We start from the raw sequence: 72,089 nt of genomic DNA on the forward strand, positions 1-72,089 counted from the left end.
CTAAAAACAAACAAGTTTGGTTGTCCAACTGGCTGGATCTCCTCTCTTCCAGGAATGGGCAACTGTTGAAGAACCATGTTTTATGAATCTTTGCTTTCATCTATCAATGTTTCAGGCATGTTGATGTGTTTGATGGTCTACTAAACAGGTTGGCAAAGTCGGATTGGCTGTCCTTCACTTGCAAGAGTGAAACTACCCAATTTTGGATACAAGAGTGTTGAGTTACTCAAAGCATTACTAGGTTCTAAAAGTCAATTTTGATCAAATGTTGAAATGTATTGCTGATGAACTCATAGAAGGTTGTCTTTGGTCATCACTTGTCAACTTTGATGGGTTGAAACAAACTACAACTCTTCCCTCCTTACCGATCTCACCAATTTGCCAAATCAACCTTAAAAAGGCTACTAGAATTAGCCCTAGTTGCAAGTGAAATTTGCTCACCCTGTTAAATCTGCTCAATTTCATGACAAACCCTTTTAGAAATGGTCTAATTATGATGCAAACTCAAAGATTTTTGCTAATCCAAGTGTTGTACGGCTTGTTTGAAGATTTTCCACCATTTAAGCCACTTTTCAAGGGTTTTGAATGGTTTTAGTGAGGGTTTACAATACAAAGGTCTTCTTCAGGTTACTAGTCCCAACCAAATGTTTCAAACTATGCTTTGACATACCACAAATGCTATCAAAGTCCCAAATTTGCCTTATTACAACTTTCTTTTGGTCAAACACTTGTCATACTGCTGCCCTCACACTGAAATAACAGTCCAAATGACTGTAACAGCAGCATTTCCTAGTTTGCATTTATTTGTTTCAACAATATGAAGTCCAAATATGCATGGAGAACATCAAATGAAGAAGAATTATTGGTTATACATGAGTTAGAACCATTTTCAAAGCAAATAAGAACTCTGTTTCTTTTTATGACTGTCACCAATGAACCCGCCTTCACTGTTTTGGACAGTCTTTTGACTGTTTGCATATATTTTGCCTTTAGACCTGCAATGAATATGTATTTGGCCTGCACATGGATGTCAATGACAAACTGATACAAATTATTCAACCTTCTTGAAAGGTCTTACAAGCTTGATCATACAAGATCTTCATAAAATTATGACTCCATTACAAGTTGAAATATTGTGAGTTTCTCCTTGTGGATCCTTATTTAGGTCCATTACAACAATAACCATAGAACATTAATTACTTGAGAATCAAATACTTTCAAAACACTTCTCCAGATTACAAAATAAATTTCCAATCATTCCATTTGTTCCAAATGAGTGTTGGCAATGGAATTTCTACAAACAGTTAGCAGGAAAACAGTGACTCACTGTTTTGAATCAGATTTTCATAGGGAACTTCACATCCACCCAGGTCATGAAAGGACAAGAATGGTAAGTTCACTTTGTCATTTTCAACTTAAACACTTTTCAATATATCAATGTACAATGCTATGAGAGCAAGGTACAATACAAAACTTTTAAAGAGAACCCAAGCCAAGTTGTTGCCTTCACACACTTGCCATGGGCTTACCAACTCTTATGCATTGCTAGAAAAAGAAAATAGAAGTATGGTACAGTATGTACAGGTGATCCAACAAGTTCCCTCGAAGCCATGGATGAATAAACTTCAAGGAAACTGATTGGACCATAGAGGAACCTCCATTGAGAACTCAAACCAATGCCTTAACACAACCACTCCAAGCAAAAAGTATTCAAATACCAATGAAACTCAAATACAACTACTTAAGTCATTAAATGATGTTCATACACAAAGAGAAACAGTACCAGTACAGCCTATTTATGGCATGGTACGGACTGTACTTCACAAAGTGCAGAAAACTAATTGAAACTTCACAAAAACAAGAGCAAAAGAGTGTTTTTTTTCACCTTTTCCAATAAGACCAACCCATACAATGATGGGAACATGGTTTTTATACATGTGCCATCTCATTAAAACCCTTGTATGGACAGGTACAGGCTGGAACTACCAAAACCACCAAAAACCCCTTTTTTTACAACTTTTGACAACTTTTTGGACAACTTTTGTTGCTCAAAAATTGCATGTTGACTTCCGGTGGCTTGGCACTCAATATAATGACTTAAAATCATTTGGAAACACTAAATAAACATGCTCCAATGCCTTTCAAGGCTTTAAAACAACAAAAATGCAAAAATGCTCATTTTGACCCAAATTTGACAATTTTTGGCCTAGTGAGCAAAAATAAAAAATCTTGGAAACTCTTCAAAAAAATGAGTTCCAAACCTTATTAAACCACTACAAAAACCTATTAAACCTACTATAAGCATAAAATAAACACACATGCTTAATATGCAACAAAATTTTATACCTGATGGGTTTTGAGCACTCAGGTGCTCAGGTGCTCCTGCACCATACTCCCCTAAGGACAAAGAAGTCATGTGACTCCTTTGGGCAGTAAAGAAAGAGGAATTCCTGCTTTGAGAAAGTCACTTTCAGGTATCCATGTGGCTTCAGAAACTGGTTTATCCTTCCACTTGATGAGATGCTCCATGTAGGTGTGGTTTCTTGTCTTTTTGAAGATTCTTGAATCAAGTACTTGCTGAGGAATGGGAGTAGAAGAAGAGGGGAGAGAAAGATCAGAAAGGGAATGAGAAAGATTTGAAACTCTTTGAGATTCTGATGGTAGCTCCCCTTTGAATGACACCAAATCTGCAACATTGAAAATTGGAGACATAGAAACTTCATTAAGCAAATCAACTTTGTAAGCATTATGGCCATACTTAGCCAAGATTTTGCATGGTCCGACTCTTCTCATTTGCAACTTGGTAGGCACGCCTTTCTATAACCTTGACTTATTGAGATGGACCATCACATAATCACCCACTGGAAATTGAACATCTCTTTTTGAAGCATCAACTCTCTCCTTCACCTTTTGAGTAGTCTCCTGTAAAGTCTTCTGTACCTGTTCATGAATTTCTTTCATAGACTGTGCCATATCTTCTGCTGTAACACTCACATGCTGCAAATTAGTCACATCATTTAACTCAAAATCACCTCTAGGATGCATTCCATAAACAATCTGAAATGGGCTCTTACCAGTGGATCTATTTACACTGTCATTGTATGCAAACTCTGCCTGATGGATGAGTTGATCCCAACTTTGCCCATATTCTTTAGTAAGACATCTGAGTAGATTACCCAATGTTCTGTTCACCACTTCTGTTTGGCCATCTGTCTGGGGATGATAAGCTGAGCCAAAAGACAAGTTAGTACCCAATTTCTTCCACAAAGTTTTCCAAAAATGACCCAAAAACTTAGCATCTCTATCTGATACAATACTGGATGGCAAGCCATGAATTCTTACAATTTCTTTAAAGAAAAGAAAAGCAATATGACTAGCATCATTAGTAGTTTTGCAAGGTATGAAATATGCCATTTTACTGAATCTGTCAACAACCACAAAAATACTATCACACCCTGCTTTAGTTCTGGGCAATCCTACCACAAAATCCATACTGATGCAATCCCAAGGCCTCGAAGGTATGGGAAGAGGCTGATACAAACCAGCATTAGTGCTAGTTCCCTTGGCTTTCTAACATACTATGCATTGCTCAACATATTTCCTGACATCTGCCTGCATCTTAGGCCAAAAATAGTGCCTCTGAACCAATTCCAAAGTCCTATTAAGACCAAAGTGTCCACTCAAGCAACCATTGTGCTTTTCCTATATCAGGTTCTCCCTCATTGAACCTTTTGGCACACACAGCTGTCCACCCCTGAATAACAATCCATTCTGCAAAGTATAGTCAGCATATTCACTATGAAAAGTATTCTGAAAATCTTGACAAACTTTGTAAATTTCAGCAAAATCAGAATCATGGGGATATAAATCCTTAAAACATTCTATACCAATACTCTTAATCTGAATTTCCTGAACAGTAAGCACCCTCCTACTCAATGCATCAGCTACTTTGTTACACTGTCCTTTCTTATGCTTCAAAATAAAGGTATATGCTTGGAAAGACTCTACCCATTTAACATGTCTGTGACTAAGGTTATCCTGTGAATTGAGAAAACTAAGTGCCTGGTTGTCAGTGTAAACCACAAATTCCTTAGGAAGAAGGTAATGCCTCCATTTCCTAAGTGCCTGAACCAAAGCATACATTTCAAGATCATATGAAGAATATTTCTTCTTAGCATCATTAAGCTTTTCACTGAAAAATGCAACAGGTCTATTATCCTGACTCAAAACAGCACCAATAGCAATATTACTTGCATCACACTCTAAGGTAAACAATTTATCAAAGCTAGGTAGAATCAACACTGGTTGAGTAGCAACTCTAACTTTCAGTAACTCAAATCCCCTGTTGGCTGCTTCTGTCCATTGAAATTTCACTTGCACACCACCCTTAATGGTTTCCAACATAGGTGCACATATTTCACTGAAACCTCTAATAAATTTCCTATAAAATTGAGCAAGTCCATGAAAACTCCTGACATCAATAGCATTCTTAGGGGTTGGCCAATTAACTATGGCTTCTACCTTATCTGGATCCATCTTCAAATCACCCCTTGACACAACAAAACCCAAATAGACCAGCTCTTGCTTGAGGAAATCACATTTTTCTAGGTTGATAGTAAGTTGTTCATCATTCAATCTTTGTAAGACAATCTGCAAATGTTGGAGGTGTTCTTCCTTGGTTTGACTGAAAATTAAGATGTCATCAAGGTACACAACTACAAATCTGCCTATAAAGTCATGTAACACCTCATTCATCAATCTCATAAATGTACTGGGTGCATTTGTTAACCCAAATGGCATGACTAGCCATTCATATAACCCCTCATTTGTCTTGAAAGCTGTTTTCCACTCATCCCCCTCTTTGATGCGGATTTGATGATATCCACTTTTTAGATCTATCTTGCTGAAGTATTTTGCTCCCCCTAAACAATCCATAAGATCTTCTATTCTAGGAATGGGGAATCTATACCTGATTGTGATCTTGTTTATTGCTCTTGAATCTGTACAAAGTCTCCAAGCCCCACCTTTCTTAGGTGCTAACACTGTGGGTACTGCACAAGGACTAATACTTTTTCTAATCAATCCTTGGTCTAAGAGCTCTTGAATTTGTCTTGCCACTTCCTGATTTTGTTCAGGTGTCATTTTGTAAGCAGCTTTGTTTGGCAAGGATGCACCTGGGATGAAATCTATCTGGTGGCTAACGGCTCTCTGAGGAGGTAGAGAGGTTGGTTGACCATCATTAACAATTTACTTAAACTGATCTAGAAGTTGCTGCACCTCATATGGGATTTCTACCTTCTTTTCTTTGTTTTCATCAACTGGTTTAGTTACTAATGCAAAACCTATGCCATCACCTTCTTCTAAGGTATGAATGAACTCCTTTTCACCAACTAACAAGGTTTTGGGAACTTGTGGTTTGCTGCCCTCACTGTCTTCATTAAGGGACTGAATTTTATAGTTGATACCATTCTTGAAAAATGAGTATGAGTTCTTTTCTCCATCATATTGTGCTTTCCTGTCAAATTGCCAAGGTCTTCCTAAAAGCAAATGACAAGCATCCATAGGTAGTATATCACACAAAATCTTATCTTGGTACTCACCTATGTTAAACTCTACCCATGTTTGTTCACTCACTAATACATGCTGCCCTTTTTCCAACCATGTGACCTTGTAGGGCTCATTGTGCTATATTATAGGTAGTTTGAGTTTTGTAGCAGCTTCTTCTAATATAATGTTATCAGTTGATCCTGAGTCAATGATAACTTTACACACCTTTCCTTGGATCTTACATTTGATCCTAAAAAGAGCTTTCCTTTGAGACATATCTTTCTGAGGTGGTTCTTTCATGAGGATCCTCCTGATCATGAGGTTTTCCCCTTCTTCTCATGGTAGACACCTTTGATTTGGTGTGGTTTCCTCTTGCACAAAATGGACTCTCTTATCACCTCCTTGAGATGAGCTTGGCTTTTCTGGGCATCTATATGCTGGATGGCCTAGTTTCTGACAGTTGTAACACTTCATTGTGGAGAAGTATGAACCTCTTCCAAGTCCATTAGATCTACCCCTTCCTGGGTTGCCTGATCCCCTACCCCTATAGTTGGGTCTGCTTTGAGAATCCCCGCTTTGCTCAATAAGCTTAGACTCTCCCTGGGACCTATGATCTGTGTATCTTCCCCCAAAACTGCCTCTATGACTGCCTCTGTTTCCTCTGCCTCTGCCTCTACCATTATGTTCTTGTTTCTTCTTGTTTCTCTCTTCTACCTTCAATGCTAATTGATAACACTTTTGTAATGTGTTGGGACACCATAGGCTTAACTCTTCCTGAATATTCCATCTTAACCTATTGAGATACCTAGCTACTCTGACATTTTCATCTTCTTGTACGTTAGATCTAAGGCTTAGTTTTTGGAATTCTTCAGTGTAACTACTGACATCTAGGTCTTTCTGTCTCAAGTTCTGTCTCTTCCTATGCAACTGGATTTCATAATCTTCAGGCATGTAGGTGTCTTTGATCTTAGTCACCATTGTCTTCCAGGTGGTTATGGGTTTCTTTCCCTCTTTCACCCTTTCCTCTTGGATGAATTTCCACCAGGTCAAGGCTGCCCCTCTCATTCTGGATTTGGCTACCTTCACTTTCTGTGCTTCAGTAATGCCATCACATTCAAAGTGATTCTCTAGACCCTCTATCCACTCCATTAGTGCTTCTGGTTCCATCTTACCACTAAAAAGGGACACTCCATCTAGGGCCTTCCCAATCAAAGCTTTCAAAGCTTGTAAAAAGGTTTCTTGTTCTTTATCCAAGATTGGATCTGGTTCTGGGACTTCTTCCTCTAAGGTTTCCTTCTTATCTTCAGCACTTTCTACTCTCTCACTGACTTCTTTGGTCTTGACTTCTACTTGGTTCAACTTTCTTTCAAGTTGTTGTAATCTTTCCCTAAGGAGTCTATTTTCTTCACCCTGATCCTCCATCCTCTTTGCTAACTCTGCATTGGTCACCATGTTGTCGATGTTGTCTCCCACTGACTCACTACAAGACATATGCTAATCTCTCAACCCAAATCTGAATTGGCTCTGATACCACTATGATGAGGAGGTAGATAGGACTTAGTCTTTTCAAGTTTTAGTGGGCTTTGTTTCAATTATCTTTCCATTCAATCTCTAGGAGCAAATGGCATTCTCCTAAACCTTTCTCCTGTCTCCTCCTCTTTGCTCAACACAGCTTGCACCCTATTATACTGCACATCACTCCTCCTTACCTTCCAAGCTAGAGCATTCAAGTCTGAAATGAGGTCCTCTTGTGTGTCACTAAAAGCAAACAAGTTTGGTTGTCCAACTGGCTGGATCTCCTCTCTTCAAGGAATGGGCAACTGTTGAAGAACCATGTTTTATGAATCTTTGCTTGCATCTATCAATGTTTCAGGCATGTTGATGTGTTTGATGGTCTACTAAACAGGTTGGCAAAGTCGGATTGGCTGTCCTTCACTTGCAAGAGTGAAACTACCCAATTTTGGATACAAGAGTGTTGAGTTACTCAAAGCATTACTAGGTTCTAAAAGTCAATTTTGATCAAATGTTGAAATGTATTGCTGATGAACTCATAGAAGGTTGTCTTTGGTCATCACTTGTCAACTTTGATGGGTTGAAACAAACTACAACTCTTCCCTCCTTACCGATCTCACCAATTTGCCAAATCAACCTTAAAAAGGCTACTAGAATTAGCCCTAGTTGCTAGTGAAATTTGCTCACCCTGTTAAATCTCCTCAATTTCATGACAAAACCTTTTAGGAATGGTCTAATTATGATGCAACCTCAAATATTTTTGCTAATCCAAGTGTTGTACGGCCTGTTTGAAGATTTTCCACTATTCAAGCCACTTTTCAAGGGTTTTGAATGGTTTTAGTGAGGGTTTACAATACAAAGGTCTTCTTCAGGTTACTAGTCCCAACCAAATATTTCAAACTATGCTTTGACATACCACAAATGCTATCAAAGTCCCAAATTTGCCTTATTACAACTTTCTTTTGGTCAAACACTTGTCATACTGCTGCCCTCACACTAAAATAACAGTCCAAATGACTGTAACAGCAGCATTTCCTAGTTTGCATTTATTTGTTTCAACAATATGAAGTCTAAATATGCATGGAGAACATCAAATGGAGAAGCATTATTGGTTATACATGAGTTAGAAATATTTTCAATGCAAATAAGAACTCTGTTTCTTTTTATGACTGTCACCAATGAACCCGCCTTCACTGTTTTTGACAGTCTTTTGACTGTTTGCATATATTTTGCCTTTAGACCTGCAATGAATATGTATTTGGCCTGCACATGGATGTCAATGACAAACTGATACAAAGTATTCAACCTTCTTGAAAGGTCTTACAAGCTTGATCATACAAGATCTTCATAAAATTATGACTGCATTACAAGTTGAAATATTGTGAGTTTCTCCTTGTGGATCCTTATTTAGGTCCATTACAACAATAACCATAGAACATTAATTACTTGAGAATCAAATAATTTCAAAACACTTCTCCAGATTACAAAATAAATTTCCAATCATTCCATTTGTTCCAAATGAGTGTTGGCAATGGAATTTCTACAAACAGTTAGCAGGAAAACAGTGACTCACTGTTTTGAATCAGATTTTCATAGGGAACTTCACATCCACCCAGGTCATGAAAGGACAAGAATGGTAAGTTCACTTTGTCATTTTCAACTTAAACACTTTTCAATATATCAATGTACAATGCTATGAGAGCAAGGTACAATACAAAACTTTTAAAGAGAACCCAAGCCAAGTTGTTGCCTTCACACACTTGCCATGGGCTTACCAACTCTTATGCATTGCTAGAAAAAGAAAATAGAAGTATGGTACAGTATGTACAGGTGATCCAACAAGTTCCCTCAAAGCCATGGATGAATAAACTTCAAGGAAACTGATTGGACCATAGAGGAACCTCCATTGAGAACTCAAACCAATGCCTTAACACAACCACTCCAAGCAAAAAGTATTCAAATACCAATGAAACTCAAATACAACTACTTAAGTCATTAAATGATGTTCATACACAAAGAGAAACAGTACCAGTACAGCCTATTTATGGCATGGTACGGACTGTACTTCACAAAGTGCAGAAAACTAATTGAAACTTCACAAAAACAAGAGCAAAAGAGTGTTTTTTTTCACTTTTTCCAATAAGACCAACCCAGACAATGATGGGAACATGGTTTTTATACATGTGCTATCTCATTAAAGCCCTTGTATAGATAGGTACAGGCTGGAACTACCAAAACCACCAAAAACCCCTTTTTTTACAACTTTTGACAACTTTTTTGACAACTTTTGTTGCTCAAAAATTGCATTTTGACTTCCGGTGGCTTGGCACTCAATATAATGACTCAAAATAATTTGGAAACACTAAATAAACATGCTCCAATGCCTTTCAAGGCTTTAAAACAACAAAAATGCAAAAATGCTCATTTTGACCCAAATTTGACAATTTTTGGCCTAGTGAGCAAAAATCAAAAATCTTGGAAACTCTTCAAAAAAATGAGTTCCAAACCTTATTAAACCACTAGAAAAACCTATTAAACCTACTAGAAGCATAAAATAAACACACATGCTTAATATGCAACAAAATTTTATACCTGATGGGTTTTGAGCACTCAGGTGCTCAGGTGCTCCTGCACCATACTCCCCTAAGGACAAAGAAGTCATGTGACTCCTTTGGGCAGTAAAGAAAGAGGAATTCCTGCTTTGAGAAAGTCACTTTTAGGTATCCATGTGGCTTCAGAAACTGGTTTATCCTTCCACTTGATGAGATGCTCCATGTAGGTGTGGTTTCTTGTCTTTTTGAAGATTCTTGAATCAAGTACCTGCTGAGGAATGGGAGTAGAAGAAGAGGGGAGAGAAAGATCAGAAAGGGAATGAGAAAGATCTGAAACTCTTTGTGATTCTGATGGTAGCTCCCCTTTGAATGGCACCAAATCTGCAACATTGAAAATAGGAGACATAGAAACTTCATTAAGCAAATCAACTTTGTAAGCATTATGGCCATACTTAGCCAAGATTTTGCATGGTCCGACTCTTCTCATTTGCAACTTGGTAGGCACGCCTTTCTGTAACCTTGACTTATTGAGATGGACCATCACATAATCACCCACTGGAAATTGAACATCTCTTTTTGAAGCATCAACTCTCTCCTTCACCTTTTGAGTAGTCTCCTGTAAAGTCTTCTGTACCTGTTCATGAATTTATTTCATAGACTGTGCCATATCTTCTGCTATACCACTCACATGCTACAAATTAGTCACATCATTTAACTCAAAAACACCTCTAGGATGCATTCCATAAACAATCTGAAATGGGCTCTTACCAGTGGATCTATTTACACTGTCATTGTATGCAAACTCTGCCTGATGGATAAGTTGATCCCAACTTTGCCCATATTCTTTGGTAAGACATCTGAGTAGATTACCCAATGTTCTGTTCACCACTTCTATTTGGCCATCTGTCCTAGGATGATAAGCTAAGCCAAAAGACAAGTTAGTACCCAATTTCTTCCACAGAGTTTTCCAAAAATGACCCAAAAACTTAGCATCTCTATCTGATACAATACTGGATGGCAAGCCATGAATTCTTACAATTTCTTTAAAGAAAAGAAAAGCAATATGACTAGCATCATTAGTAGTTTTGCAAGGTATGAAATGTGCCATTTTACTGAATCTGTCAACAACCACAAAAATACTATCACACCCTGCTTTAGTTCTGGGCAATCCTACCACAAAATCCATACTGATGCAATCCCAAGGCCTAGAAGGTATGGGAAGAGGCTGATACAAACCAGCATTAGTGCTAGTTCCCTTGGCTTTCTGACATACTATGCATTGCTCAACATATTTCCTGACATCTGCCTGCATCTTAGGCCAAAAATAGTGCCTCTGAACCAATTCCAAAGTCTTATTAAGACCAAAGTGTCCACTCAAGCAACCATTGTGCTTTTCCTGTATCAGGTTCTCCCTCATTGAACCTTTTGGCACACTTAGCTGTCCACCCCTGAATAACAATCCATTCTGCAAAGTATAGTCAGCATATTCACTATGAAAAGTATTCTGAAAATCTTGACAAACTTTGTAAATATCAGCAAAATTAGAATCATGGGGATATAAATCCTTAAAACATTCTATACCAATACTCTTAATCTAAATTTCCTGAACAGTAAGCAACCTCCTACTCAATGCATCAGCTACTTTGTTACATTGTCCTTTCTTATGCTTCAAAGTAAAGGTATATGCTTGCAAAGACTCTACCCATTTAACATGTCTGTGACTAAGCTTATCCTGTGAATTGAGAAAACTAAGTGCCTGGTTGTCAGTGTAAACCACAAATTCTTTAGGAAGAAGGTAATGCCTCCATTTCCTAAGTGCCTGAACCAAAGCATACATTTCAAGATCATATGAAGAATATTTCTTCTTAGCATCATTAAGCTTTTCACTGAAAAATGCAACAGGTCTATTATCCTGACTCAAAACAGCACCAATAGCAATATTACTTGCATCACACTCTAAGGTAAACAATTTATCAAAGCTAGGTAGAATCAACACTGGTTGAGTAGCAACTCTGACTTTCAGTAACTCAAATCCCCTGTTGGCTGCTTCTGTCCACTGAAATTTCACTTGCACACCACCCTTAATGGTTTCCAACATAGGTGCACATATTTCACTGAAACCTCTAATAAATTTCCTATAAAATTGAGCAAGTCCATGAAAACTCCTGACATCAATAGCATTCTTAGGGGTTGGCCAATTAACTATGGCTTCTACCTTATCTGGATCCATCTTCAAATCACCCCTTGACACAACAAAACCCAAATAGACCAGCTCTTGCTTGAGGAAATCACATTTTTCTAGGTTGATAGTAAGTTGTTCATCATTCAATCTTTGTAAGACAATCTGCAAATGTTGGAGGTGTTCTTCCTTGGTTTGACTGAAAATTAAAATGTCATCAAGGTACACAACTACAAATCTGCCTATAAAGTCATGTAACACCTCATTCATCAATCTCATAAATGTACTGGGTGCATTTGTTAACCCAAATGGCATGACTAGCCATTCATATAACCCCTCATTTGTCTTGAAAGCTGTTTTCCACTCATCCCCCTCTTTGATGCGGATTTGATGATATCCACTTTTTAGATCTATCTTGCTGAAGTATTTTGCTCCCCCTAAACAATCCATAAGATCTTTTATTCTAGGAATGGGGAATCTATACCTGATTGTGATCTTGTTTATTGCTCTTGAATCTGTACAAAGTCTCCAAGCCCCACCTTTCTTAGGTGCTAACACTGTGGGTACTGCACAAGGACTAATACTTTTTCTAATCAATCCTTGGTCTAAGAGCTCTTGAATTTGTCTTGCCACTTCCTGATTTTGTTCAGGTGTCATTTTGTAAGCAGCTTTGTTTGGCAAGGATGCACCTGGGATGAAATCTATCTGGTGGCTAACGGCTCTCTGAGGAGGTAGAGAGGTTGGTTGACCATCATTAACAATTGACTTAAACTGATCAAGAAGTTGCTGCACCTCATATGGGATTTCTACCTTCTTTTCTTTCTTTTCATCAACTGGTTTAGTTACTAATGCAAAACCTATGCCATCACCTTCTTCTAAGGTATGAATGAACTCCTCTTCACCAACTAACAAGGTTTTGGGAACTTGTGGTTTGCTGCCCTCACTATCTTCATTAAGGGACTGAATTTTATAGTTGATACCATTCTTGAAAAATGAGTATGAGTTCTTTTCTCCATCATATTGTGCTTTCCTGTCAAATTGCCAAGGTCTTCCTAAAAGCAAATGACAAGCATCCATAGGTAGTATATCACACAAAATCTTATCTTGGTACTCACCTATGTTAAACTCTACCCATGTTTGTTCACTCACTAATACATGCTGCCCTTTTTCCAACCATGTGACCTTGTAGGGCTCATTGTGCTGTAATCTAGGTAGTTTGAGTTTTGTAGCAGCTTCTTCTGATATAATGTTATCAGTTGATCCTGAGTCAATGATAACTTTACACACCTTTCCTTGGATCTTACATTTGATCCTAAAAAGAGCTTTCCTTTGAGACATATCTTTCTGAGGTGGTTCTTTCATGAGGATCCTCCTGATCATGAGGTTTTCCCCTTCTTCTGATGGTAGACACCTTTGATTTGTTGTGGTTTCCTCTTGCACAAAATGGACTCTCTTATCACCTCCTTGAGATGAGCTTGGCTTTTCTGGGCATCTATATGCTGGATGGCCTAGTTTCTGACAGTTGTAACACTTCATTGTGGAGAAGTATGAACCTCTTCCAGGTCCATTAGATCTACCCCTTCCTGGGTTGCCTGATCCCCTACCCCTATAGTTGGGTCTGCTCTGAGAATCCCCGCTTTGCTCAATAAGCTTAGACTCTCCCTGGGACCTATGATCTATGTATCTTCCCCCAAAACTGCCTCTATGACTGCCTCTGTTTCCTCTGCCTCTGCCTCTACCATTATGTTCTTGTTTCTTCTTGTTTCTCTCTTCTACCTTCAATGCTAATTGATAACACTTTTGTAATGTGTTGGGACACCATAGGCTTAACTCTTCCTGAATATTCCATCTTAACCCATTGAGATACCTAGCTACTCTGACATTTTCATCTTCTTGTACCTTAGATCTAAGGCTTAGTTTTTGGAATTCTTCAGTGTAACTACTGACATCTAGGTCTTTCTGTCTCAAGTTCTGTCTCTTCCTATGCAACTGGATTTCATAATCTTCAGGCATGTAGGTGTCTTTGATCTTAGTCACCATTGTCTTCCAGGTGGTTATGGGTTTCTTTCCCTCTTTCACCCTTTCCTCTTGGATGAATTTCCACCAGGTCAAGGCTGCCCCTCTCATTCTGGATTTGGCTACCTTCACTTTCTGTGCTTCAGTAATGCCATCACATTCAAAGTGATTCTCTAGACCCTCTATCCACTCCATTAGTGCTTCTGGTTCCATCTTACCACTAAAAAGGGACACTCCATCTAGGGCCTTTCCAGTCAAAGCTTTCAAAGCTTGTAAAAAGGTTTCTTGTTCTTTATCCAAGATTGGATCTGGTTCTGGGACTTCTTCCTCTAAGGTTTCCTTCTTATCTTCAGCACTTTCTACTCTCTCACTAACTTCTTCGGTCTTGACTTCTACTTGGTTCAACTTTCTTTCAAGTTGTTGTAATCTTTCCCTAAGGAGTCTATTTTCTTCACCCTGATCCTCCATCCTCTTTGCTAACTCTGCATTGGTCACCATGTTGTCGGTGTTGTCTCCCACTGACTCACTACCAGACATATGCTAATCTCTCAACCCAAATCTGAATTGGCTCTGATACCACTATGATGAGGAGGTAGATAGGACTTAGTCTTTTCAAGTTTTAGTGGGCTTTGTTTCAATTATCTTTCCATTCAATCTCTAGGAGCAAATGGCATTCTCCTAAACCTTTCTCCTGTCTCCTCCTCTTTGCTCAACACAGCTTGCACCCTATTATACTGCACATCACTCCTCCTTACCTTCCAAGCTAGAGCATTCAAGTCTGAAATGAGGTCCTCTTGTGTGTCACTAAAAACAAACAAGTTTGGTTGTCCAACTGGCTGGATCTCCTCTCTTCCAGGAATGGGCAACTGTTGAAGAACCATGTTTTATGAATGTTTGCTTGCATCTATCAATGTTTCAGGCATGTTGATGTGTTTGATGGTCTACTAAACAGGTTGGCAAAGTCGGATTGGCTGTCCTTCACTTGCAAGAGTGAAACTACCCAATTTTGGATACAAGAGTGTTGAGTTACTCAAAGCATTACTAGGTTCTAAAAGTCAATTTTGATCAAATGTTGAAATGTATTGCTGATGAACTCATAGAAGGTTGTCTTTGGTCATCACTTGTCAACTTTGATGGGTTGAAACAAACTACAACTCTTCCCTCGTTACCGATCTCACCAATTTGCCAAATCAACCTTAAAAAGGCTACTAGAATTAGCCCTAGTTGCTAGTGAAATTTGCTCACCCTGTTAAATCTGCTCAATTTCATGACAAACCCTTTTAGGAATGGTCTAATTATGATGCAACCTCAAAGATTTTTGCTAATCCAAGTGTTGTACGGCCTGTTTGAAGATTTTCCACCATTTAAGCCACTTTTCAAGGGTTTTGAATGGTTTTAGTGAGGGTTTACAATACAAAGGTCTTCTTCAGGTTACTAGTCCCAACCAAATGTTTCAAACTATGCTTTGACATACCAAAAATGCTATCAAAGTCCCAAATTTGCCTTATTACAACTTTCTTTTGGTCAAACACTTGTCATACTGCTGCCCTCACACTGAAATAACAGTCCAAATGACTGTAACAGCAGCATTTCCTAGTTTGCATTTATTTGTTTCAACAATATGAAGTCCAAATATGCATGGAGAACATCAAATGAAGAAGCATTATTGGTTATACATGAGTTAGAACCATTTTCAAAGCAAATAAAAACTCTGTTTCTTTTTATGACTGTCACCAATGAACCTGCCTTCACTGTTTTGGACAGTCTTTTGACTGTTTGCATATATTTTGCCTTTAGACCTGCAATGAATATGTATTTGGCCTGCACATGGATGTCAATGACAAACTGATACAAAGTATTCAACCTTCTTGAAAGGTCTTACAAGCTTGATCATACAAGATCTTCATAAAATTATGATTGCATTACAAGTTGAAATATTGTGAGTTTCTCCTTGTGGATCCTTATTTAGGTCCATTACAACAATAACCATAGAACATTAATTACTTGAGAATCAAATACTTTCAAAACACTTCTCCAGATTACAAAATAAATTTCCAATCATTCCATTTGTTCCAAATGAGTGTTGGCAATGGAATTTCTACAAACAGTTAGCAGGAAAACAGTGACTCACTGTTTTGAATCAGATTTTCATAGGAAACTTCACATCCACCCAGGTCATGAAAGGACAAGAATGGTAAGTTCACTTTGTCATTTTCAACTTAAACACTTTTCAATATATCAATGTACAATGCTATGAGAGCAAGGTACAATACAAAACTTTTAAAGAGAACCCAAGCCAAGTTGTTGCCTTCACACACTTGCCATGGGCTTACCAACTCTTATGCATTGCTAGAAAAAGAAAATAGAAGTATGGTACAGTATGTACAGGTGATCCAACAAGTTCCCTCAAAGCCATGGATGAATAAACTTCAAGGAAACTGATTGGACCATAGAGGAACCTCCATTGAGAACTCAAACCAATGCCTTAACACAACCACTCCAAGCAAAAAGTATTCAAATACCAATGAAACTCAAATACAACTACTTAAGTCATTAAATGATGTTCATACACAAAGAGAAACAGTACCAGTACAGCCTGTTTATGGCATGGTACGGACTGTACTTCACAAAGTGCAGAAAACTAATTGAAACTTCACAAAAACAAGAGCAAAAGAGTGTTTTTTTTCACTTTTTCCAATAAGACCAACCCATACAATGATGGGAACATGGTTTTTATACATGTTCCATCTCATTAAAGCCCTTGTATGGACAGGTACAGGCTGGAACTACCAAAACCACCAAAAACCCTTTTTTACAACTTTTGACAACTTTTTTGACAACTTTTGTTGCTCAAAAATTGCATTTTGACTTCCGGTTGCTTGGAACTCAATCTAATGACTCAAAATAATTTGGAAACACTAAATAAACATGCTCCAATGCCTTTCAAGGCTTTAAAACAACAAAAATGCAAAAATGCTCATTTTGACCCAAATTTGACAATTTTTGGCCTAGTGAGCAAAAATCAAAAATCTTGGAAACTCTTCAAAAAAATGAGTTCCAAACCTTATTAAACCACTAGAAAAACCTATTAAACCTACTATAAGCATAAAATAAACACACATGCTTAATATGCAACAAAATTTTATGCCTGATGGGTTTTGAGCACTCAGGTGCTCCTGCACCAGGAGGAAAGACAAAGGATCCCCTTATTTGATACCTCTATATGCCTCAAAAAAACCTTCAAGAGGTCCATTTAATTGCACAAAATATCTTGGGCTAATGATCCACTTAAAAATGCAATCAATCGAAATTCTATAAAAACCAATAGCTATGAAGACTTTAATTAGAATATCCAATCTAATCTATCATAAGCTTCCTAATGTCCAAATTTATCAATATTCTAGCCCTTGTATTTTTTTGGATAGAGTGCAAATCCTCTTGTGTTATTATTACCCTATACAAGATGGACCTTCCTGGAACAAACCATGTTTGTTCTTCTAAACCTATGTATGGCAGTCGAATAGTTTTTAGATTATTTTCTACTAATTTAGCTATGATTTTGTAAAAGGTATTGCGGAGCAATATTTGTTTGAAGTCATCAAAAGAGGCTACTTGCTCTTTCTTTGGAATAAGAGCTAACAAAGTATTAATGTATTCCCTTAAAATTTTACTTGAAGTTCTTGATTCTTTGATGGCTTCTATCACCTCCTTTCAACCTATGCACCACCACCTCTAAAAGAAAGTCACAGGGATTTGAACCTCTAGCCTTGTCTAGATGAAGTAGATTGACTGCTACCTTGATTTTCTTTGTCGTGTAGCTAACTATCAACATTTTATTTTTCTCACTCCTGACAAGCTTTGGAATGCTCTAAAATCTTATTTTGCACCAACAAGTCAGATCCAGTTCCATAATTAAGAAGTTTACCAAAATAATTAATTTTTTTGGCCTCGATTACTTCAGCATCCTCCACGAATAAGCCATCTCCCAATCTGGTTTTAAAAATTTTATTTGCAAACCTTCAAGGGCCTTAGTGCTATTATGGAAATTTTTTGAATTTCTATCTCCATCCCTGATCCAAACTTCTCTAGATTTTTTCCTCCAAAACGTTTCTTCTTTCACTAAAATCTCCTTATATTCTACCAACAATCTCCTCTCTTGCAAAAAGCTATCTTGATCCATGTCGTGGGAAATTACCTCATTGTTTTTAGTCTCCATCTCTTCTTTTAAACATTACTTTGTCTCAAAAATGTTCTCAAAGTGAAGTCAGTTCCACTCCTTTTGTTTGATTCATTTCCATTTCCTAGATATCTTGAACATTTTGGAACCATCCACAAGGACTTCCCCCACCATTTCTCAACAAAGTCAAAGAAATTTGTATGCTTAAATCACATATTTTTGAATTTAAAGGGACATATGACTAATCTCTTGACTCCAAATATTCCCAAATAGATTGGAAAATAGTTAGACCCTAACCATGGAAGTATTTCACTCTCTTGAACAAAATGGAATGGTACCAAGTCCCCCTTCCAAAAGAACCTATCCAGTTTCTCTGTTATATTATTGAAACCCAAATTCTTGTTAGTCCAAGTATAAGTCCCATTTTTTAAAAATATTTCCATCAACTGATTCCTTTCCACCCAAGTTTCAAAGTCAACTTGTGAGTCGAGTCTCTTGGAAGCCCCACCCTTCTTATCACTTCCATGTATGATCACATTAAAATCCCCTCCAAGGATGTGGGAATCAAGAGGCCTAGGTTTCTATCCTTACAACACATCAAAATCTTTTTCTCTCCTAAGTTCTCAAATGATACCTCTTGAAGCCTCCAAATAATGGCAAGGCCACTAAAAGCCTCATCTAAATGCAGCCATTCTCCATACCATAATTTTATTTTATTTTAAAAGAATCTCATTCAGTGTTTCTCAATTTGATTTCTTGAATAAAGAGAATGTCTACGTGTTCTCTCTCCAATTTAATCTTGAGCAACCACTATTTGTTAGTGGTATTTAAACCCCTAACATTTCATGAAATGAACCTCATTGATCCTTGGGAAGGGGGTTCCCTTCCTTGATCTTAGTAGTCTTGTTATTTTCACCCATGCCTCTGCATCATCATCCATGCCTCACTTTTCTTGATGTTATTTCCTCCTAGTATTGTTTCTCTCTCCACAATTAGGAGATGTTTTATTGGATTTCTTTTGTCAGATACCCAATTTCTCCACTTTCTTGCCCTTAAAGTGTGCTCCTACCTCTTTTTGTCTATGTGGGGAAGAAACCAATTCCTCTATAGCTCCTTACATCACTAGAATCTCTCTCAATCTACCTCCTCCTTAATATACAAGGCTAGAGCATTCTCCCCTAGCTGTAATCAATGAAAATTCATTATCTCGAATAAATATCCCAACATTTCCTTAATTTCTACACCTATCTTAGATGTTGGAATGCTAAAATCCCCCTCTTCTGAACCTATTTGCAAGCGTAATATTCTTATAAATAAATCATTTGTTCGACCTTCTACTTTTTTTGTTGCTCTTAGATAAAACTTTTTAGAAACTATTTTATCTTCCTCCCTCAAGGTTCATTGATCTGCTAAACCTAAGGGATTAAAAGATAAACAAGCATTGTTACAATCCCTATCCATACCCTCCTTGACTGTAAACTTAATCATGATTGCAATATCTCTCTTTTCTATTCCACATGCGTAAAACTTTCCTTGAGGCCGATTTAAAACCAAACTATGTTCACCTACAATTTTTCTTCTAGATTTTCTTGGCGACATGGATAGGAGTGTCACTTGTTTCCTATGAGTTTAGGATTAGATGATGTTCTATCCTCTAGCCCAATCTCACCTTCTAGATCTATCAAAATAGCTCCCCCTTTCTATAATGATCTATCTTCTAGTGTTTTGGTTAGCCTCCTATCTCTAGAGTTTTTAGTTTCCATTTTTTTCTTCCACAAACCCATCTCAAATAAAATTTATAGCCCCTCCCAACATCCTTCCTCTACATCTATGACCACACAGAGCCTAGCATAAAATCTCTTAGTTCCTTCAATAGAAGCCCTATCCACCTTTGCAGAAAAGCCCAATTCTTCACCCATTTCCTTGACTAATTCCTCACTCCTTGTTATTCCATAGGTAGATTGAAAATTCTAATCCACATAGGAGTCTTTCCCATTTTTATTTGAAATTTGGTTCATAGTCCCTCATTAAGAATTCAATACCCTCCATCATTTGAGGACCTCCCCACATTATATCCCTTTTGAATTATGAGGAAATGCATTCTAAAATAATAAACCCATTAGAAAATGCCCTAATTGATAACTCTTCACCCAAATTTTCTTTCCACTAGACAACAATCTTGGATCTTTCTAGTCTCCTCCCTACCCATTTGACAAGGAAAGCTCTACTCTCTAATCTCTCCTTGTGGGGTACTAGGATTTTAAATGGAATAATAATCACTTTAGATCTCAACATTTTTTGAAATCCAAATCCTTGTAATGGTCCTTCATTATTACTACTAAAAGCGTTCTAGATCCTCCAATATTTACCTTCATTGATAGCCCAATTCTTCTAGCTATTAGTCTACTTCCTTACATTCTTCTTGGCAAGGGCGGTCTGGTTTCTTTCCCCTAAGGGGATTCCATTTTCTCCTATAGAAAATGGAGGAATACTATTCTGTATTATTGAATGACAACCACCATTTCTTAACGCTACTCTCGAGTCCTCTTGCCGCTCCCAAGCACTATCCCATGCTTTGTGCCACTCTCCCTTATTAACATGAACATCATCACTATAGTTTTATGCACTATGCACCATATATACTATTCAAGAATCTATTAATAGTCATCATTATGCATTATTATACTCCTAGGGGAAACTGATTGTGTGTGTGTGTGTGAGCCATTTTTAATCTTAGGTTGGAGAAGAAGTTTAAGACCAACACAAACATCGTCATCCATGCTATCAAAAGGAGACTTAGAGATACTTTGTTGTAAAAATTCATAGTTGAGAATGATACAAATTAGTCCATGGGCTCATTTTAGCAAAAAGTAGAAAGTTGAGAAACATTAGATATTTAGAGACTTAGAGTTGTTCACCGAGAAAGTTAAAGGATCATGCACTACTAGAATAATAATGAAGGTGCATATGAATCAATTTAGTCAATGTGATCATTTTAGTGAAAAATATTAAAGTTGAGCAACTTTAGATATCCACAGACTTAAGAGTTGTCCATCAAGCAAGTCAAAGGATCATTCATAGCTAAAAGTGTAAGGATGATGTCATATTGTCGTAGAGATTTCAGTCCTAGAGAGTTTAGAAGCTCTAAAGATCCAAATAATTTCAAAAGCACAAAATGTTGAAATTGATTGAATGGTAATGATTAGGTTATTTTTTTCATATAACATATATTATGATTATGATCAATAAAGATTTTGTCAAATTAATAATCTAATTTAATATTCTATATAACTATGAACACTAGAGAGTATTTGAGAGCCATTCTCAATTCATCTTATTTATTCATCGATCAAGAGAATTTGTGAAACTACAACCAAAGATAGAGGAAGCTTATGAGAATAAAGTTATTAAGATTAAATCTAATAAATTACCAAAATGGTTAATCACTTTATTAGCTTTACAACGAAAAAAGCGGTAATAAGCTGCGAAGTGCCTCCCTTGTTGTTTGCTCTTCCCCCCTTACAACCAAACCTTTCTCCACTTCTCCTTCTCCGAACAGTGTTTGTATTCTCAACTCTCCGTCACTGTTACGTTGTGAGAGTACACCTACCAATGCCCATCTACCCTTTCCGACCTTCTTAAAAAATAATATACGTCCATCTAGAACAATCTCTAGTGTCATTTGTGAAGAAACACAATTTATAACACAACAGAACATAATGGCATCACCATCGGGGATACCCTTCAACACCAATTTTTGTGAAGAGTTAGTACCCTGGTTGGAGCTGGAGTCAACGATCATGAGTTTCTGAGAGAGGAAGGAGTGTACAAGTGAGGCCGCATCAGGGACTGCCTGTGCCCATATTATTATTCTCTCATTTGGCCATTTCTGCAAATTCCTTTCACTACGCGCAATCAGATGAATTAAATGGCAAAATTTTTTACTCCTGGAAACTATTATTATCTTTATCGTTTGAATACAACTAGAAATTTTTACTCCTGGAAACTATTATTACCTGTATAGTTTGAATACAACGTTCAATAACAGATCTCTTGTTCGCTTTGAGTGCCAGCCGCTTCAAATTCTGCAGGTGTTCCAAGCTTTTTATTCCCGGCAGCTCCCAGCAGGTCTCAACACTCAATTCTGACAATATTGTGCAATTTTCCAACCCTTCAATTTTCTCAATTCCGCAGCAATCTGTTAGACAAAAGTTTCTTAGAGAAGTAAATCCTGCAAAACTCGGAATGTTCTTCAGCATTTCACAGTTTCCCAAATATATTGACTTCAGGGTCCTTGACAGTGCTTCAATCTCCTCTAAATGACGATTATAGGAAACATGGAGACTCTCCAGGTGGGGATAACAGGCTTCTGAAAATGAAAGTTTGCACACTACTGTCCCTTCTAGAGATATCTTCTTCAGGTTGCTTAATGATGCCGTCCCAAAATCCAATTCACTGATTGGAATATTCGTTATACTCAGCTCTTGAAGATTATTCAGTTGCCTAATTGATTTTGGTAGAGACTTCAGCTTAGGAGAATATGCAATTTCAAGCTTCGTCAAGGACGATAAATCTCCAAGAGAGGTCGGCAAGCTTGATAGCTGCACACATACTATCCTCATCTTTGTGATCCTGCTGAGTTGACCTATGCTATCTGGTAGATCCCTTAAACTGGTATAGTCAAAATAGAGCTCTCTCAAAGACGCCTGATTTGTGACGTGGCGAGGCAACTCTTGCAATTGCCTGATGAAAGAAAGGTTCAAATAATCCAGCTTTGTTATGTTTTCCAGAAAGTTTAAGTCCTCTGACTTGAATGTCAGTTTATGACAATTTGCTAAATCGAGATGTTCCAGGAGTTTCAGATTTTTAAAAGTATCCGGCAATCTCCTCAACTCTTCGCAACACGACAAGTTTAGATGTCGTAGATTGCTCAAATCGCCGAAATTGCTTGGCAGTGATGATAGCAATTTACACTCAAATAACACCAGTTGTTCCAGTGATTGAAGAAGGCAAAATTCATCTGGTAGACTCCTAACACTGTAGCCCTCAGTGATTACTATCTTTTTCAAATGATTGAGCTGACCTATTGATTTTGGAAAACCTTGAAATTTGAGGCAATGAGAAATAAGCAACTGCCTTAACTGCAAAGGGGCCTGCAGTACATTTTCCAAGAAAAGCATGCATCAAGGATTGAAATGTAAATTTAAAACTGGTAAACGGACGCTGCTTACCTCGCCATTAGTCTCCCCCCATAGCTCTTCTAAGCGATGTTCCCGATAAATTTTTTCATAGAGTTCTAAAACCCTCAACGTTCTCAATGGAAGTCCCAACGGAAGATTTCGCCGGCCAATTTGGAACCAGCGAAGCCAGACCAACTCTCTTGATATATCACCCACCATTACTTGATTAAAATAGTCTCCATTGATCACTAAATATTTGAGTCCAAGTACAGAGGGTTCGAGCGACCAAATTCCTCCATTTGTCTTAACCATGAGTTTCCCGTGTGAGCAGCAAACACGAAACTCATCAACCTCCTCAGCTTTTTCGATCATCATTGGAATTCCCTGAAGAGAAATAACTTGAAACATTCAGAAAATAAAATAAAATAAAAATATACAGTTGTTGATCTATACAGACAATTAAAATTACTAGAAGGAAGTAGGGAAACAAAAGGCGTGGGCGAACAAACCATAGAATTAGTCCACATTATTTGATTTGAGGTTGCGATTATTCCTTGAATGCCGATTCTTTTCTGAAGAGGGAAAAGATACAAAATAAAAAATATAATATATAAAATTAAATATAGCCAACACTGTTATCAAAATAAATTTCTTGGTTGTTCAAACACCTGGTCAGAGTAAATTGTGAAACTGTTCGGGTTATTTGATCACAAAATACGTCTGGCTATACAGAAGTTTCTGAGGCAACTATTTAACTCTAAAATTAATAAAATTTCATGCATTAAAACATTAATATCTAATAAAATTGTTTTGTATTGATTAATGATATAATAAAAAATAATAATAATTTCACTTCTGTTTAATGAGGCAATAATTTTTCTTTTTTACCTTAACTCTTTTGTGAACATCAATAATTTGTTGAGGAAACCAAAGTCGGTAAGGTGATTGTTTATTTGCAATGTCTCTTCCCAAATCCCTTAAGTGGTCATGCATTCTTATGCAATTTTCACCGTCAAGCTCAACCAAACACCTATGCAAGAGCCTTTCCCAATTTCGTAGAGCACTCCACTTCATTCCATTCCATACTTCAATTGCCAAGCTACTATTTTCTCCAATAAAGAAACATGCAGTATCGAGGAACATCTTTTTTTCTTCATCATCAAGACTGTCATAACTTACTTTGAGTTTTTGCTTGATATCATTAGACAATGTATTGGAGATCCTATGCAGCTGTGACTCCCAATACTCTTTGCGGGACTCACCAAATAGTTGTGCTCCGAATACTTTCAAAGACAAAGGTAATCCATTGCATACCTCTAAAAACTGTTCAACAAGTTTCTCAAATTCATCGGATGAATAGGGTTTTAAGAAAGCATGCCAACAAAAAAGCTGCTTTGCATATAATGGATCCAGCTGTCTCATTTTATAAATGGAGGAGATCCCCCATGACTTAAGGACATCATAGGCTCTTGTGGTAATAATTATGAGACTACCTCTTTCAAGACTCTCTTTTATGGGCAATAGAACATCTAATTGTTCCACATTATCCACATCATCAAGAACAATCAATACCTTATTAGATCTTAAAACCCATGAAAGAGTTCTCATACCTTCTTCAATATTATCCAATTTTTTATTTTGGACGCCAAGATCTTCGAGAAGTTTTTTCTGTTTTTCAACCAACAGACCTTTGTTTGCAGCATCTCGAACATCAAACACAAAACTGAACCTCTCCATTGAAGAAGATATTTCATTGTATAACTCTTTTGCCAGGGTGGTTTTCCCGGAACCACCCATGCCCCAAATTCCTACAATTTGTACATTCTGATTACCATGAGCCGATCTGAGTGTTTTCGCCTTAAAGTCCTCCACTATTTCTTTTAGACCGACTGGATGTTTTGCAACCACTAACGGTACATTATCATTTAATTCTTTCAAAACACAACTCACAATAGTCTTCAGCAGCTTCATCTCATCCCTGAAGAGGTAAAACCAAAATCAAAATACTATGATTTGATTATGCCAAAATCAAATACATAGATGAGAGAAAAATAAAAAGTTTTTATAGAGAGGCGAAATGCGCGGTACTTACTCATTAGTTCTAATGATTTGACCAGTGTAAAATGAGACATTGTAGAGCGCGCTCTTCCACTCCTGAAGTTGTTCTGGGCTGTATCTGCCCTTTCGCTCATGCTCTCTAAAGGCCTCAACATACATTCCTTTCCCTTGGTGTACCCACTTGAGGTCACTAGGATCTACATGGTAAAAAATAGGAATAATTTTGCCACCAGATTTAAGCATGAATGAGAGCTCTGCCAAACACCAGGGTGATTCTGCATAGCTCTTGGAAAAAATAGCAATATGAAGCAAAGCGCTGGCCATAGCTGCTTCTATTGTTCGCGGCAAGAAATCACCATATTCCAACTCTTGTGAATCCAAAAAAACAGAGAGTGACATACCAGTAAGAATACCATAGAGAACACTAGCTAGGGTATATTTGACGTCTGTTCCACGATGATTGATGAATACATCGTAGCACGGTTTTTGCATGCATTTTGGGGCAGAAGTGGATGCAGATGGTGCGATATCATCAAAAGCACCCATGAAATCAACCTTTCTTTTACTCACGGCGGAAGATGCAGACGCCATGGAATTGGATCGCAGTGTAAGGCGATGACAGAAAGAAAGGAAAGCAATGGAAGCAGGCTGAGTGAAGGGCTAAGAAATTGTGAAAAGGGAGTTGCAGGTACCGAATATAAGAAATGATCAAAGAAGGACGAAGAGAATAAAGGCTTTGTCTTGGTAAGAGAAAGGGCGTCCCTGATGGAGATTAAAAAATTAACAAAACGCGAACAGTGATTAGCAGAAGAAAGTCGGAATTTGTGAGATGGATCCAGCTTGTACCAAAACGTCGATTGAGTGGAAAGGAGGCAGAAAAATGTTCGGAAAAGTTGCGAAATAATCTGGAGTAACGTACCTACCTATACCAAATGTTGTGATATAATCTGGAGTAACCTACCTACCTATACCAGCACTCTCTTTCCTTTTTTCATTTTTCGCTTTTGCTTTGTCCAGTTAAGTGAAACTCTTACGAATTGAAAATCTTCCACGCAAATTGTTGTATGCGTTTGGTCATTTCAGTCGATGCTTCTAGTAATTTCTCGCCTCATCACCTATATGCTTTATTTCATTTCTAACTGTATTATACAAAGCATATTTTTAAAAGTGAAAAAAACAAAGATGGTAATTTTATTTTTATTTTAATTAATTTTTATCATTTTATGTTTATAGAGTATAAACTTTTATGAGTTTGTATAAATTGTAAGTGCAAGATGGGTAGATCACACGAAACGGATGTATGTTTCTTTTATTTAATTTGATTTTATTCATTGTGATATATTCATTACCATTATGGTATAAGGAGTATAACTCTTGTAATGGTGATTCATAGTGGACAAGAATGTGTGTGGCAACTCATCATTTCATGTTGCATATTCTTCCTACCAAAATGCTTGTAGATTGAAATGCAATGAATATAATAAACCAAAAAACCATGTACTCCTTTAACTTTTTCTCTCAACAACACTCCTTTAAGCTTGTCCTTATAGTTATAAGAGGTATATTAGATAAATAAATATTTCTAAGGTTATATGAGAAATGGATACATTTTATTTAAATAAATATCCATTACTAATTGGTTCTTATATACATAACATGAACATAATATAAAAATTAATGATATTAAAACTAGCAAGTATTCATCTACGATGATTAGTAGATGAAAGACACAAAGACAGAGCCAATTTGTGTCATAAAGGCAGAAAAATAAGGGATAAATTGACGAAATGTATATAATAATCTGCATATGAAACCACATGAAATGAGGCAATTTGTGTAGGAAATTGCATAGAAGAAATAAGAAAGCATGTAGAAGACAAAAGAGCCATGTAAAGCAACTCAACTTGTAAGATTTTCACTTCATTTTCAAAGCAATTTTTTAATAGTGAAAAACAAAGGGAGGAAAGATAATGCTAGTATCATTTCACCTCTTAGTATTTATAATCTTTTCATTTTTTTTTGGATGTTTTGTGTAGGGATATAAATTTTTGTGTGTCGATATAAATTATATGTGTGGGCTTCAATTCTCATTCAATTATTTATATATTATAAAAGAAAAATTATTTAAGGAAAATAAAAATTCTTATTAAATAGGATTATAATAATAATTTTATTAGTTTGTGCTATTTATCAATCTGAATAATAATTTTGGATTATATTTTAATGAACTAAAAACAAATAAGAAATTGAAAATGAAAGAGTATTGAAAGTATATTCATGGAAGGGAATTGAGGGTCTATTTTATTAATTGAATTGATCATTTAGTCGATGGACCTCCATGGCATTAGAAATGGATTTAACAAAGTTGAAAATAAAGGGCCTACTATTGGAGCTTTTCGTAAATATGAAATTTAAGAAGTTGAGAAATATTTGTAGATTGTTTAGATGGACATGAGATAAGGGTCAAGTATTTTTATATGACTTGCCCTTAGGACATAAACTTTAAAATTATCAAAATTTTGAAGGGCCTCAAGGAAAAAGGGAAGATCTTGTACCCATCATACAACAAATATAAGGTTTACAACCCACTTATCCATAGGATTAATTGTGTTGCCCAAGAAGATCTCTTTATAATGTGATTGCATTATAACATGAGTAAAGACAAGGGTGAACTCACATTATAACCTATTTTGATAATTTCAATATGGGAAGAGAGAGGCAAAGAGAGAGAGAGAGAGAGAGAGAGAGAGATGTGTTGCCCAAGAAGATCTCTTTATAATGTGATTGCATTATAACATGAGTAAAGACAAGGGTGAACTCACATTATAACCTATTTTGATAATTTCAATATGGGAAGAGAGAGGCAAGAGAGAGAGAGAGAGAGAGAGAGAGAGAGAGAGAGAGAGAGAGAGAGAGAGAGAGAGAGAGAGAGAGAGAGAGAGAGAGAGAGAGAGAGAGAGAGAGAGAGAGAGGTGGTGGTAGGGTGGGAGGGATAGAGGGAAAGGTAGGTAGATAGATGGAGAGAGATAGGTTAGAGAGATGTAGGTAGACTTCAGCCCCCCATCATCAATTGTAAATCCTAAACCATATATGCTAAACATTACAAATATAACACTAAAACCAAAAAAATATAAATTCAATTTTTTAACCCTCAATTATTAACCCTCCCTTATCAACCATAAAACCTAACTTAAACTTGAGGTACTCAATCCTAAACCGTAAAACCTAAAATTAGTAATTTAACACTAAAACCTTTAAAAATTGAATATAAACCCTAAATTCTCAAAACTCAAAACCCCATCATGAATCCTTGAAAACCTAAATGCTAAGCAGTAAACCTAAACCCCAAATCTCATAGCTTTAAAAAGTAATGAAGAAGACTAATTTTGTAGTTAGAAAAGAAAAGTTCATATCAAAATTACTATCTTAAAAATTTTCTTCTTCGTTAAGATTATTCCAAGAATCACCAATCATTATATTGCACTTCCTAGGCTTGCTTGGATGCAATGCTTTCAATTTTGTATGCTGCTCAACAAAGAACAAATTGTAGCCACTCCTATTTGGCTTAGGATGATCAAGATCCCTTTTCTTTATTTCAACTTGTCTCATCTGACTGTGATGGGGGCAAACTCCTAAAGCAACATCCCATGATTAAGATCATTCAAGTAACTAGTTACTTCTATAAATTGTTCTCTAGAAAATCCTCTAGACATCTCATACAATACACCATTTAATTTCTCTGAACCAACAACTACAGTAACAAGATAACCATGTTCAAACTTCCCATCTATAACTCAAGGGATGACCCATAGATGATGCAGGGTTAACTGTTGAAAAGGAAAACCACTGTTATGCTAAAATTTATCATATTAACATGAGTAGTTAAATAAAAAATTCAAGTTATTCAAATTTAAAAAGAGCCGAGAAAAGGACTTTGTTGGAATTGGTAGGATTTGACAGTCTCCAAAAATAGGGATTCAAGTAGAGCAAACATTGGGTGATTCCTTACAATCCACAGTGTGGAATTGATAGAGCCAACAGATTACAAGCTTCAAATGTCTTTGGATCTCTATTTCTCGTCGAATGGCTAACTATGGTAGCTAACTTGTAAATTTTTGAAGTCTGTTGCCAATTTTATAATTTTCCGTTGTAGTCTAGTTGGTTAGGATACTGAGCTCTCACCCGAGAGACCCAGGTTCGAGTCCCAGCAACGGAACTTTTATGTTTGACCTTTTTGTTTTTCCTCCTATTAGGACCAAAAACTGTAAACTTGCTTTGATTCGGTCGAAAAATAGGGTCCAAGCTTTAATTTGACCCTTTTTGTTTTCCTGCAATTACCTCGGACCAGAAACTGTAAATTTGCTTGATTGGGCCTTGACAAAACCTTCGGCTTTATAAAACGGAAGTTTTAGTTTGACCGTTTTTGTTTCCTGTTCTTAAAAAAAACCAGAAACTGTAAAATTGCTTTGATTCGGCCAAAAAGAAAAGACTCGAGCTCCGACAACTCTTTTGTTTTCGTGCTATGAAAACCAGATACTGTAAACCCACTTTAATTCAGCCTAAAATTTGCAGTCCCATGACATAGAAGTGCTGGAGAAGATCGTTCAGTGAAAAGTGCTGGTATTTTGTTTATATGATCCCACATGCGGGAGGACGAGGAAAGAAGGGAGAAGAGGAAGTATAAGAAAGAGGAGAGGGGATTGCAGAAAGCATACTTATCTGGGCGGGGTCAATCGGTGATCAGGAAGGCCGATGGCCTAGAGAGAGCACCTTCATTGCACATTGGAAGGGGGCTCTGTCTAGCATCTCCCACTGTGGAAAGTGCACGTCATGATTTGTGACAGAGGGGGCTCGCGTTCGCGCGGCCCCCACACAAAACTAATATGAAACATTCTGATTTTAGTTGTAAACCATTGGTCGGTACAACTGTTAAATGGCGCACTATTGGTAAAATGCCTTGATTAGTTGATAAAAAATAGTTCTCTTTCTGCATTTCAAGTCATATCAGTTATATTCTTCCTCAGTTAAGTTGCAAGTTTGTCATGCAATGGTCTTGTATTTTGATTAGCTACTCTTGTAAGTTGATCAAGATTGTAATATTCCAATTGAAAGTGATGAGGTTTCTTGATTGTTAATGCTTGAGGCAATGAAAGAACAAGTATGAAATGTCTAAGGATTGATGTCTTGAAGGAAATGGATAAGTCTTGGTGCCGATTGATTTTTACTACCAGATTGTAAATGTGGCCTAAGCGGACTTAATGTGCCAATGATGGTTCAACCATCTATTTTGCTGCCAAAATGTTAAAGCATGATTCAAGGGAGAAGACTATGAACCTCCCAGAATCCCAGACACACTTGCTCCATGGCTTAAACATCTTGCTCCATGGCTTAAACATTGGCATACTCCTCCCAAAATTTCTCTTTTTGACCAGGAAGCAATGAAATTCTTCTTCTTGGCACAATTTTGGTATAGATAAGACACTTGTTTTCTCCGTTAGCAGTCATACAATTTGACAAATGCTTTAAGTGAATTCTCCCAATAAAACCCAATTGAAATAAGACACACGTTTTCAAAGGGTTGAACCACCTAAAATCTCTGGTGAAAAAGTGGCAAAGGTGTTAATGATTTGTGTTTGGGATAAAAGAGAAGGGTTTGAATTTTAATGAATCACATATAAGGTTTACCAAACTTAGATTCAAAACTAGGCAAACATAACAATGATCTCGATCTATGTTAAACTTGAGTTTCAAGTTCCACCTAGAAACATGTTAAAATAGGGTTATAATAGTTAAAAGATCTTTTCAAGGTAAGAATTGATTTTGGTGTATTTCAAGGATGGATAAATCATATCTTTTCTCCTCAATCATATTTTTTTATTAAATTTAGTCATAAGTAAATTCCATCCTATTCAACTTACTTGATGGGTTCATGAATGAGGCATGCCTTTGAGTTCTAGTCGAACAATACTAAAATTTCTCGAAGAAATGCATCTTTCATGGCTTAACCATTTGTAATATGCAAGTCATAAAATTAGCTTTTCCTTTATTTTTCATTCTTTAACCTTATATTTTTTAGCAATTTTAGCTTTAGTTGAGATAGTGGTGGACCAACAGACATATGGTTTGGGCCAAGCTAGACCAAGGCATGGGAAGTGAGATGGGTAGCATGATTATGAATATCACACCTGAACACCTGTGTATCAATAAGCCAATACACATCTTTTTTTCATAGGTAATAGACCACCTCTCCATTCATGAGAGTCAAGAAGAGGAGAGTGGTTGAAACAAAATTTTCAAGTGTACTGGGGAGCAAGTAGATGGAATGAACCAAGAACTTTAGAGAGGCTTTTTTGGCTTAGCAAAAGGACATGGAATCTCCAACGGGCTAAATGACTGACATGACCTATGACCACGGGGCAAACTAGCTCACCTTAAGAAGTGTGAATGGAGTGGGCCCATGCCCCCCACCCAACCCCACACACGGAGGAGTAGCTCAAGATATTTGTTTCCATCTTTCCTACCTCTTGTCATTTCTTCTAATCTCTAAATTTTTTTTCTCCACTTTGATCATTATTTAATTTTCTTGCATCTCTTAATCTTTAGTATTCTTCATTAAGCTTTTTTTTTCATTTTCTTTTCACATTTTTTAACCTTTCTCTTACTCTTTGCCTTTGTTGCCATTTGCCTCCATTGAACTTTTGTGCTTCCCATTTTTCCTCCACCCTTTCCTCTCCTTTTTAACTTGTCTTGGTATGCAATACATCTACTATTCTACAACTCTCATCCTGATGATGGATCACGAAGTGTGATTTGAAACATTGATGCAAGTAAACTAAATATATAGTTAAATCTAGAAGCAAAGCTATCTAATCATAAGGTGGCTTGGGAAATTAGTCCTATTTTCATCCGCTAGCAAATTTAGCTTAAGTAGAATTGTTAGAATTTTCAAGGTCATCAGAATCTCACCTAATGAATTTGGCTAAAGGTTCTAGAGTATATTTAGGATATTAGGCAAGTGTTTTATACATGATCTTGTTTCTATCCCTTTGATCTTTGTATTTCAAAAACCCTTGATTCACTCTGATGGCACCTCCTCTTATTGTGCCCATTTCTTCTCAAGAACTTCTAAAATAGTGAGTAGTTCTATTAAATGGTTTCCTTTTAGTTTCTAAAAAATAAATAGTTGTTGTGAACTTCTTATTGCAATCTAGGTGGTTCTAGGCTTGAAGGGGTTGACCATGCTAACAATAAGTCTATTTGATGTTTTTCTTTATTGCTATTGGGATCAATACCAATAATCAAATGGAAGATCATTCTATTCTTTTGGCTCTTGAAAAGCTTGTGAATTAGGATGGAAAAATATTCTTTGTGACAAGCTCCTTAACATGGTTTCTCTTCTAAATAGAGAGATGATCCTTGAGTCCTCTTGATGGCTAACAAGTTTAGCTAAACAATTTTTTCATCTTACTCCTCAAGTTGAAGTTATTTCTTTTGTCCATATCCCTTGAAAATGAAAATCAATTGTGGATTGTCTTTCTAAGTTGGCTACAAAGGAAATGACAATTGGAATGTTTCTAATTGGGGATATTTATCCCTTGAAGAAGCTTCTCAACTTCTCCATCTCGTTTAGAATAACTACACCTAAAATCCCCCTTCCTTCTCTAATGTAGAGTAATCTTCACGACTGTCACTCTGCCTTTGGAGTTCTTAAATATCTTTATATCAATATAATAGACCTTTTAAATGGCTTCATTGACATATTTGATGTCGTGTTCTTACCAACCTTGTTGATAAGGAGCTCCCTTTCTTCTAGACTTATGACTAGTTGATGAGCATTCTAGATTTTTCTTCTTGATATATCTATGATTTTGACCATGTGAAAATCACTATCTTATAATATTTTTTGAGTTTGTTATAATATTGCCAAAACATAATAATAACAAGAGTTGTGATACAACTAGAGTCCCTGCCTATTTGCTAAAAATTGACGAGTTACTATTTTTTGTGAAAATAATAAAAGGATTGCTTGTTGTTTAGATTTCATAAGGAGCTTATTGATTGATGTTAGGTTGTTGTTAGCTTATCTAGTACCTCAATCCAACTACCCTTTATTTTTCTATCATTTTTATTTTGACATTGAAACAAGCATACAAATTTTTGAGCGGTGAAAGTGAAACAAGACAATTGATGGAGTAATGACATTAGATCCTAAAACTAGCAATTGTACCTTGGTGTGCAATAGGTGTGCCAAAAGAGGTGGGGAAGGAAAATTAGGGACTTTTTTGGTCTATTAGTTGCATACTCTTGTGTATTAAATGAGGTCAATTGGTAGGCCATTTAGCAATCAATGTTGTTTGTGCAAAAAACATCTTAATGAAGATATCTTCAAATCAACTATGCATCCACTTACAAAGATCTAATTAGGAGTGAAATAAAACCTATGAATTGAGATGATTATTAGGCTTATGTTGTGTTCATAATAGGGAGAGATGGGGAGATGGAGTGGGGAAGAGTGAGAGAGAGTGGGTAACGAGATAGAGATAAAAAAAGGTATAGATAAAGATGGAGATGGAGGAAAGGGATATGGAGAAAAGGAGAGAGAGAGAGAGAGAGAGAGAGAGAGAGAGAGAGAGAGAGAGAGAGAGAGAGAGAGAGGAGAGAGAGAGAGAGAGAGAGAGAGAGAGAGAGAGAGAGAGAGAGAGATGAGAAGAGGATATATAGATATGAAAGAGATACATATATAGAGGTAGAGATGTAGAGATCTAGGGAGAGAGAAAGATTAATATAGAGATAAGAAGTAGGGCCGCCATTTTAAAGAAAGATTAAAAACTAGCAATTGCACCAAAATGAGGTACAATGGTTAAGCTGAGAGTAAAATATACTTTGAATTAATTTTAGAATATAATTCTATCATTTAAGTTAAAATTAAACTAAAAATATTTAAACAGGACAATTAACATAATTGAAGTCCTTTGATTGTTTAAACAAGACACACACAATGCATACTTTTGATAAATAATAAGTCAAAATCTTGTAATAAATTTACCAAGATTATATATGACAATGGCAATGACATTTTACATAAAATTTTGCTAATATAACAAATAAATTTTAAACAATGTAATTTTAGATTATAGCTTGAATAAAATCAATTTTTAATATTTATTTATTAAATAGAATACAATAAATTAAATTTAAATAATTGATTTATAATTTTTATTTATTTTAATATTGTTGATTATATTATCATTATAACATTATTTTTTAAATAAATATCACATTATTATTATTTTTTGTACAATTATTAAAAACCCAAAGTGCAACAGATTAGACTTCTGTATTCCATATCTTGGAAGAGTCCTCTTTTATTAGCATAAATCGATTCAAGATGAGCAGAGCAATGTAAATTTATTGCAAGCTTCATTTAAGTTTTCTTTGACCGACTTAAATTTTCTTTAATTTCTTTTTTATTTAAAATAATAATAATTTAATAAAATAATTTGTAAATATTACATTTACGTATATATTATCTCATATAAGATTTGAAGACAATAAAAAAATTAAAAATAAAATTTTATAGAACAAAGTTAATTTCCTCATGTTCTATACAAGTTAATTTTGTAGTAAAGGATGAAAAAAGGAGATCTGGCAGTGCAAACAATTAGGAACAAGTTAATGGCGATGATAATTCTGGATGCAATAGGTTCTATGATGTCTTCTCTCAAGTGTATGCTGGTTTTGGTGTGTTTTTTGGAGGCGTTTGTTTTGTTAGTTTTAAAACGAGCAGAGAAAACACATAACAATGAATAGAAAATAGTAGAAAGAATAATAGACACAAGAAAGAACTCAAGACACAAGATTAACGTGGTTCACCACTAAGTGGCTACATCCACCAAAAACGCAGGGAGAATTCTTATTAACCAATATCCAATTACACAGTACATCATGTATGGGCTGCAGACAATCATTTATATAAACATATCAAATATGAAATGAAGAGTCTTCTGGGGAAGACAAACAACCATGTGACTGTTGGGCTTCATATACCCAACAATCTCCCCCGTGAAGTCCAACCGGCCCAACCTGTAACATTCCCTCCATCTCCATTCCAAGGCTCATACTACAACCAGCTCTTTAGAAGATTTTAATATCACCAAACTCTGTTCATGAAAAAAGCAAATTAATCTTCTCCAAGTCAAATCAGAGTTAAAAACATATTTTCTAACTACTTCATCCGATAATCCATAATCAGGAACACTACTATCAACAGATGCATAATACACTCCTCCATCAAAGTCTCTTGCTTTTGTGCTCCCCCATAATAGAATATCTAGAAGATCACCATTATAAGATTTTAATACCCAAATATAAAACTCTTGTACAGGTGTGAATCGCCTACAAACATCACTCCCAATTCTCATGATTGCCTCACTGAATGAATTTGTTGTATTTTGTGCAAAAACTTATGCAGTACCTACAATCAATGCATTCCACTCTGCCTCTATTTCTACAATCTGCATGTTCTTCTTCAAGGTCATTCGCTAGATTTGAGACTACATCCTCCTCACCCCGGGAGGCATCCTCCTCATCTTGGAAGGGAAACAAACCAGTCTCTTCTTCAAACAATGAATACAACTAACCCTCTTCTTCTTCAGCCAAAGTCTCCTCCTTTTTCCAGCCATCCCACCAATGATGTTTGGTTTCATCCTCCACTTGGACATCACTCTCTACTGAGTCTAGACTGCCAAGAAATTTTTCGATGACTGATTTGGCTTCATCCTCTGATTCAGCCTCATCATCTGAAACTTCGACCTCTTTATTGATAACATAAAAGCACCCAACTCCGGGATCAAACACAAAGTAAGGGCACCCATATCCAGGATGAGCTATCTAATCGGATCCCATCTTTGTTCAACATTTCACCATAGCTTTGATACCAATTGTTAGTTTTAAAACGAGCAGAGAAAACACATAACAATAAATAGAAAATAGCAGAAAGAATAATAGACACAACAAAGAACTCAAGATACAAGATTAACGTGGTTCACCACTAAGTGGCTACGTCCACCAGAAACGTAGGGAGAATTCTTATTAACCAATATCCAATTATACAGTACATTATGTATGGGCTACACACAGTCATTTATATAAACATATCAAATATGAAATGAAGAGTCTTCTGGGGAAGACAAACAACCACGTGACTTTTGGGCTTCATATACCCAACATGTTGCCATGCTCAATGCGTGCGCTATTACAGTCATATGAGCTTTTTGATAAATAGACAAATAGATTGTTAAAAAACCAATTGCTCTTTTCAGTAACATTATAAATATGAATTATACATGTACCAATAGTTAGGGTTAGGGTTTTTCATTTTTCAAAGGCTTGGCGTTAGCTATGCCTAATGTCGACTTCCGGGAAGTGTTATCCGTCCTGTATGCTCTCGGCACATTCTTAGTGTCCAGGGGATTTGCATTATACCATTTTGTGTTGGTTAATGGAAAAACTTTGTTCTTGTTTGTGAATATTGGCAAGGACTTAAACGATACCATCAAAGTCTGAACCACTATAATTGTGGATTGACGATAGTGTTTATTTCTGAGGCAAAATCTAAATAATTTCTATTGTTCTCTCTTTTCCTTGGTATCTTTTGAGGGTTTTTCTGAAGTGCATTTTGGTGTTGTGGTCTTAGAGCTCAGATGATGATAAAAAAGATGAAGAGTGAATTTCTTTGATTTGCAAAACTTGTTGCACTCTTTATTTGTTGCTATGAACTATTGTAACTACCGAGATTTTCTGTTTTTATCAATCTGGTTTCCTTGAAATTTTGGGTTATTAGAAAAATTGGTGAGGGGTATTGGGTTTCATTGCTTTTGGTTTTAAGTTACATTTTATCTTAGTTTTCCATTAATCCCTTTCGGTAACCCTGGCCAGAGTTTTCTTAATCTCTGTTAGTCTTTGCTGGATTTTAGAGAAATTGGTGATGGATATTGGGATTGGTAGATTCTGGTTTTAAGCTCAACTTAATAGTGGTTTTATACCAAAAATTTTAGATTAGGGCATGATTCATTTTTTATGATTCTTGTGTTTTAACTTTTTTTCCATCATTTCTTTTAGATTGTGAACATTTTATTTTAGATAATCTGAACACAATCATGATTTCATCATATCAGTTAAATTTAATTAAGTTGTATTCTTCTCAGAGCATGTTATTGCCCTTTAGTTGTCTGCAACAGGGTTTTAAGCTTCTTGCCCTGTCTTTGCAGAGGGATTTTTAAGTGCCACTCTCAACAAAGCTGATTGCAAATGAAAAGAAAATACCTATACAATCAACAGGCATGCTAAAATAGTATAAAAAATAGGCAAGATATTAGGGGCCAAGTACAACATTAACAACCCAAAAATGAAAAGAAGAGATTTCAACCTAGTGGATAGGTTCTTTTATTCATATGGAAGGGTTATGACACCCTTATATTTCTTCAGTACCTTTGTACATTTTAGTAGGGCATGCCCATTTAGACATCTCGATATTCTTTCTCATTTAAGAGTTGATAGGATAGAGGCATTGTAGGCATTCGTTTTCTCTTAGTTGTCCCTAATTGCTAAACATGTTTTATTTAGTTGGCTTGAGTTTGTTAAATAATCTATTAGAGTTATGTTTCCCATCTACTTCTATGATGACAATCATCTTCACTTACACAATGATGATGAAAATTGTTTTGGAGGATTTTGATTGCTATAGCAACAGGGAAGACTGCCTCTCTGTATCTTCTGCTTCCTAAAGACAAGTTTTGAAGCATCAAAATGGGTGTCTATGAATCTTGGAGTAGTGGAGACCATTTTTTTATGCCTTTGATGCCACCTAAATCTTCCCTTGTTAAAGATTACACCCAAGCCCTCTACCACTTCATCAACTCAAGTGATACCCAAAGGGAATCATGGTAGCTCATCCAAGGGCAACAACTGCATAAAACATTTTGTTGATGGGATGAGCTCTAGCTTGAGGAGAAGCTCAGGGTTGTTAACCAAAGCTATAAAATAAGTGCACCACACCAAAGCCACCATCATTTTAGGAAAGAAAAGCTCCATACAAGGTTTCCTACAATAAATTTCAAGTATACAACAGTTGAATAGGCCAAAGTGTCACTCTTGTCAAGCTATTGTCAATGGATCCCCTTCCAAGGGATACAGTAAAATTGATAATGGAGATTACTCTAACCATCTTACTCCTTCCAAGGCCTCTTTAAACAACTCTGCTATGTTCAGACAACAGTCTCATCCAAACTTATCTCAATCTCTGCCAAGCCTCCCTTACACCTACCTAGGCCGAGATTCCATCCCACAAGAGTTTTAACCTCAGACAAACTTTGCAAAAGTTCACTAGTTTTCTGAATCATGACACTAGACCTAGTAGATGTGCTAATCCTTTGTCCCCTTCCAGAATGGTAATTTTTCACCCATTGTTATCTTGTAATTGTTAGTTTTTGTGTCGTAGACCAGTAATTAGACTTTCAGTATTTAATTTTAGATTAACATTAAGTAAATGATAAGTAAGTAAATGAAAGAAAGAAAAAAAAGTGCACAAGAGACCAACTCAATTACCTTGGGAAAACCTCCAAGGAGGAAAAACCCAACACTAAAGACCCACAGGTCAGATTATGTATTCAATTTTGAATTGTAATAATACAATACTTAGCTCAAGTCATGTGACTCAAATCTATGATCTTCAAACTACACACTTGAATGAATCAGATCTACCCTTTTAATACACCAGGTCTGTACTTCTATATTCACTAGGTTTGCTCTTTAATGCACTATCTAACAGCAATAAGGAGCACCAAATTTGCTATGTCTTCCTTGGATAAACTCACCAAGTTCACCTTTTTTTTTCGCACACCAAGGAGTAGATGAATTTCGCTGATAGGATGAATGAATGATTGATTTTGAACTTGGCAAATAGTCTTTATTTATATGTGCATATACCTTTTAAGTCAGCTTTATTTAAGTATATATTTGGCGCCAATTTGGTTTAGAGTGTGGCGTGTTCATTATAGGGCTGGCCCTATTTAGGAGCATGCTATCCTCTTTGGTGTGAAGGGTCCAACCCTACACGTTATTCTTTAGCAAAAGGGGCCCAGCCCTTTAGGGATTCAGATTTTGCCTTAGGCAATCCGAATCCCCCTTTTCTTAGCCTAGTTACAAAAAACACTCCCTCTTAACTAAAGAAGAAAATGAATACATAATCAGAACCTTTAGAGTTCCATCTAGCACACAAGCATAGAATTACATCTTCCACCTAGCACACAAGCATAGGATGGTTCTATCACACAAGAATAGAAGGTCTAATACACAAGTGGGTCTTTACATAATTACAATTTTCCATCTAGCACACAAGGGTAAGTTCACCAAGATGGTAAACAAAAAGGGGGGTATAAGTGGCCACTTTTTTTTTTTTGAAAACAAGTAAACCTGAACTTCAAAGAGATATTTGAAGGTCATGCACTAAAAACTAGGAGTTGAGAAAAGAATATGAATTGTAGTTCTCTGAATTAGGTTTCTAAACTACTAAAGTTTTTAAAAATTGGATAAGATTAAGAGGGTCAAACCTTTCACGCATGAAAAAACTATTCCTGATTGTTTCAGAAAAATATAACATAGCTGTTTTTCGTGCGCTGCAAACAATATATAGTTAGATTTACTATTTTGTAAAACCCTTTGGTAGGATGATAGGTAAGAGTGAGATCTAGAAGTTGTGTATTTTTTAGTTATTTTTCATTGAGTATTTTTTTTTAATGATATTTAGAAGTGACTACATCCTAGAAATTTGGTACCTGTTCGTGCGTTGGGCATAACTTGCATCAAAATAATCGAAAATGAAAACTTCTATTTTTTTAAAGTGTATAGAATCTAGTGTAGAACAATAATATGTAATTTATTTTGAATTTGGTCAATTATATCAAAATTTATTCAAAACATGGTAGACATATGTCTGTGAGGACTGCCAAGGCACTGGTAAAGAAAATTAAAGTTTACTATGCTAATGTTGTCCAAAAATAGAAAAAATTATATGGTCAGAAAATTGAGAAGATGTGTGAGATAATGGTGGTAATTTTAGAGATATCCACTTGATCATTTGTAAATCTGATGATGACAAAGTCGAGAAATCATGTTGGAAGATGAAAAAACATGTAAAGGGACAAAAATGGGGGGAAAATGGGCTTGCAAGCCTTAGGGTCATTTTCCAACCCTCTTACCAAGCCAAAACCCACATGGGTTTTGAAAAACAAAAATTACTATTTATAGTTCTTCATAACCAGCATGGGTTTTGAAAAAGAAAATGTACTATTCACAGTTCTTCATAACCCGCACGGGTTTTGAAAAATGAAAAGTACTATTCATAGTTCTACATAACCCATATAGGTTATGTAGAACTAAAACCATTATTTTGTGTTTCAAAAAACCCCTATTGGTTATGAAGACATAATAATGTACGCTTGTAAACTTAGCATTTACTACAAATATGTACAGACATACATATATAATATGTGTTTATGTATATATATATGCATATCTATAGTTATATATACATATATTAATAAAGACATATGTATATATGTTTGTATACATGCATGTATCCCTTCTTTTCCTCTCTCTCATCTTCCTTCCCCATCACCGTATTTGTCTATTCTGAGCCCTAACTATCCTCCTTGAGTTCTATCTCATCTCTCTCCCCCTCACAATTCTCTCTCTGCCGAGTCTCTCACCCTTTTTTCCTTCTCGTTCTCTTTCTACCTCATGTCTCTCACCCTCTCCTCCTTCTCCTGCTCTCTCTCTCTCTCTCTCTCTCTCTCTCTCCAATCTCCCTCTCTCTCCCTCTCCCCCTTTCCTTATCCCAATCTCTCTCTCTCTCTCTCTCTCTCTCTCTCTCTCTCTCTCTCTCTCTCTCTCTCTCTCTCTCTCCTTTTCCCAGTCTCCTCTTTTTCCCTCTCCCTCTCCTTTTCCCAGTCTCCTCTCTCTCCCTCTCCCCCTCTCATTTTCCCAAACTCCCTCTCTCCCTCTCCATCTCCCCCTCTCCTTTTTCTCAATCTCCCTCTCTCTCCCTCTCCCTACATCCCCCTCTCCTTATCCTACTCTCCCTCCATCCCCCTCTCCTCATCCTATTCTCTCTCTCTCTCTCCCTCTCCTTTTCCCAGTCTCCTCTCTCTCCCTCTCCCCCTCAACTTTCCCAAATCTCCCTCTCTCTCCCTCTCCCTCTCCCCCTCTCCTTTTCCCAATCTCCCTCTCTCTCCCTCTCCCTACATCCCCCTCTCCTTATCCTACTCTCCCTCCATCATCCTCTCCTTATCCTATTCTCTCTCTCTCTCTCTCTCTCTCTCTCTCTCTCTCTCTCTCTCTCCAATCTCCCTCTCCCCCTCTCCTTATCCCAATCTCTCTCTCTCTCTCTCTCTCTCTCTCTCTCTCTCTCTCTCCCTCCCTCTCCTTTTCCCAATCTCCCTCTCTCTCCCTCTCCCTTCATCCCCCTCTCCTTATCCTACTCTCTCTCTCTCTCCCCCTCTCCTTTCCCCAATCTGCATCTCTCTCCCTCTCCCTTCATTGCCCTATCTTTATCCTATTCTCTCTCTCTCTCTCTCATTTTCCCAATTACCCTTTCTCTCCCTCTCCCCCTCTCTTTTTCCCAATCTTCCTATCGCTCCCTCTCCCTCTCTCTCCCTCTCGCCCTCTCCTTTTCCTAATCTCCCTCTCTCCCTCTCCCTCCATCCCTCTCTCTCTCTCTCTCTCTCTCCTCTCTCTCTCTCTCTCTCTCTCTCTCTCTCTCTCCCTCTGCTTTTTAGAATCTCCCTCTCTCTCCCTCTCCCTCTCCCCATCTCTCTCCCTCTCCCTCCATCCCCCCCTCTCTCTCTCTCTCTCTCTCTCTCCCTCTATTCATATCCCCTTCTCTTTTTATCTCTAACTCTCTCTCCCTCTCCCCCTCTCCTTTTCCCAATCTCCCTCCCTCCCCCTCTTTGTATCCTATTCTCTCTCTCTCTCTCTCTCTCTCTCTCTCTCCTTATCCTATTCTCTCCCTCTCTTCCTATCCCCTATTCTCTCTCTTACGCCCTTCCCCCCCCCCCCCTCTCTCTCTCCCTCTCTCTCTCCCCCTCCTTTTCCCAATCTCCCTCTCTCTCCCTCCATCCCCCTCTCCTTATCTTACTCTCTCTCTCTCTTCCTATCCATATCTCTCTCCCTCTCCTCCTATCCCTTTCTCTCTCTATCTCTATCTCTAACTCTCTCTTCCTCTCCCCCTCTCCTTTTCCCAATCTCTCCCTCCCCCTCCCCCTCCTCTCCCTCTCTTCCTATCCCCTATTCTCTCTCTTACCCCCTCTCCCCCTACTCTCTCTCTCTCTCTCTCTCTCTCTCTCTCTCTCTCTCTATTACTCTCCCCACTTCCTATTTGGTTTCTAGCTCTATATAACCTGTACGGGTTATGCAGAACTAAGACAAAAACTTCTAGTTTTGCATAACCCATGGGTTTCTAAAAAGTATAATGTTCCTCAAAACCCATACGGGTTTTGAGGAACTTTTGATTTTTATTATAAAATATAATGTTCCTCAAAACTAGTACGAGTTTTGAGGAACTTTTGATTTTTTATTATAAAATATAATGTTCCTCAAAACCAGTATGAGTTTTGAGGAACTTTTGATTTTTTATTATATATTATAATGTTCCTCAAAACCCATACTGGTTTTGAGGAACTTTTGATTTTTTATTATAAATAATAATGTTCCTCAAAACCCGTACGAGTTTTGAGAAACTTTTTGTTTTTTTAATTATTTTTGGCTAGGCTTTGTGTTACCGAGCCTAGCACAATTTTTAATTTCCAGAATAGGCACGGGTTATGAAAATTTTCATTTTTTTTTTGTATGGTGCCACTTTTCTGTTCATCATCTTGGTGCACTTACCCACAAGCATAGAATGGAACCTTCCATTCTTGCACATAAGCGAAGAATGGACAAACCCTGCAGTAGAGAATCACTGAGATTGAAGCTCCCTCTCAACCAAGGTTTCATTTTCCACAATACCAAGTCTGTCTCTGAAGTATTCAAACTTCATTTTGGATAAGGGTTTGGTAAGAATAGCTATAACCTGTTCAGCTATAAGGATATACTTCAGCTGAATGGTGCCTCTTTGCACCATATGCTGAATGAAGTGATAATGAGTTTCCACATGGTTGGACCTGTCATCAAACATAGGATTTACTGAAATCTTTATACAGCTTTGATTATCACAATGAATAGCGGTAGGACCACTAGGTTGACCAAACATTAATCCAACAAGAAGTTTGCGAAGACACACTACTTCTCTAGATGCAATAGATGCTTCAATGCACTCAACTTCTGTAGTTCTCAATGCTACCGAAGATTTCTTTCTACAGGCCCAAGAGGTTATTGTAGAACCCAATCTAAAGCAAATACCCAAAGTGATTTTTATATCCTCGATTCTTCCTTCCCAATCTGAATCTGAATAGCCTTCCAAGGAGATTGAGGTATTAAGTGAATACCTCATCTCATAACCAATAGTGCCTCACAGATATCTCAGAATGTGCTTGGTTGCAACCAAGTGAGCAAGTTTAGGCATGCTCATTAACTAACTGAGAGCATTCACAACATAACAGATATCTGGTCTAGTATTGACTAGATACATCAAGGATCCGATCAACTACCTATACTCAGATGGATCTGTAAAATTAGAGTTAGCTACATAAACGCTCAACTTCTTTAAGTTAGATTCCATAGGAGTAGACATAGGTTTATAGTCCATCATTCTAAATCTTTTCAGAATATCAATAGTGTACTTTCCTTGACTTAGAAAAATTTAATTGGATTTTTGCCATACTTCTAACCCTAGGAAGTAATGCATTAGACCTAGATCCTTCATTTCAAATTCTGAGGCTAATTCTTTCTTATATCTCATGATCAGTTTATTTTCACCAGTAAGATATAAATCATCCACATATAAAACTAGAATTAACATATCATTATTACATATTTTCAAGTAAAGGTTAGCATCAGCATCATTCTTATGAAATCCTAAGCTTAGTAAGTACTTATCAATTCTTTCATACTGTTCACATTAAAACCCCCCGATTTAAGGTTTGCTACTGGGTTCCCTTGTTTGGTTTGCCTCTTTAGTTTTCCAGTAGTGCAGGGCGCGTAGGATAATTGTTGGCATGATGTTGCTCCCTCGGTCTATATTTGGCATCCAGTTTTTGGAGCAGCACGATAGTGACAAATGGAAAGGCGTGCTGACTAGTTTCTTTTTTGGGGCCCACCTTTTAGCACAGTAAGCGAGCGGTTACCCACATTTTTGTAATTTTTCTAGAAACCTGTTCGCGGTTAGTAAAATCTTTTCATTTCATGGCAGTATGCAGACCGTTGCAGGCGAGAAGTGGAATTCTAGGGGCCATTTTGCTAGGTGTGATCTCTAGGGTGACATGACATGTTTTTCTGTTCAGGGAGGCTATGCCTTTTTGGCATGTTTTGGGAGTTGTTTTTCAGGTGCCAAGTGCTCTATTTATGGTTGTTTTTTCCCTATTGCTGGGGGTTCAGAACTTTTGAAAGAACAATTAAGTTTACTAAGTAGAGATTTTAGCCTTTAAAAACTATTATTGTCTGTGTGAAGAGGATTATTCAAATTGTGCTTGTGGCCTTTATGACACTTCTTTCAGTATGCTTTGATGGTCTTTTCTGTGCTGGTCTGTTAGAATTTGAATAACTTTGGGAATATATCTATCTAAGATTTTTTGAATTAAACTATGTTTCACACTTGTTATTTGGTAAATGCATGATGAGTATTTCCTTATGTTACAGAGAAATTTAATTGTATCTTGGTTATGTTCCTGATCTGGACTTGTAGATTGTTGAATGGGCTTATGAAAGTCATATGTTTTTGGATTTTGTATGCTCATGTCTTTTAATGATTTGGCGTGTCTCCTTAGTAGTCTAGTTTTTACTATTTTTAAGGTGTTTCTTTCTCCCCCTTTTCTCAAAACACCAAGGAAGAGCTGGCTTCTCAATTCTAGAGGTCATTCAGTGGAACCTGCGCAATCAGTCCCCCACCACTAAATTTCCCATAAGGCTGTTTGTTTCCAAAGTAAAATTCAGAGTCAATAGTTCTTTTTCTGGCACGCCCGGTGGGATGAATTACTTGAACATATATTTCTGAGCTAGTTTATGAGTCATAGGCCTATCACCAGGAGTCAGATAGCTTTAAACCCTCACCTTCTTTTTGGTCCATTGGTGACTGTCCATTCAGCCATAGTTTCACCTTCTTAGGGTTTTCCCACAATCATACACGTTGTGATGGCACAAGTTCCTCCCAAAATTTTTGTGACTTGGGATAATGGTAGCCCCCTCATTCCCCCAGTTCCATCCATGGTTTAGGGAGCCATCTGGGCAGCCATGCTTAAGGTCATTCCTAAGTTCATAGGAGAATGTCATAAAACCCCTGGGGAGCATCTGCAAGATGTAGCTACTTTCTGCACTACCTATGGTATCACTGAGTAGAATGTAGTTCTGAGGTTGTTCGTAGCATCTTTCAAAGGAAAAGCTTTGGACTGGTTCAGATCCTTAGGCCCCAACACTATAGGAGATTGGGATTAGCTTTGAGATCGTTTCTTTCAAAGATTCTCAAATAAAGCTGATAGATCGTCCTTAATGCACCAACTCATTACAATACAGAGAGCTCTGATCAAAGCACTAACCAATTTTAACCTAAGGTTTCAATGAACCTGGCAGAGGATACCGTTCTCTGCTCATCCTCTGGTAGATATGGCTTTTGTGTTCTACCAAAAAGCTTTCAATTCTGACATATTAGTGATGATTCAATCTTTAGGAGGTAATACTCTTCCGCAAGCATTTGATAAAGTAGTCCAAGCTACAAATAACCTTATTGACATTGGAAAGCTAGCCGCTCGCCCTATAATGCAAGTATTCCCTGAAATATCTATCCAAGTTGTGGAAGAGGCCACTCCCAGTACATCTGCTTCGCAGTCTATGTACTCCTTCCCTACTCCCCAAACCGCTTCTTTAGCTACTTAAGTTAGTGATATGAAAAATCTCCTGAGATCCTTCTCCAATGAAATTGTCAACCTAAAAAGAGCCCAGATCTCGCCCACCAAGCCCCCTTTCAGCAAACTTTCCAGGGGAACTGTCCTCCGTACCAACATACGAATCATCATGCTAAGAAAACTCTTCTGTCGAATGCCAAATAGTCCTAGTCCCTAATCCGTTGCAGGCTGTCTACCCAACTACTGGTAGAGAACTGACAGTAGGTCAAAATAACTTGGCAGATGACACCAACTCTTGGTGTTTCCCATGCATCAATGCTCATACTCCAAGGAATTTCCCAAGGGGGAATTTACAGCAAAAGGTTGCAGAACAAAGAAACTTAGGCATGACATCGGATGAATCTGCATATGCATCTTTGGGCATGGACAATGCAACTTTTGTCGCTCAAATGCAAGGGATGTCATTACAACAAGAAGCGGAGATTGCCCCTGACCATGCACTTTTTTCATGGATGGAGGACGAGGACACAGTACTGACTAATGGTGAAATCACCCCCAAGGATGGAGCCCCTCTTGTACACTCAAATTACAATCTTCACTCTAAAAGGTGTTTGACTGAGGAAGACGCTAGTAATATGAGATCAGTGCCCATGGACAGGCCCTGAGAACCACCGGTGATCAATTTTGCCTATCCGAGGGAAGAGTTCATCCCTTATAAACTGAAAGATCCAAAGGTTCTCATGCCTCAAGTGCTGGATGTAGTTGAATAGTTGAACAAAGCCCCAACTCATGTCTCTCTATGGGATCTCCTAAGTATCCCAGAGCAAAAGAGAAGACTAAGAGAGGCATTGTCTCGTGACCAAAAGGACTCAAGTGCGGTAGCTCCACGATCCTTTCAGACCGACGGAATGAGTACCTGACCGGCAGTGGGTAAAGCATGCTCTCTAGTCATATTGACAAATGAAAGCTCACCCCCCACTGCCCAAGGAGAAGGTAAGCCTAAGCCAAATCCTTTTTACCTTACCCTTATAGTTGGAGATAAACTTTTGCACAACTCCATGATAGATTCCAAGGCTAGCACTACTGTCATGCCTAAGTAAATTGCTAAGGTGTTAAACATCAGTATGATCCTTTGAATAAAGGAGTCATGCAGCTTGATGGGAACAGGGTTTAGATGCCAGGTCTCATCAAAAGCCTTCCCCTAACATTATTTGCATGTCCAAGTGTGCCAGTGTCCCAAGAAGTAGTAGTCATCGATATCCCCCCTGTCTGTGGACTCTATCTTTCTCGATATTTTACCACTAAAATAGGAGGCTATATGTCCCTAGATTGGTCCCATCTTATCCTCTGCACCTGACATGGCACCAAGATGAAAATCCTTTCAGAACCCCTCCACGCTTAACACATAGCTGACCAGGCCTTGATTAATTTTGAGCCTACCCACACCTCTATATCCAATGATGAACAAAAGGTGGTAGAGCTTTTAGAAGATGAAGAAGTAATGGGAGAGATTTCACCTAAGCAAGAAGCTTTTCTAAATGAGTTCATAGATTCGAACCCCTTCTCTAATTACCATGCCACTGGCCTGGGTACCTATTGCATTTTTGAAGAAAATCATATCATCCCAAAGCTCACCAAGGATCCATTCTCTGAAGATTAGTTGTCTTTGGGACTATGGATCCTACACTTCAATGACACTAAATGCAAAATGGGTTCCAAAGCTGGAGTTTGTCTTACTCCCCCTCTAGGCGATCAAATCCGAAAGACTTTCCGGTTGTAGTTTGCATGCTCAAATAATGAAGCAGAGTATGAAAGATTGATTCAAGGTTTGAACATGGTGGAAAAGATGGGCATTAAAAAATTGAAAGTCCTTGGTGATTCGAAGCTAGTGGTTCATCAAGTTCGAGGGATATCTAGTGCTAAACATGTCTGCATGAGGTCTTACCACACCAAAGTGTGGGATCTAATAGAAAGTTTTGATGCTTTCAATATCATAAGCATTCCTCAGAAACTAAATACCATAGCAGATCACATGGCCACCATAGGAGCACATTTTGATCCTACTACAGACTTTCTAACCAGCTCCCAAGCAATTAGCATGGTGGTCCGCCTGACTATTCTTGCCAGTGATGCATATTGGCAAGTGTTTCAAAGTGATGAATAGATCACTTTGTTCATCCAAAGCATAGGAGAATTTGTCGACCAGCTGCAGCCTAAGATAAAAGAAGCTTACGGGAATCAAGTAATTCACTTAAAGTCAAATAAGCTCCCTAACAGTTTGATCACCTTAGAGAACCTGTTTGACCATGAGGATGCTAAAAAGGATAAGCAAAAGATCACAACAAATAAAGAAGATTACGCCGAGATGTCAGTCGGTAGTGGAAGAATTCTCAAGGTAGGAAAAGGTGTTTCCTCCGAAGACAAAGAAGTTGGCTCGATACTGTGATGAATATGAGGGTGTCACGGCTTGGCCTTATGATGATTTAAGGGGTTACGATCCTAACATCATCTAGCATACCCTCAAGCTCGCAAATGAGGCTAGGCTGGTTTGGCAGAAGCAAAGACCAGTTAACCCAAAACTTGAATCCCTCATGGCTCAAGAGTTGAAAAAGCTGATCAAGTCAAGGATTATTTACCCCATAAAGCATAGTACATGGGTGTCAAATTTTCTCCCTGTTAGGAAGAAAAATGGAGATATCCAGCTCTATGTGGACTTCCATGATCTGAATCGAGTGTTGCTCAAAGACCACTATCCCTTGCCATCCATGGAACAATTACTGAGCATAATGGCCAGATCAAAAATGTTCTCAATGCTCAATGGTTTCTCAGGATATAATCAGGTAAGTGTGAAAGCGAAGGACCAACACAAGATGATGTTCACTACTAAGTGGGGAACGTTTGCATGCCAGAAGATGCCTTTTGGCTTGTCAAATGCCGAATTTTTTTTTCAAAGGGCCATGGATTTATCTTTCAAAGAGATAATTAATAATATCATCTTAATATACTTAGATGACTTGACTGTGTTTTCCAAACACCGGGAAGATCATTTTGATCATCTCGAGTTAGTCCTCCAAAAATGTTTTGAGTTTGGGATTTCCTTAAACCCAAAAAAATGTATCTTTGGGGTTCCTCAAGGAAAATTACTTGGGCATATTGTTTCAAAAGAAGGTGTCTCCATTGATCCAGACTGGTTCAAGGCTATTAAAGACCTTCCCCTTCTGGTCAACAAAAAGGGAGTCCAATATTTTCTAGGAAAGGTCAATTTTGTTAGTCATTTCATCTCTAACTTTGTCAGAATAATAAGACCCATTACTGTCATGCTAAAAAAAGATATATATTTTAAATGGACTATTGAAGCCAAAAAAGCTTTTGATGAAATAAAAAATGCCATCTATTCTGCTCTCGTATTGTCTAACCTACACATGTCTAAGGATTTCATAATGTATGTTTATTCTGGTCAGCATAGCATCACCATGGTTCTAACCCAAAAAGATGCCCAAGAAGGAGGAGAGCGTCCCATAGCTATCCATTCAAAAACTCTTAAGGATTATGAGGTCTGATACAACTTTGTCAAAAAGAAGGCCTTAGCTGCCATAAAAGGACTAAAAAAATTCAGGCATTTCATTGCCTGTAATAAAATCACGATGTACGTAACCCATCCCGCAGTAAGGGAATACATCATGGAGGGCGACATCACTATAAAAAGGGCAAACTGGATTACTAAGATTCTAGAATATGACGTCGATATCAAGCCAACAAAGCTTGTTTGTGGGAGATGCCTATGTGAATATATAATGCAGGACTGTGAACCTCAGGGTGATGAAGTGGCCGCAGAGGAAATGGTTATGTTTGTGTCGAAGGTTCCCAATGACAGTTGGATTGACAAAAGAAAGCATTTTATGAAGACTGGGATTTTTCTTGAAAATCATCCTCCAGCTAAGAAGAGGTTCTATAGACTCCAAAATAGCGGTTTCCACTTAATAGATGGAACTCTCTTCAAAAGGAATTTTGATGGAGTTCTACTCCATTGTGTAGACCGGAGCCAAGCTGATAAAATCCTCCATGAGTTTCACTACGGCTCCTCAGGAAACCACTTCTCCACACCTACAACCACTATCAAGATTACCCAAGCTGGATATTTTTGGCCATCCATGTTCAAAGATACACACAATTTAGTAAGGGGATGCAAAGAGTGCCAATACTACACAGGAAGAAGTAAGAAAGCTGCAATGCCACTCAAGCTTGTGTCAGTTGAAGAGCCTTTTGCTTAATGGGGCCTTGATTTTATCGGAATGATCAACCCCCCAAGTTCAGCCGGACATAAGTGGATCCTGACTACTACTGATTATTTCACCAGATGGTCCAAAGCTGTTCCTTTATGGAATTCATCAGAAAGCGAGGTGCTGGCTTTCCTAGAGGATCTGATGTACCTGTACGGTCCCCCAAAAACAATTATATCAGATAATGTGCATGCATTCATAGGCTCATGAATTACCCAATTCACCCTCAGCAGAGGTATTTATCTCATAACCCCTTCTAACTACTATCCTCAAGGGAATGGACTTGCTGAATCTACTAATAAGAACCTGATTCGACTTATCAAAAGGATAGGTTCTGAATACAAGAGGGAGTGGCACCACCACCTAAGAAGCACACTATGGGTAGACCGCATAATGCCCAAACAGATTCTAAAAAACTCCCCATACAAGCTGGTATACGAAAAAGATGCACTTTTCCCCATGTCACTAGAGATCCCAGTGTTACAATTGCTAAAATCAATGGAAGTCGCTGAAAATGGCCCCATGGCCGTAAGGTTGGCAGAGATTATGGAGCTAGAAGATGCGAGGGAGGCAGCTTTCATGGCTCTCCAAGGCAGATAGGAAGTTGTCAAAAGATGGTATGATAGTAAAAAGAGTTCAAATTTGATTTTCACCCTTGGAGACCTCGTATTGAAATATAACGAGAGAATGGTGAAACTTGGTCAACACGCCAAGTTCAATGGCCTATGGGAGGGACCTTTCCGCATTAGAGGTTGCAAAGGTTTCAATTATTTCGAGTTAGAATACATGAATGGGGACCCCCTCCCCATCCCGGTTAATGGTTTCCACCTCAAACCTTTTCATTAAGGGTTCCCTTCCCTTTTTAAGGTATATAATCTATATAATGTTCATAATGTATAGAGTGCCTATTTATCTTATTTACTTCCAGTTAGAATCAAGCAAGCAGATGGAGAAAAAGAGAAGACAGATAAAGGAGAGGAGCAAAAACAAAAGAAATGGATTATATTAAGAGCTTCTTATATTTTCGTTACAAAATGAGTAGGCTCTTGGCCTCTCCTTTTTCTAGAATCTTTTTGGTTCAGGTCCAGGTTGACGGCTCGTCACCTCTTCAGTGGCTCTCCCCAGTCTCTTGTTGGCATTTTTGATGATTATGTTGTGATTGTCATTGATGGACACACACTTGCTTTGAGATTACTTTTTGTACGTATGAGTTAAGCCCAACCGGTATTTGTTCCAACCAGTATCATGTATTTTAGTCTTTAGACTATCGATGTTTTGCAGAAAGTGTTTTCCAATCTCAAGCAGTATGAAGACCCAAAATGGTATGAAGACTTCAAGCGGTTCGAGGATCTCAAGTGGTATGAAGGAACAAAGTGGTAGAACACATATTTCCCAGTCTTCATTTTGTCAAACCGGTAACCGGTATTTTTGTTAAACCGGTATTTTGTATGAATCGGTAATACTCCATGACGAGCTACCAACTGGTATTTTGTGATGAGTTACTATCCACCATTTCTTTGGCAGTGCCAACACTTTGGCGGTGATTTGTGTCATGCTACCAAATGTGTTTAGATGTACTAAACCTAGGAACTTGCAATGTAATCCTATTTGGACCGACATGAAATCAGATTCCTTTATAAGGACATCATGTCTAGGGTTTTAGTTGTTGTCAGGGTTTAAGGTGGTTGATCTATTTTAGTAAGTGCGATCATAGAAGAGAAGATTAGGTCTGCAAGAAGAGGCAGAGTGTGAATGCATTGAAGACTGAAGTAATGCTAGAATGCATTAAGAATGAGCTATCAAGGATCAAACTAAGCAAACTGTGCTATTTGCTAGATCACTGACTTGTTGATTACTCACATCTTCGACAAGTTTGAAGCCCTTAACTAGGTAGGCCCAAAAATCCTTTTGTAAATAATCTAACAAGTTGGTTCACATCCGTGGATCTAAAATCTTCTCGCAATGTAGTCTTTAATTGGACTTATCTCCTAACAGAGATCTAGATTCCTAACAAGATCTATTCGGGTGAAGAACATTGTATGACCTTAACCGGTCTGGTTTCTATTCTGCAGATAGTTACTTGTGAGTTTCAACTCACCGTGGTTTTTCCTATTTGGGTTTCCACGTCAAAACAGGTCTTGTGTTATGGTGATTGTGCTCTTATGGGTGAATGTCTTATTTTCTATTTGGTTTGGATTTGTTTTAACCGGTTTGTTGGTAAATCTGTTATACTGGTTAATTGCTAAACGGTTTAAGTGTTTGAGTTCAGTATTTTTAGTTATACTAATTCACCCCCCCTCTTAGTATTCATCAATAGGTATAAGAGCCAACCTTCTATAAGTTTAACCACTTGAAAGGAGATATGGGGGAATACACTATGAGGGAACTTACTCAACGTCTCACTCAGTATGAGAAAGCTTATGAGAAGCTAAAAGTAAAGTATAAAACCTGTTTGGCCAAAAGAAGAGAGCATACTGAAAAAATGATGGAACTCACTGAGAATAGTTCCTCTGATGAAGCAGACATGGAAACCCTAGTGGAAGAAGTTGAAAAACTCAATGAATCCAAAGCCAACCTGAGAAGGGAGTTGGAAGGACTGACTATAAGAATGAGTCAGGAGTTGGAGAATAGGAGAAAAGCTGAGGATCTTGTCAAAGACAGAGATCATGAGATCTCCAAACTGAAACAAGAAATCAGTGCCCTAACTGCTCAACTCCATGAGAGTAAAGTGGAAAAGGAAGACATGCAAGGTGAAATAAATATGGCTATCTCTGAGAATGCAAACTTGCTAGAAACAAATGCTTCTATTTCCAAGGAACTCTTTGAGTCAAAGGAAATACTTGCTAAGTTCAATCAGAGTGTTGTCAAGCTAGAGAAAAAGTTGGAATCAACTAAACCGGTAAACAATACCAATGGACTTGGTTTCTGTAGACATGAGGAAGGTGAGACCTCTAGTAAAAATGTTGAAGCATCCAAGAAGCAAGCGACATCCAAAGATAAAGGTAAGCAAAAATTCAAACCTGTTTGCTTTAATTGTCTTAAAGAAGGACATACTGCTAATGTGTGTAGGAGAAAAGCATACAACAATTTTCCTTACTTCATAAACAATGTACCTAGATCCAATAAGTTCAATGGTAATTGTTATGCATGCAACAAGTTTGCGCATAGAGCATCTGAATGCAGGTCTATTGTGAACAACACTGGGAGATACCCTTATAGAACTCAAGGAGTTGGTTCAGAACCTTTTGTGAACCGGAATCCCAATCGGTATAATACCTATGGCCAATGGTCAGGTGGTTATCAAGTGGCAACTGGTTGGAGAACAACCTGTTTGATCTGTCAAGGAAGCTGTCACACTGCTACAACATGCGGGAGGAAGAATGGTAACATGAATAATGGACCATGGAGAGCACCTAGAATGGTTTGCTATCATTGCAACAAACCGGGTCACATTGCCAAATTCTGCAGAATGAGAAAGAACATATCGAATGACATACCGATCACTCCAGAAGGAAAAATTGATGTGGAAACTATCCAAGTGGATATGAACAAAACCTGGAAAAAGAAACTAGTGGAAGTGTCACAAGATGAACTGGTTTCTGCACCTAGTGTGGAAATCTCTAAACTGACAAACTAAGCTACAAAAAGCTTAGGGGGAGCAAATTGGTGAAATATTTCGAACCCTCGGTTTATATCGGTAAAAGACCTTAACCGGTATGTGCTACTTGTCAACCGGTAGAAGACCAGAAATGGTAAAAGGCAAAATTAGGGTTTATGCCCTAATGGTGGTGCATTTATTGTGGTAGGTAAAAAATTGTTTAAAAGGGATTTTCGATGCCATTTTTCACTTATTAGTTTGTGAACGAAGAAATTTTCAAGTGCAGAGTGACTAAGGCAATTCAACTTGTGATTTAAAGAGATTTCAAATCTTTGCAGTAGAATTCGGAGTTAGCGACAATCAATCAAGTGAAGAACACAAAGTGATAATCTAGCAACTGAAGTGGTGTGAAGCGAAGCAGAATTTGCAAACCCTAAACTCAAAATTTTGAAGGTATTTATCAAAATTCTTGTTTATCTGTTTATCATGGCTTCCACATTGCACTCCAGTTCTAGTGCACCTATTGAGTTAGTAGATTTCATTCAACGGAAGAAGAAATACAATGCCCTATCCCTGATACCCACTGGAGTTATAGTGGAAGGTGATGTTTCAAGGTATACTGATTGTAAACTGGAAGACCTAGGATCACTAGTAATTCATTCCCAGCTAGGTTTGTTATGTGGGGAAGACAAGAGAATAAAACAAGAGTTTAGCATCTTGGAAAGGAAGAAACTTCACAATGCAGTGTATTTTCTTGAATACTTCATAGAATATCACAGTCACATCATTTTGAGCAGAGTTCATGGCAATAAAATGTATCTTGAGAGGACATATGACATTACGCCTGAAGCTATCCATGTCGTCACCAGTTTTTGCAACACTGGTGAGGTGCCAGCCCTAAGGAAAGTCATCAAGACTGAAATGAGCAAGCTCACCAGTTCAGTGAGCGACCAATGAGGAATGACCATAAATTCTATCAAGGACGATCTGGTCAAGTATCCATGTATGGTGATAGGATACCAGACGTTCTATGCTAGCAGAATCAACTCTGTCTCTACTATAGTGGTAAATGCCGCCTAAAGGATGATCATGGAAGATGCCTCATTTAACCTATGCACCTGTATGCATAGTCAACTTCTGATGAACCTAAGGTCTATTAAATAGGACAATACCTTAAAATTCAAATTTGGACAACTATTGGTAGGGTTGTTTTTCTATTTTCAAGGCTACTTCCCTGGTGTAGGTGATATTCATTGGTCTGATGATCAACCGGTTACCAAACAAATTAGAGAAAGTCTACAAGCGGTAGGAATTGGTTATCCTGAAGTCTTGGATAAATACTTTTATGAATTCAGATGGAAGATGAACCACAGGATGAGGATATTCAGTGACATTGTCAAGAAGTATGAAGAGGACATCTGCTTTATCATCAAAGTAGATGAATCCATAATGGAGGGGGTTGAGCCCAGAAAGGAAAAAGTGGAGCCCATGGGATATGAGGTAATGTATGACATGCTGGATGGGTATGCCTCTACCCTTATTGCCTTGCCTCTTGATCCTAAGAAGAAAAGAATCGACACCTACTTGGAATGGGTAGCACCGGTTGAAGAACCTTCAGTGAAGAAGGGAAAGGCAGTGCCAGCGGTATCAGCACCGATTACCTTAGCGAGTCCTAAAGTGACCAAGCGGTCACCTGCCAAGAAGAAACCAGAAATTGCACCCGCCAAGATATTTGAAAGGAAGTGGAAGACCAAAGGCAACTCATTGGAATCTGAGGAAACTCAACCTGAAGTGTAGCCTAAAAAGACTAGGAAAACAAGGACCAAAGCAAAGACAACCAACAATGAACCAGCATCGTCAGCACTAGTAAATATTGACATTTCCTCTTATAAGCCATTGACACATTGTCAAAGGACTATCAAGAATATTAGGAGAAAACTGTTGAGTGATTTAATTGACTATTTTGATCACTTCAATGATAATGAAAAAGAGGAAGTCGAATAGGAAGTTATTAGATATTTGTGTATCAATGACTGGTCGCCATCAGAAATTAGATCTGTGACACCAGATTCTTTGTATAATTTTTTAGACAACAAATGATGCATTACCATAGAGATGGAACAGGAAATAAGGGAGAAAGTATTTGCCAAATACTTTCCTAATATGTCCAATTCTGAGCTATTTGAAATCATTGACAATAAAAAAGGACTCTTCTTCACAAGAAGGAGAAGACTCTGGTTATTAGAAGTGAGAATTGATGAAGTAGAAAAAGACACGTATCTTCATATGACAACTATTGTCCATACTCACAAAGTGTTTGAAGCCAACAAGAAGGCTAAGCAAGAACTAGAAATAGGAAAACTGGATGAGGTTTATGACAGTGAAGGAAACTTGGTTACTGAACAGGTGGACACTATTGACATTGATATTCTAGATGTAGAGGATGTAACTCTGGATGCAGCAAAAGAGAAGGCTGATAAAGAACAAGTAGAGAAAGAGGAAGAGAAAATGAAAAAGGAACAACAGAAGAAAGAAGAGAAGAGGAGAAGAGAAGCAGAGAAGAAGAAGCAAGAGGAAGTGGAGACGAAGAAGCAAGAGGAAGCGGAGAAGAAGAAGCAAGAGGAAGCGGAGAAGAGAAAGCAAGAGGAAGAAGAGAAGAGGAAACAAGAAATGGAGGAGAAGAAGCAACCGGAAGAGGAGAAGAAGAAGGTAGAGGAGAAAAGGAAATAGGAAGAGGAGAAGAGGAAAGAAGAAGATAGAAAGAAGGAAGAAGAGAACAGAAAGAAAGAAGCAGAGGAGCAAAAGAAGGCAGTAGAGGAAAAGAAAAGTGCTGAAAAGGAGAAAGAAGTAGTTAAGAGTACTCAAGTGGAGACACCAAAGGTAACCGACACTCAAGCCAAACCGGTTGACATAGCTAGTCCCATTGACCTCCAGTCTGTAAATGAATCAGAGCTATTGCAAAGCATTAAGCTTGCGCAAGAGCGAGTGGAAGAGCTAAGGAGGAAAAAGGAGCAAGATGTTATCCAAATTGCAGTGGAAACTCTTACCAATTTGATTCCCAGTACCAACCTCCCAAGTACCGATTCCTCTCTAGCCCAACTAAAACTTTAATGCACAGTTGTGGAGGACCAGGTACAATGCCTGGAAGAGGTTGCTGAAGCCAATGCACAGAAGAAGCTTCAAAAGGCACTGAACACTGCCTTAGTGAAGAAACTAAACGAGCTTCGGTTTGAACTTCAAAAAGGACAGAAGGACATAAGCGATGCTATGGATGAGGGTAAGCTACTGCTCAGTAAGATATGCCAACCCCATATATTCTGTAATGGTGTGCTTGCACAGAAGGAAAAACTACAATCTAATATGCAGGAATATATAAACACCTTTAAGACGCCCTATGATTCATTCTCCACCTATGGGCAAACCATTCACTGGTTTCAACTCTAGACTGCCAGAATAGAGTTGGAGATCAACAACCAAACCAGAGATTTGTAGGAACTTCAATTGGCTCTACTACCCAGACTGCAAATACTTTAGAAGTGCTATCTCAATTTGGAAGCATTATCAGTCACCCAAGAGATGAGCATAATAGATGCCATGGAAGAACATGTATCCCAAATACAAACAGAGAGTGAGGTGGCTACCTCCTTACTTGAATCATTGTCTTTATCCATGAAGACTTTCATGCAGGACCATAAATCAGTTTTTGATAAGTTTTACTCATTATTGTCATAAACATTTATTATTTTAATGATAATGAGGAACATGAGTTAGTTTGCAGTATTTTTTTTTGTCATTGTTGGCAAAGGGGGATAAGTATTTAAAATTTTGATGTTTTGATGTATCCTTTCATGTTTATCTCTGTCAAGGAGTAGTATACATTGTATTTTCTACAAAAGGGATAGTGTATATGCTTAGGGGGAGTAATTTTGGTTATGGCATATTTTTGTTGTAAAACACTTAGATGTCAAAATTTTTCCTAAGTGTTGCCATCAATGCCAAAGGGGGAGATTGTTGGCATTTTTTATGATTATGTTGTGATTGTCATTGATGGACATACACTTTCTTTGAGATCACTTTTTGTATGTATGAGTTAAGCTCAACCGGTATTTGTTCCAATTGGTATCATGTATTTTAGTCTTTAGACTATCGGTGTTTTGCAGAAAGTGTTTTCCGATCTCAAGTGGTATGAAGACCCAAAGCGGTATGAAGACCTCAAGTGGTTCAATGATCTCAAGCGATACAAAGGAACGAAGTGATAGACCACATATTTCCCAGTCTTCATTTCGTTAAACTGGTAACCGGTATTTTGTATGAACCAGTAATACTCTGTGATGAGATACCAATCGGTATTTCCTGATGAGTTACCATCCACCATTTCTTTGGTGGTGCCGACACTTTGGCAGTGATTTGTGCCATGTTACCAAATGTGTCTAGATGCACTGAACCTAGGAACTTGCAATGTAATCCTATTTGGACCGACATGAAATCAGATTCCTTTATAAGGACATCATGTCTAGGGTTTTAGTTATTGTTAGGGCTTAAGGTGGTTGATCTATTTTAGTAAGTGCGATCATAGAAGAGAAGATTAGGTCTATGAGAAGAGGCAGAGTGTGAATGCATTGAAGACTGAAGTAATGCTAGAATGCATTAAGAATGAGCTATCAAGGATCTAACTTAGCAGACTATGCTATTTGCTAGATCACTCACTTGTTGATTACTCACATCTTGGACAAGTCTGAAGCCCTTAACCAGGTAGGCCCAAAAATCCTTTTGTAAATCCTCTAACAAGGTGGTTCACATCTATGGATATGAAATCCTCTCACAAGGTAGTCTTTAATTGGACTTATCTCCTAACATAGATCTAGATTCCTAATAGGATCTATTCTGGTGAAGAACATTGTATGACCTTAACTGGTCTAGTTTCTATTCTGCAGATAGTTACTTGTGAGTTTCAACTCACTGTGGTTTTTCCCATTTGGATTTCCATGTCAAAAACTCTTGTGTTATGATGATTGTACTCTTGTGGGTGAATGTCTTATTTGTTGTTTGGTTTGCATTTGTTTTAACCGGTTTGTTGGTAAATCTGTTATATCGGTTAACTACTAAACTATTGAAGTGTTTGAGTTCAGTATTTCTAGATATACTAATTCACCCCCCTCTTAGTATTCATCATCTCTCCCTCATCAGTATCAGAGTTTTCTTCTTCCCCTAGCCACTCTGAGTCAAAGGCACTCTCGAGCTCCCCAGGCATGAAAATGACAACAAGGTTTGGTTACTAATCTGGCACTAAAATTCTTGGGAAGATGTAGTCTCTGAATCTACTATACACGTCTGTGCCTTCTAGAACTGGGATTATCAAATGGATGTGCAAATAAATTCTATGGAAAGCTTGGCACGATACCGGTGAGAGGACAGTGTCATGGTTTTCATCCCATCGATGAGCGAATGCCAAGCCACTTCTTCATTGAGTGTGATGAATTGCTCCAAGTCAGTCGCCATAGGGAGCCCTCGGAAGGGTACATAGTATGCAATTAAATTTTCCAGTCCACCCAAGTAATCCTCAAGAAAAAGACCCTGAGTTAGCTACGTCGCTAGCACCCCAGACAGACCATAATCTAGCATAGAGGCTATGAATCATGAGCAGATGTTCATATTCCCTCGATATCGATATGAATTACCAACAAAATCCTCTCTGAGTATCCATTTAATGGTGGCTAGTATTAAAGGGTTCTTCCTACGCATCATCCCCTACAACCTCCGGTCTGAAATATTTCCCAAGAAAGCAACCTGTGCTTTCTTCCTGATGAGCCTAATAGGAGTATCCATTTCTACAAAAACTCCATCGTTAAAGCTTGCAATATGGTAAGAGAATGTCTAGAAAGATATACTTATAGAAAAATTTCCATAGAAGGATGTCCAATGCTCGGAGCTCATGCTTTCCCAAATTCCAATGTTTCTATCATGTCTCCATTAATTTGCATCATCCGAATGGGATTGTCTTCAAGATACTGGGGTCTTGTTAGTTACCTCGAGGGGAGAGGTGGGCAGAAGCAAAGAGCCCTGCGTACTTTTAGGTACGTCACAGCCCACACGATCATTATTTCTAACCGATCCTCTCGATCAAAGAGAAGATTTGGCTGAGGAACTTCTCCCGAGTAATGTTGAATTAGCCAAAGGTATTCTAGGGAAGCGGGACTAACGACGCCCTTCATCCCCGAGGGTTTATTGCATTAGCAACTTGAGCTGGCGCGCATGTAAGCAGTACCTCACCATTAACGCACTTGGTTTTTACGAAAATCCAGCATGTTATGCATGTATTTAAGGCTTGAGGTTTTTCCATCCTATCAGTTTGTTTTGTTTTTGAAGAGCAAAAGAAAAAGAGGGCGAGCAAAGTTTTATCTCCCATCTCTAGTTTTTCCAAAAATTTAAGTGAAGTTTTCTGTCTATAATGGATTCTGAGGCCGCGTCTGCAAGTGTTGTTCCCAGAGGTTTCTAGGTTAATGTTTTCAAAGAGCTATCTTATTCTTCTTATGCCATCCCTCCAAGGAAGGAGTATCCAAAGATAAAGGCCAAGGCTAAAACGATGACCTAGAATGCATCAGTTGTTCTGGATTATTTGGAAAATATTTTTGAGCCCGAGATTCGTAAGAAGCCCAAGAACCTCAGAGAGGCTGCTTGCTCGAGGATGCTGCATCACAAAAATGATCCTCAATCCATGGCAGTGCATTTCTAAAAAAGTGGTGCTCCCCTATCCTTGGTTCTCGTAGCCCCATACTGCCCTGAGCTCATAGCAGCTTGTGTAGAGCTTTTTTATCCCACCTCATGCTCTATTAGCGGCTCCCTCCTGAGATTGGTCATATCTCTGGAAGCCATTAGGGAGATGATGTGCTTTCCAATTCTCGAAGCAATAGAGGTTTTCTCAGAAAGATCAATGGAGGAGTTCTGGAGCACCAGGAGAGAGGCTTTGACTTTTTGTCAAAATACCCTCAATCGAAGTCTGTCAGCTGGACTTCCGAAGTTCACTTTGTCCTAGAGTGACCTAAAGCATGATGACCTCAAAGATATCTACTCTACCTTGGCATGGCTATGTGGGCATGACAATGATTGGGATATCACAGCTTCCATGATGGGTTTTCTTTTCAAATGTAGGAAGCAAAGAGAGCCTTTTTCACTTTGACTTCTTTGTAACTATTGCTAGAGCCATCATTAAGAAATTGTCTGAGTTCCAATAGTTGTGAAACTTCAGATTCTCTTCGGTATTCGTACACCTGCTTTTGTACCAAACTGAAGCCTTCTTTGCACAGTTCATGTGCGCTTGGCCACTTACAACGAGTCAGGAAATGTAATGTCGGTGTCCTACTAGACACCCTTGTTGCTAACCTCCTATGATTCCTATCAATTTTCATATTTATTCACGTCTCCCATACTCAAGGACTTTGGAGTGATCCCCAATGAGCCACTAGCCCATTTCTCTCAGATTCAGATGAACTGGATGCAAAATGAGCACCCTCCTTGTGACTAGTTCGTGGGCCCTGATTTTTCTTTCATCTACGTGCATGGGTTCTCTGAAGAACCTTTCTAGCTGCCCACTTACGTAACTGACCGAACCCTGGCCCTTGAAATGGCAAGGCAGTTGGCGAGAATCGAGCAGGCCATCGGCGATAGAAAGCATGATACCTCTATCACGAAAGATAATAAGGCTATTGGCCCAATCACTTTAGTAAGAAGAAAAGTTGCAAAGGAAACCCTGACATAAAAAATGGTGCAGCTTGGTTTTGTAGTAATTGATGACTCTTGGAGTTATGACCCCGATGGTTTCTTAAGTAAGAGAAAGAATTTTGTCAAGCATGAGCCTCAGAATTTATGGGCAGAGTGCACGAAGCCCCGCGTTGATGACCCAAACCTATATGTGGGCCCTGTTGATTTTCCTATATTAGAACACCCCCAATGGCTAAAGTTCTATTCTCTCATGCAAAGATTCAACCCTGCGAAGCCCATTCCTCAGGCATTATTGAAAAACATGAAGACTTTATCTTGGTCTAGAATATCGACAAGAGGTAAATCAGCCTAGAGCCAGCATCGGGAATGCATCCCTAGATGAGCATTTTGAGCAAGAATGGTGTAGAGTAAATAAATCTGATAATGAGACAGGTGACAGTTCCTCATGCGGGGACTCATCTCTTGAGGTGGCCGCCCAACAGGAGGTTGAGGTTATAAATATTGAAGGGCAAGATCTGGAATTGCAAATTCTCCTCCCTTTAGATAGTGCAGCTTGCAAGCCTCATTCGCAAGCTAGTAAGAAGCGGTCTGAGAAGTAGTGCTTCGAGAGCACTCCAAAGAAGAAGCCATATCCTAGCGCGTCAGGAGGAAACCCACCTTCTTAATTTTTAGTAACATCTTCAGATCTTCAACAGCCGCCGCCTTCCACTGTTCAGGTATGTCCATTTTTTCCTTCATCTCTAGCTTAGGATATTCTTTTGGTTGTCCCCATGACTACAATACAGACCTTAGTCCCTACCATTCTCACTCTAGCCCCGACAGGTACGCCGGTTAATCCCCAGGATGTGCTCCCGTAGGCTTCTATCCCTTTCCCTCCCATGGCTTTCATATCCGCAACATTTCCATTGCCAGCATCGGAAGTAGCCCCTATGTCATGTAGGCTAGGTTTTGGAGAGTCATTTCCCTAGGTTATGGGCATAGTGTCCTCAAGTCCTTTCCCGTTAGGGGGTTCCCCTTTTGTCTGATTATTTTCCCTGTCGGCTCTGGCCCACCCTATCCAGACTACTTTCGCTAGGCCCATTTCACATTTCCCCTTTGTAGTCCCTCCTGGTGCAACTTTTATAGGTCAAGCCATCGATCAGCCAGATGATTTCTAGCAGCAGGTCATTTATGATAGAACCACTAGCCTAAGTAAGATGAGCAAGTGGAAGGAAAAAGAAGGCGCTCCTCCAACCTGTCCTCATTTACAAACACACTTCAGTGAGCAGAAGGATTGCCTCTACTTTGAAAATCTTGTTCCTAAGTGTGTGGGGGAAAAAGTGACACTAAGCTAACCTGCCCTAATCTCACTTTCAATCACACACTTGTGGAATACGAAAGAGCCTAGAGGTATCACACAATTGGCTACTTCTTTTTGTGGAAGAGAGAGCCATAGGATACCTATTAGGATTTCTATTCCTTTGTTGCAAATGATAGATAGAATGATGCAAGTTCAACTATTAACCCTAAAGTGTAAGTATGAACTAGTAACTTTGAGCATAAGATTGTAGAATTGAGATTAAACAATGGAAAGTTGTAAACACAAGGACAAGACAAGAATGCAGATGCGTACCTAGAGTTAAAATCTGATTGAAACAATTCAGGATGGGGGCACGGGCGCCACTGTCCTGATTTTGCCCCTGAAACTGCTCCTGAAACTATTGTTTTACAACCTGAAAAGCTGTTAGAACCTTGCTGTCTGACAGAGGGACCAGGGCGCCCAGTGCCCCTGTCCTAGTAGGACCAGGGCACCCCACGCCCCTGTCCTAGTCTTTTGCTCTGAAACTTGGTGTGAAGTTCTGTCTCGGTCCACTTCCATCGGATCTGCAACTTGTGGTGTCGTCTGAATCCCAAAATCTGCACTTATATTTGAAAAGGTATGGTGGGTGGCTATATAGGGTTTTGCCTTAGTCAAACCCCCACTTTCGTGATTTCCACCTCCATGAATAGCCAAGTTGTATTTTAAAAGTAGTGTGTGCAGACCTTGTGTGTGTGCAAGATCCTAAAATGCAAGTAAGCAAACTAGAGCAACCTAGAAAGTAAACCCTAATTGCTTGTAAATGATAATGTAAATGCTTCAAACCAAGATGCAAAGTGATCTAAAGCATGAATACAAATGATATAATGAGGCTTATGCAAAGTCATGAAAACAACATGAAATCATACCCAACCCCAAGGGAGGGGTACAAGCCAATCTTCAGTCGGTGATCCCTTATTACTCTTCAATGCCTTCAAAGCCCTAAATGGATGAATGAAATTGATGAATGCTTGATGGATGGATGTTGAATGTTATTGAAGTCTTCAAAGATCTGCTCTTTTGCTGCATAAAAGGTCCTTTAAACCAAAATTTCCCTCTCCTTTCAAATGAAGAAAGAGAGCTCTTATATAGGAAACCCTAGGTCTTAATTTCAAATTTTGGTTGACCTAGAGATTGAATCTCCCACCAATTTCTTGGGGTTAAGCTTTATTTTATGGTTGGATCGCGCTCCTAGAATTTCAGGAAAAATGTCCGGGACCATGTGCACTCCGAGCGGCATGGTCCCGACAACTTTTTACCAAATTTTCAGGGCTGTTGGATATGATGATTTTAGAGAGAATCCTGAAGTTACAAGTGATTTCAAGATGTTTTGACCCCCAAGTTCAAAATAGGACCTAATTAGGGTTTTTGATTAAATGATGTATTGGAAGAATAAAATGAAAGGGGCACACTTTAATGAAAAGGGCCCAACTTTATGATATGGGAGATGATAAAAATAGAACCTTAGACCTAATTAAGTGCTAAAGGGGAAATGCAATGCAAAATACAAAATGCGCAAAGGCAGGTGCTAAACTAGGTGTGAAATTGTACCACCCTAGCAAGTGCGTACAATTTACGACGCTACACTAAGGTCCACAAACCTGAATCTTAGATGAGACTAGATGATTACACGCTACAAGCCATCAGCATTAGTCTTCAAAGCGCCATGACATCTGACAAGGTTGGAATGATGGAGGAGACTTCAAAAGCAGTATCCATAGATTTTATCAAGAAAATCCGATGTCTAGAAAAGCTCCAAGTAGAGAACATTAGTCTTCAAGATTCCCTTACTCAGCAAAGGAAGGAAGATAAGGCCCGGGGCTCAGAAATCAATCGTCTGCAAAGTTTGCTAGCTCAGGCTAATTCAGAGAAAGGGAAGTTACAGTCGGCCTTTAATAATGTGAGCTCTCAGCTAAAAGGCCAAGAAGTGACAAGGAATGTGGCTTTGATGGAATTACAAGAGAAGGATGCAGAAATACAACAATTAAAGGCTGCCTCTAGAGATGTTGCCCAGGTCCAGATGCAGCTGAGTGAAGAAATCCTTCTCAAAGAGGATTATGCCCATCAACTGAGTGAAGCCCAAGTATCACTATCTGAGGAAAAGACAAATTTTGAAGCAGAGCTGAAAGCAAGAGTGGCTAGTTTTGGGCAATCTGGCGAGTGCATTTTAGAGTTGGAGACTCTTTTGTGGCATGAACAAGATCATACATTATAGCTGCAGCAAGATATTAGGACCGGGGAGGCAAAGATCCTTGCTTTGGAGAATCAAGTGGCCATTTAACAAAGCAAATGCAGTCAGCTCCAGCAAGAGATGGTTACAAAGGACAATGAAATTTCACGGTTACTGAACATTCCACCTCTGTAGTAGATTTGTCCAGATTTTTCTACCATGTTGACAAAGCTATATGTTTCTCATTGGGAAAAAGTAAAATAGTACTATCCATCCCTACAGCCTGTGTTAAGATTCCTTAGTGACGTGCAGTCCCTTTGTGCTAAGGCCAATGCCCTCATTAGCAGTTCCATGCTTGTCATCAGTCCTAAGTTCCCAGTAGCCCAAAGTCTTATTCAGTTGTTGTATTCTGCTCCGGATGAGGAACTAAAGGACAAAGGGATTGCTGACCATCGGTAATTGATTAAAAAGACAAATGTTTTCATAAACCAACACATGATAATCATGCAGGCTTCAGAGGCCCTGACGCCTTTGCAATTTTCAGTTCCAGATATCAAGCAGCATTTGAAGAGGTTCGTTTCTTTGGTCCTGCCCTCTCCTTTTCCTGCAGGTGATAGTGTGTTAGGGATCGAACAAATATTATGCTAGGTTGAGTATTTACAGCAAGATAGAACTTTCCTGTAGCGCCTGGGAAATCCTATTTCGATGACCAAGGTGGAGTGTCTTCTACACTCTTTGGCCCAGCTATCTACTTCCCTAAAACAGGTCCAAGATGAGCCTATACCACTACCTTTTGATGAAGTAATTTGCTTGGATCAGTATTTCTAGAATTTAGAGGCGCAAGCTATGCTCTTTGAGGATGAATGGTTGCCTTTGCAAAAGGCATTCGATCTGCTCTGTCCCATTTTGGCATGAAATCTAGTTTGCGAGCTAGTAATTTTGGGTTCCCCCATTCCACAGGCAAAATTTCCCCTATTAGTCGCCAAGAAATGTTTACATTAAAAGCCCCCGGTTTAAGGTTTGCCACTGGGTTCCACTGTTTGGTTTGCCTCTTTAGTTTTCCAACAGCGCAGGGCACGTAGGACAATTGTCAGCATGGCGTTGCTCCCTCTATCCATATTTGGCATCCAGTTTTTGGAGCAACGTGATAGTGACAAATGGAAAGGCATGCTGACTGGTTTATTTTTTGGGGCCACCTTTTAGTGCAATAAGCGAGCGGTTACCTGCATTTTTGTAATTTTTTTAGGAGCCTGTCCGTGGTTAGTAAAATATTTTCGGTTTGTGGCAGTATGCAGAACATTGCAGGTGAGAAGTGGAATTATAGGGGCCATTTTACTGGGTGTGATCTCTAGGGTGACACGACATATTTTTCTGTTCAGGGAGGTTATTCCTTTTTGGTGTGTTTTGGGAGTTGTTTTCAAGAGCCGAGTGCTCTATTTATGCTAGTTTTTCCCTTGTTGCTGGGGGTTCAGAACTTTTGAAAGAACAATTAAGTTTACTAAGTAGAGATTTTAGCCTTTAAAAACTATTATTGTCTGTCTGAAGAGGATTATTCAAATTGTGCATGTGGCCTTTATGACACTTCTTTCAGTATGCTTTTATGGTCTTTTATGTGCTATTCTGTTAGAATTCCAATAACTTTGGGAATATATCTATCTAATATTTTGCTGATTAAACTATGTTTCACACTTGTTATCTAGTAAATGCATGATGATTATTTCCTTATGTTACAGAGAAATTTAATTGTATCTTGGTTATGTTCCTGATCCGGACTTGTAGATTGTTGAATGGGCTTATGAAAGTCATATGTTTTTGGATTTTGTATGCTCATGTCTTTTAATGATCTGGCGTATCGCCTCAGTAGTCTAGTTTTTACTATTTTTAAGGTGTTTCTTTCTCCCCCTTTTCTCAAAACACCAAGGAAGAGCCAGCTTCTCAATTCCGGAGGTCATTCAGTGGAACCTGTGCAATCGGTCCCCCACCATTGAATTTCCCAAAAGGCTATTTATTTCCAAAGTAAAATTCAGATTCAACACATACCAAGCACGAGGAGCCTGTTTGAGCCCATATAAGGCTTTCTTCAACCTCCAAACATGAGAGTCTCTTTTATGGATTACATAACCTTCTGGTTGCTCAATATAGATTTCTTCCTCAATAACACCATTAAGGAAAGTTGTCTTAACATCCATTTGATGTAGCTTCCAATCTTTAGCTGTAGCAATAGCTATTATAGATCTAATAGAAGTATATCTAGCAACAAGAGTGAATGTTTCCTCATAATCTATTCCTTCCTTTTGAGAAAAACCGCGAGCTACAAATATAGCTTTATATTTCTCAATACTACCATCAGCATTATGCTTAATTTTAAAAAGCATTTAGCGGAAACAACAAACTTACCTTTGGGTCTGGGTACAATGCCCCAAATATTATTCTTGATGATAGACTCATACTCTTAATCCATGGCTAACTTCCAAGCATGATGAGTCATAGCTTCTTCGACATCGTGAGGTTTAGACTCAATGATGTTGCACATTACTGAAATGTAGTTGGCATAATTTTGAGGTCTCTTGCTATCTTTGAAGGTTCTCCTAGGAGTAGCAAATATTTCAGCATCTTGAATGGTGTTTTTAACCCAAAGTGGCCTCTTCTTGCTGACCACAATATCCTTAGGTATATGTGTAGAGTCCATGGGTTTAACTAGATCATCTTGAACTTCCTGATCTGGGAGGTCAGTAGACTCCATCTGTATCTCAGGGTTAGTATCAACATTTGATTCTTGATTTTCAATCACAATATCATCATTATCAGATAATGAACCTTTAGATCTTTTGAATGCAATATCTATTTCAAAAGGTACATCTATACTTACCTCAACATACCTTTGACCTGAAATGTAGATTTTGAAGGCTTTGGAAGATTCACTGTATCCTACTAAGATGCCTTTCTTTCTAGAGGGATCCAACTTGGTTCACTTTTCCTTAGGCACATGAACATACACAGGGCTCCTGAAAAATCCTTAAGTGGCTGATGTCAAGTTTGATTCCTGTAAAGGCTTCTTCACGGGTTACATTCTTTAGAGCTTGATGAGGACATCTATTTTGAATGTAAACTATTGTTTTGGATGCCTACACCCATAGGAAGGGTTGCAGGTCTTGATCGTGAATCATGGCTCTTGCAACTTCAAGAATGGTCCCGTTCTTTCTTTCAGCAACTCCACTTTGCTGAGGATTGTAGGGAACACAAAAATCCCTCTTAATTCCTGTCTGAACACAAAAATCATGAAAAATACCTGAGTTGTACTCATCTCCATTGTCAGACCTTAAACATTTAATTCACTTTCCAGAACTATTTTCAACCAAGGCTTTGAATTCTTTAAATCTATTTAAGACTTTGCCAGACTCTTTAGATTTAAGAAAGTAAATCCATGTTTTCTTAGAAAAAAAATCTATGAAGATAACATAATAAAGGAAACTGCTAGGAGATGCTACAGACATAGGACCACATAGATCTGAATGAATAAGCTATAACTTTTCTTTAGCCCTAGTATCATTTTTATGAAATGGGATCTTCACATTCTTACCCATTGCACAGCCTTTACAAGCATCATCATGGGATAAAATAAGTTTAGGAATACCTTTAACCATTTTACCAAGAGTGGGGAGAGCCTGGAAGTGCAGATGTCCAAGTCTTATATGCCATAGCTTGCATGATTTAGGAGCCTCATGAATGGGAGCTTGAATTGGGTTAGCTACAAGCTTATACAAACTATCACATCTATTTCCAATAACACGAGAATATTTGAAACTAGATTTCTTAGACCAAGCAAGTACATTACCTTTAGAAAATGTTGCAAACCCTTATCTTCTAAAGCAGAAATGGAAATAAGATTTCTTTTAATTACAGGTACAAAAAGAATATCACTGAGTTGTAAGGAAATACCAGAATCTAGTTTTAAGGAAGTAGTACCAGAACCTTCTATCAAATATCAAGCATCATCACCGATTACCACATGAAGGTTGGTATCCTTTTCTATCAGATCTGAAAGATGCTCATGGTAACCTGAAATGTGTCTGGAGGCTCCATTGTCAATTATCCAAGTATCACTATCCGTAGGAACATTGCTCGATAGAAAAAAGATAAGAAGATACTCCTCATTTTGTTTAGAGACTTCATTTAAATTGGCTTCCCTTTCCTTAGGATCATTCTGACAATCTCTAGCATAGTGACCATACTTATCACATCTGAAACAACAAATGTGGGAGGAATCTCTTGACTTCTTTATTGGATCATAGGAAGAGGGTCTAAAATCTTGGCTTCTCTTTTCTTTCTTCCAGTGCCCACCTTTCCTAGACTTAGCTATGAGAACATGATTATCATCTTTGTGAGAGTTCTTGAGTTTTCCTCTTACCTTAATTTGAGATTCCTCTTCAATGCAATCAAATTGGAGACACTCAAAGTTGGGTTGTTCAGCTCTTCCACCAATGCTATGAATGAATGATTCCCATTCATCAGGTAGACCATTTAATGTAATCTCAATAAGATCTTTATCTGAAATTTGGCAATCAAGAGTACCTACCTTATCTTTTAGTTCACTGATCTTCATGAAGTAGGCCATGATTGAGTCTTCTTCTTTCATTTTGATGTGAATTAGATGCTGCCTTAGAGTAAGAGCCCTGCTGAGGTTGCTAACTTGATACATTCCTTCCAAGTGCTTGATCATTTCCCTAGCAGAAGAAAATTTTGATATGACGGTGACAAGATGATTCTTGACTGATTCAATTATGATCTTCCTAGCCTTGAGAGAGTCTTTCTTCAACTGCTTCAGTTCTTCAACATCTTCAGGAGGTGACAACCTTTCTTCTTCTACAAATTTAAGCAACTCATTCACTTCAAGAATCAATAGAATACATAATTTCCAAGTAGAAAAGTCAAGGGCTCCATTGAGTCTATCTTCAGCCCTCAAACCTGACATTTTAATCTGAAAACAGACAACAACTAGATGCAACCAAACAATTTATTGAAATATGAAGTTAGTAAAACCTTAGCTCTGATACCATGTTAGTTTTTGTGTCTCAGACTAATAATCAAACTTTCAATATTTAATTTCACATTAAAATTAAGTAAATGATAAGCAATTAAATGAAAGAAAGAAAAACAAGTGCACAAGAGACCAACTCAATTACCCTGGGAAAACCTTCAAGGAGGAAAATCCAACACTAAAGACCCATGGGTCAAATTATGTATTCAATTCTGAATTGTAATAATACAATACTTAGCTCAAGTCATGTGACTTAGATCTGGGATCTTCAAACTACACACTTGAATGAATAAGATCTGCCCTTTTAATACACTAGGTCTGCACTTCTATATTCACCAGGTCTACTCTTTAATGCACCATCTAACGAAAATAAGGAGCACCAAATTTTCTATGTCTTCCTTCGATAAATTCACCAAGTTCACCTTTTATTTTTGCACACCAAGGAGAGGATGAATTTCACTGATAGCATGAATGAATTATTGATTTTGAACTTGGCAAATAGTCTTTATTTATATGTGCATATAACCTTTTAATTTGACTTTATTTAAGTATATATTTGGAGCCAATTTGGTTTAGAGTTTGGCATGTTCATTATAGGGTTGGCCCTATTTAGGAGCACGCTATCCTCTTTGGCATGAAGGGTCTAGCCCTACACATTATTCTTTGGCAAAAGGGGCCCAGCCCTTTAGGGATTTAGATGTTGCCTTAGGCAATCCGAATCCCCCTTTTCTGAGCCTAGTTACAAACAACAATAATGTCTTCATTCCATGATATTGGATTCATCTTACTCCACCCACTTCTGGTGGAACATTAGTGGTACATTTGATAACATTACATACTTTTAGTGATAAATATGTTAGTCTTATTTTAAAGAGAGTACCTAGTTCAGTTACAAGTAAATTGCAAGAACTTCATATCCAGGTCCAAGCTAGAGAAAGCTAGCAAAATTCTTCCTCTTTAGATAAGAAACTCGAGGAACTGTGATTACAATCTTAGTCTCTCTAATAATGGTGCATGCCTATTGCAGCCTTTCAAGAAATTGAATTAAGGTTTAGGCGGTTTTTACTCAACTTTCAAATCATGTTCAAATTTAGAATAAGGTTCAATGATCCATGGATATCTACACACAAGAATTTATGGAAAGACGTGACAAATAATTGTTGGTGCCAAGTATCAACTAAGATGCTACACAAAGAATAATGATCAATTTGTAATGTGTGTAAATGGTGTACAAGCCATGTATTTATGCACAAGAATATTCATAACACCATGGTGAATTTATCATCTTCTTATGTAGGTTGGCTTTATAAAATCCTAACAAAACCTATTGTGAGTATATCAACCTTAGAATATGTTATTCTCATACCAACATAGATCTCAATGATACTACAAGTTAATATGCATTTAGTCTTGATGTAATAAAATATAGTAGATCACATTTTGGAAACTCTACTTATACATACAAATAATTGTGAAGAACTTTTGCATTAAAAGAATAAATATATGACCCTCCTATGAATGTAGTAGTAGACATGTTAGAGTTTTTGTGATAGATAAAATTCATAGATGCACACATTTTATTTTGATTTCAAAGAGTCACATAACTAAATTACTACCATGCACAAAAGCATGCAAAACTTTTCTTGCAACTTAGGTTACTTAGACAAAAGAATATAT

At 37.9% G+C, this 72,089-nt stretch overlaps 2 protein-coding genes and 1 non-coding gene across 4 annotated transcripts; 1 reads left to right on the forward strand and 2 right to left on the reverse strand.

Annotated features, from left to right (window-relative positions):
* Positions 1–21,344: 21,344 nt before the first annotated feature.
* LOC131875670 (disease resistance protein RPV1-like) lies at positions 21,345–25,135 on the reverse strand. 2 transcript variants are annotated; one of them, XM_059220272.1, is made up of 4 exons: positions 24,052–25,135; positions 23,673–23,735; positions 22,000–23,547; positions 21,345–21,872 (listed from the first exon to the last, which is right to left on the reverse strand). In XM_059220272.1, the coding sequence occupies exons 3-4, from the start codon at positions 23,161–23,163 to the stop codon at positions 21,441–21,443; spliced, it is 1,596 nt and encodes a 531-aa protein (XP_059076255.1). In that variant the 5' UTR covers positions 23,164–23,547; positions 23,673–23,735; positions 24,052–25,135; the 3' UTR covers positions 21,345–21,440. Both variants share the same exon structure in this region, with proteins under 2 accessions (XP_059076255.1, XP_059076256.1).
* Positions 25,136–25,251: 116 nt separating this feature from the next.
* On the reverse strand, positions 25,252–25,812 carry LOC131876171 (probable 2' cyclic ADP-D-ribose synthase BdTIR). The gene has a single exon (XM_059220990.1). The coding sequence runs from the start codon at positions 25,810–25,812 to the stop codon at positions 25,252–25,254; it is 561 nt and encodes a 186-aa protein (XP_059076973.1).
* A 4,120-nt stretch (positions 25,813–29,932) lies between these two features.
* On the forward strand, positions 29,933–30,093 carry LOC131876432 (U1 spliceosomal RNA). The gene has a single exon (XR_009372792.1). It is a non-coding gene; the product is annotated as a U1 spliceosomal RNA (small nuclear RNA).
* Positions 30,094–72,089: the final 41,996 nt, after the last annotated feature.

This window comes from Cryptomeria japonica, chromosome 5 (genome assembly GCF_030272615.1).
Source record: "Cryptomeria japonica chromosome 5, Sugi_1.0, whole genome shotgun sequence".
Taxonomy (NCBI): Eukaryota; Viridiplantae; Streptophyta; class Pinopsida; order Cupressales; family Cupressaceae; genus Cryptomeria; species Cryptomeria japonica.

Excerpts from the sequence above, each read along its gene's own strand:
- LOC131875670 (XM_059220272.1), bottom strand. The coding sequence starts at position 23,163 with ATGCTTTTCTTGGAAAATGTACTGCAGGCCCCTTTGCAGTTAAGGCAG. Across the intron at positions 21,873-21,999 it reads GTTGTATTCAAACTATACAG|AAATGGCCAAATGAGAGAAT; the intron begins GTAATAATAGTT and ends AGGAATTTGCAG.
- LOC131876171 (XM_059220990.1), bottom strand. The coding sequence starts at position 25,812 with ATGGCGTCTGCATCTTCCGCCGTGAGTAAAAGAAAGGTTGATTTCATG.